This window comes from Coregonus clupeaformis, chromosome 24, assembly GCF_020615455.1.
Source record: "Coregonus clupeaformis isolate EN_2021a chromosome 24, ASM2061545v1, whole genome shotgun sequence".
NCBI classification, from domain to species: Eukaryota; Metazoa; Chordata; class Actinopteri; order Salmoniformes; family Salmonidae; genus Coregonus; species Coregonus clupeaformis.
The window spans coordinates 33962391-34034479 of record NC_059215.1 but is presented as its reverse complement, the minus strand read 5'-3'; the positions used below and the strand labels follow the sequence as shown (position 1 = coordinate 34034479).

Below are 72089 nucleotides of genomic sequence, written 5' to 3'. Positions count from 1 at the left end.
TTCAGATGTTCATTGGCAAACTTCAGACGGGCATGTATACAGTGGGGGAAAAAAGTATTTAGTCAGCCACCAATTGTGCAAGTTCTCCCACTTAAAAAGATGAGAGAGGCCTGTAATTTTCATCATAGGTACACGTCAACTATGACAGACAAAATGAGAATTTTTTTCTCCAGAAAATCACATTGTAGGACTTTTAATGAATTTATTTGCAAATTATGGTGGAAAATAAGTATTTGGTCAATAACAAAAGTTTCTCAATACTTTGTTATATAGCCTTTGTTGGCAAAGACACAGATCAAATGTTTTCTGTAAGTCTTCACAAGGTTTTCACACACTGTTGCTGGTATTTTGTTTTGGGGCTGTCGCTGGGCAACACGGACTTTCAACTCCCTCCAAAGATTTTCTATGGGGTTGAGATCTGGAGACTGGCTAGGCCACTCCAGGACCTTGAAATGCTTCTTACGAAGCCACTCCTTCAATGCCCGGGCGGTGTGTTTGGGATCATTGTCATGCTGAAAGACCCAGCCACGTTTCATCTTCAATGCCCTTGCTGATGGAAGGAGGTTTTCACTCAAAATCTCACGATACATGGCCCCATTAATTCTTTCCTTTACACGGATCAGTCGTCCTGGTCCCTTTGCAGAAAAACAGCCCCAAAGCATGATGTTTCCACCCCCATGCTTCACAGTAGGTATGGTGTTCTTTGGATGCAACTCAGCATTCTTTGTCCTCCAAACACGACGAGTTGAGTTTTTCCCAAAAGGTAATATTTTGGTTTCATCTGACCATATGACATTCTCCCAATCCTCTTCTGGATCATCCAAATGCACTCTAGCAAACTTCAGACGGGCCTGGACATGTACTGGCTTAAGCAGGGGGACATGTCTGGCACTGCAGGATTTGAGTCCCTGGCGGCGTAGTGTGTTACTGATGGTAGGCTTTGTTACTTTGGTCCCAGCTCTCTGCAGGTCATTCACTAGGTCCCCCCGTGTGGTTCTGGGATTTTTGCTCACCGTTCTTGTGATCATTTTGACCCCACGGGGTGAGATCTTGCGTGGAGCCCCAGATCGAGGGATTATCAGTGGTCTTGTATGTCTTCCATTTCCTAATAATTGCTTCCACAGTTGATTTCTTCAAACCAAGCTGCTTACCTATTGCAGATTCAGTCTTCCCAGCCTGGTGCAGGTCTACAATTTTGTTTCTGGTGTCCTTTGACAGCTTTTTGGTCTTGGCCATAGTGGAGTTTGGAGTGTGACTGTTTGAGGTTGTGGACAGGTGTCTTTTATACTGATAACAAGTTCAAACAGGTGCCATTAATACAGGTAACGAGTGGAGGACAGAGGAGCCTCTTAAAGAAGAAGTTACAGGTCTGTGAGAGCCAGAAATCTTGCTTGTTTGTGGGTGACCAAATACTTATTTTCCACCATAATTTGCAAATAAATTCATTAAAAATCCTACAATGTGATTTTCTGGATTTTTTTCCCTCAATTTGTCTGTCATAGTTGACGTGTACCTATGATGAAAATTACAGGCCTCTCTCATCTTTTTAAGTGGGAGAACTTGCACAATTGGTGGCTGACTAAATACTTTTCCCCCCCACTGTATGTGCTTTCTTGAGCAAGGGGACCTTGCGGGCGCTGCAGGATTTCAGTCCTTCACGGCGTAGTGTGTTACATTTTTACATTTAAGTCATTTAGCAGACGCTCTTATCCAGAGTAATTTACAGTTAGTGGATGCATACATGTATTTTTAATTTTTTTATACTGGCCCCCCGTGGTAGGCAAACCGACATCCCTGCCGGCCAAACCCTCCCCTACCTTGGACGATGCTGGACCAATTGTGCGCCGCCCATGGGTCTCCCGGTCGCGGCCGGCTGCGACAGAGCCTGGACTCGAACCAGGATCTCTAGTGGCACAGCCAGCACTGCGATGCAGTGTTAGACACTTGTTACCAATTGTTTTCTTTGTGTTTCCCAGCTGCCTTGAGATCATTGACAAGATCCTCCTATGTAGTTCTGGGCTGATTCCTCACCATTCTCATGATCATTGCAACTCCACGAGGTGAGATCTTGCATGGAGCCCCAGGCCGAGGGAGATTGACAGTTATTTTGTGTTTCTTCCATTTGCGAATAATCGCACCAAACTGCTTGGCGATGGTCTTGTAGCCCATTCCAGCCTTGTATAGGTCTACAATCTTGTCCCTGACATCCTTGGAGAGCTCTTTGGTCTTGGCCATGGTGGAGAGTTTGGAATCTGATTGATTGATTGCTTCTGTGGACTGGTGTCTTTTATACAGGTAACAAACTGAAATTAGGAGCACTCCCTTTAAAGAGTGTGCTCCTAATCTCAGCTCATTACCTGTATAAAAAGACACCTGGGAGCCAGAAATCTTTCTGATTGAGAGGGGGTCAAATACTTATTTCCCTCATTAAAATGCAAATCAATTTATAAAAATGTTAACATGTGTTTTTCTGGATTTTGTTGTTGTTATTCTGTCTCTCACTGTTCAAATAAACCTACCATTAAAATTATAGACTGATCATTTCTTTGTCAGTGGGCAAACGTACAAAATCAGCAGGGGATCAAATACTTTTTTCCCCTCACTGTATTCATCTCAAGCTAGCCTTCATTAACTACAGCACACATACCACAAGGTGGAAATGAGTTGTCAATTTTCTAATTATTTTTGGCAAGTTATAAGATATGTTTTTTGCTGATCAATTAACAATGCAGTGCCAAGGAGATTCATATCACATACACATCTGGTATTGGCATGCTATGGCACCGCTGAGACAATAGTACCCACTTGCTCTGTGTTATGAGCCTCTTCCGCTGAGTGACCCTGTTCGGCAGCCTGCTGTGGCTCAATGTCCCCTGGGGGTATTCTGGACAACTTCACCTGGACTTGGTTGGTCAGGCCAAACCTCTGCAGCAATTCCCACTTCCCCTGGGGCTTTTTGGGAGAAGGGTTGGGAGATGAGGGGCAGGACTGAGGAGGTAAGACAAGGGGGTGGGGAAGAGGTCAAAATACAGGAATTCAGCTTTCTGTGAAAATACAGTTGAAGTCAGAAGTTTACATGCACCTTAGCAATAACACATTAAAAAACTCAGTTTTTCAACATTGTTGACATTTAATCCTGGTAAAAATGTGAAATGTCAGAATAATAGTAGAGAGAATGATTTATTTAAGCTTTTATTTATTTCATCACATTCCCAGTGGGTCAGAAGTTTACATACACTCAATTAGTATTTGGTAGCATTGCCTTTAAATTGTTTAACTTGGGTCAAACGTTTCGGGTAGGCTTCCACAAGCTTCCCACAATAAGTTGGGTGACTGAGTAACTGAGTCTGGTTTGTAGGCCTCCTTGCTCGCACACGCATTTTCAGTTCTGCCCACAAATGTTCTATAGGATTGAGGTCAGGGCTTTGTGATGGCCACTCCAATACCTTGACTTTGTTGTCCTTAAGCCATTTTGCTACAACTTTGGAAGTATGCTTGGGGTCATTGTCCATTTGGAAGACCCATTTGCGACCAAGCTTTAACTTCCTGACTGATGTCTTGAGATGTTGCTTCAATATATATACACATAATTTTCCTTCCTCATGATGCCATCTATTTTGTGAAGTGCACCAGTCCCTCCTGCAGCAAAGCACCCCCACAGCATAATCTGTCTGTAAACAATTGTTGGAAAAATTACTTGTGTCATGCACAAAGTAGATGTCCTAACCAACTTGCCAAAACTATAGTTTGTTAACAAGAAATGTGTGGAGTGGTTGAAAAACTAGTTTTAATGACACCAACTTAAGTGTATGGAAACTTCCAACTTCAACTGTATACACTTCACAGGGACGTCTTTGAATTATGCTTTAGAATAGTTTCAAGCAACTTGATCATGTTGATGTCACAAACAGTTTCAAGTCTCATATTTACATACATAAGCAGACATTTCTCAAGAGCATGGAGTACAGTCAGGAGGGGGCAACAGTAAGGATAGCAGGAGATGGCAGGGCCTTACCTTCTTCTGGCTCTTACTGGCAAGTGAGAGGAAGATCCGTTTTCGCTGTGTGGTCTGAGGGGCCAGGGAAGAAAATGAGTTGTTCAGTTCAGGGCCGTGCTGCCTCTTTCCTCTGACAGTCTTTGCTTTCTTGATTGACAGGAAGATCCTCCCCTGGTGGATGATGATGGCATCCTGGTGGGGGACAGGGGGCGGGCCATGGGGGAGGGGGGCGATCTGGGTGGCGGTACCCTGCTGGAAGTTCTGTCTGGAGGGCAGGAACTCCTTGAGGATCCTGAAGGCCGTGCAGCTGGAGGAGACGAATGGCATCAAGAAGGCACCCTGGGCTGCCTTGGGTTCTCTGGTCACCAGTGAGGTCAGGTTCATCTTGGCTGTGTCCACTGTGGGGTTGGCCGGTGAACAGCCTCTCTCTCGGATGACCACTGGAGAGATCCACGTGGCCGAAGGCGAGGACCTTCTTTTTGCACTGCCACCCTGAGAGAGGGGCACCCCCATCCTTCTCAAGATGGAGGTTGGCAGAGTCTGAATAGTGGTGATTTTTACCTCTGCCTCTTTGGGGATGTAGATTTCAAAGTTCTCCAGGATGTCTATGTCCCGCATCTTTCCACGTCTACAGCTGGCTGAAAGCTATAGCAAAGATGGTTTACACTTATGCTGCATGTAGTAGAACATTGCATACAGTTATTGGCAGTGCTCGACATGGACTGAAATAGGTGCAAATACACTGCTAAAAAAAATTAAGGGAACACTTAAACAACACATCCTAGATCTGAATGAATGAAATAATCTTATTAAATACTTTTTTCATTACATAGTTGAATGTGCTGACAACAAAATCACACAAAAATTATCAATGGAAATCAAATGTATCAACCCATGGAGGTCTGGATTTGGAGTCACCCTCAAAATTAAAGTGGAAAACCACACTACAGGCTGATCCAACTTTGATGTAATGTCCTTAAAACAAGTCAAATTAGGCTCAGTAGTGTGTGTGGCCTCCACGTGCCTGTATGACCTCCCTACAACGGCTGGGCATGCTCCTGATGAGGTGGCGGATGGTCTCCTGAGGGATCTCCTCCCAGACCTGGACTAAAGCATCCGCCAACTCCTGGACAGTCTGTGGTGCAACGTGGCGTTGGTGGATGGAGCGAGACATGATGTCCCAGATGTGCTCAATTGGATTCAGGTCTGGGGAATGGGTGGGCCAGTCCATAGCATCAATGCCTTCCTCTTGCAGGAACTGCTGACACACTCCAGCCACATGAGGTCTAGCATTGTCTTGCATTAGGAGGAACCCAGGGCCAACCGCACCAGCATATGGTCTCACAAGGGGTCTGAGGATCTCATCTCGGTACCTAATGGCAGTCAGGCTACCTCTGGCGAGCACATGGAGGGCTGTGCGGCCCCCCAAAGAAATGCCACCCCACACCATGACTGACCCACCGCCAAACCAGTCATGCTGGAGGATGTTGCAGGCAGCAGAACATTCTCCACGGCGTCTCCAGACTCTGTCACGTCTGTCACGTGCTCAGTGTGAACCTGCTTTCATCTGTGAAGAGCACAGGGCGCCAGTGGCGAATTTGCCAATCTTGGTGTTCTCTGGCAAATGCCAAACGTCCTGCACGGTGTTGGGCTGTAAGCATAACCCCCACTTGTGGACGTCGGGCCCTCATACCACTCTCATGGAGTCTGTTTCTGACCGTTTGAGCAGACACATGCACATTTGTGGCCTGCTGGAGGTAATTTTGCAGGGCTCTGGCAGTGCTCCTCCTGCTCCTCCTTGCACAAGGCGGAGCTAGTGGTCCTGCTGCTGGGTTGTTGCCCTCCTACGGCCTCCTTCACGTCTCCTGATGTACTGGCCTGTCTCCTGGTAGCGCCTCCATGCACTGGACACTCCGCTGACAGACACAGCAAACCTTCTTGCCACAGCTCACATTGATGTGCCATCCTGGATGAGCTGCACTACCTGAGCCACTTGTGTGGGTTGTAGACTCCGTCTCATGCTACCACTAGAGTGAAAGCACCGCCACCATTCAAAAGTGACCAAAACATCAGCCAGGAAGCATAGGAACTGAGAAGTGGTCTGTGGTCACCACCTGCAGAACCACTTCTTTATTGGGGGTGTCTTGCTAATTGCCTATAATTTCCACCTGTCTATTCCATTTGCACAACAGCATGTGAAATGTATTGTCAATCAGTGTTGCTTCCTAAGTGGACAGTTTGATTTCACAGAAGTGTGATTGACTTGGAGTTACATTGTGTTGTTTAAGTGTTCCCTTTATTTTTTTGAGCAGTGTACTATAACCAGTGGTAGCCATGTGAAAATGTAATGAATGGATTTGCTCCATTGTTTACGTTTTATGGTCCACTATTTGATGGTATGCATATTTCTGGCTAGTTCCTGAGATTTACTTTACCATTAAAATATGCAACATGCAGAAATCTCTCCTCCATTTCCTGGTTGCTAAAAGTTTGCCTAATTGCAGTATATGTGACAAAACAACCTTTCATTGTACCATTAAACCACTGTGAAATATATTTTCAATTACAAAAAATATTGTATTTTCAGCTGTTTGAAGTTGGTGTACAAAACCAAATGTAAAAGATGCAAAAACTAGTTTTAGAAGAACAAGGACCTTCCCTTTCAAATCAGCAATAAATATATATTTTTTAAGAAACGGTTATACAATATTTTTTGTAATTGAAAATATATTTCACAGCGGTTTACAGGGTTAGTGTTCCTACACGGCCATATCTCCATGTTCCAGAGCTTGTTTACGGAAGACATTAGGTGTCCACCTGTGCTAATTAGCTATCTAGCATGCTCCAAACACCTGAATGTAAGCTTAACTCGGGAAGTTAAATATTTAAAAAAAGGTATGCACTCACTAACTGTAAGTCTCTCTGGATAAGAGCGTCTGCTAAATGACTAAAATGTAAATGTAAATGTAAAGTGTAGTTTCGTCAGATGGAGGCACCTATGACTTTATGAATCTGTGAAAAACTGCTATAGTATTTTTTGTTTGTTTGAAGGATTCCTTCTCGCTGATGAAAGATAAGGGCCATATGTTTCGAAAGATGGATCACAACAATGATTATTGACGTTTGTTAAACGTTGAAACACAGCGTCGGGATTGTAGTTCACGAGGTAGTCGTGGGCGAAGCTAATGGCTGAAAACCGTAGGGAGAAGGCAGAATGCAGCCTAGAGTTTGAGAGCTACACTTACTGTAGCAGTTTTGCACAGATCCACATACTGTGTGCCTCCAGCTGACGAACTACACTTTCCCCCCAGGTATACTTACACATAGGTTTAGGAGCACCAAAGATAACTAATTAGCACAGGTGGCTGCCTATGTCTTCCGTAAACAAGCGATGTAACATGGAGATATGGCCATGTGGTAACACTAACCCTATAAAAAGGTGTGTAGTAAATGGAACCTTTTGTTTTTTGAAAATGATTTCTCGCTGATATGAAAAACACGTTCCTTATGTTTCCAAAAACGTACCAAAAGCGATGCGTGTTAATGTTTAGAGCAAGCATCAGGGCTCTTAACAAAAATACCCAGTCAGAAGATACTATCGTCAATAGGCGCTAAATTAGCGTAAATTAATATGCCGCCTTTACATACTAGTCGGAACTAGGAAACTCGGAAATGTCATTTGCTAACTGCTTGTAGTTATACACGTGCCAAGTTCAACCTTAGTTAAGTCAGACATTTCCGAGTTCCAATTAGCATGTGAACGCGGTATAAATGTGCACGAGTAAAAACGACCTGATGGTTGATATACTACAGCCAGCCCAGCTAGCTAGTTGACTCATTACGTGGCTAGCTAGCTATGCAAGCAATTAATCATGCGAAGCACACGCTAACTACAGTAGTTAGTTGACAATAAAATAGCCAGTAGGTTATAGGTTCTTATAGTTATCTAGGTTATTTTGTAAACTACATATTACCTGAGATAGCTTAGCGTGGACCCGATAAAAACAAATGAAATGGTTAGCTAAGCTGAAGTCTGGCAAAACTTTAAAAAACAACAACAAGAAATACCTAACCTGTTTCGAACAGCTATGACGTGGGCAAGAATAACGATGTACTTCTGGGTCACGGATTTTTGGAATCCTACAGAAAAAGAGTCCCGTCCTGTGTGCTTTGTAAATGTATAATTAGGGCGAAAATTATGGATGTACACAATGAATGATATTATATGTATAGAACTGTATAAATGAAAATTGTTGCAAACAAACCTGTGTGAAACTAGCAACAGTAACAATTCACTTCCGGGTCACGTTTTTGAGAGTCCTTCAAAAATAGTTACAAATTGTATGGCAAACTGTAGGCCTACAGTATATTAATTATCAGTGGCGTGTATTTATGGATGCCAGGGGAAGCCAGGCTTCCCCTCAAAAAATAGCTTTTGTCTCTTGTTTCATAATGTTCCTTCAATTTGCAAGAGGCTGAATGGATCTCACTGGAGAAATCATCCGAGCGAGCGAAACAGCGCCCCTCTGTCTCAGTATGTGTAGCGAATTTATCTGATGCTGTCTTGTCAAAAAGAGTATGACATTGTTGCTGCCAGTAGCATTGAATACAAGGGAAGCCAGCAGAGAAGGGTGCAATTATGGCCTGCATTTCGGGGCGTTCTTGCATGTTGGCATTCCTGCATCTGCAGCAACCCCTCTTTATACTTCTATTGGTCAATTTTAAGTTAGGACAGGCGGGAGGCGGGGGTGATCCAGTACACTAGGTGGCGTTGATGCCGATTAAACCCCACAGAAGAAAGGGTGGGGGGTGACAACAGTTGGAAGCTAGCTAGCCGTACATCGGTAGACGGTGTTCTTCACCCCTGCCTGTCGGGCACTGTTTTCCCGCAGTTCTGTTAACGATGGTGAGGGCAGGTGTTCGGCAGGGAGCGAAGGACACTGTGTACTAGCTTAGCCAGCTAGTCCTAAACTAAGGAGGACTCTGGTACACAACAGGAGGGAGGTGGTGGCGACGCCATGTGTTAGCGCGGCAGGTAGCTTAGTGGTTAAGAGCGTTGTGCCAGTAACCGAAAGGTCGCTGGTTCTAATCCCCGAGCCGACTAGGTTAAACATCTGTCGATGTGCCCTTGAGCAAGGCATTTAACCCTAATTGCTCCTGTAAATCGCTCTGGATAAGAGCGTCTGCTAAATGACTAAAAATGTGAATGTGTCTCCAAAGATTTTTATAACTAACCCAAGAAATTAATCATAGTGGGCAGAACAAACAAGGAAGTGGGCAGAGCCAAGCATGCACTAGCGAGATCCTATTGGCGCATTCTAGCATTTATTAGCATATTTCCATTAGGGAACACTTTCACCCTTGCACTCCTTCTAAACAAACTTTGACTAGGGTAAAGTCTACAAAACGTAGTCCACTCTGTTTGTTATAGATTTTAGTTTTGGAAACAGAAAACTGTATTGATATCAAATGTTTCACGAGGAGGAAATTAGCAGAATGTCGGCCAAAATCCATCTCACTCCGTCTTCTCTCACTGCCGGCCACTGTGCTTCCTCTCATCACCATATTTGCTGTGCTAGCGGGAACGGGGACGACTGGTAGACAGTGTCCTTCACCCCCGCCAGTCGGACACGTTTTAATCTGATACACAGCAGGCGGGAGGTGAGGGCGACATCATGTGCTAGTGTCGCTAACTAGTTAGCAAGTACACAGTGTTGCCCCAGCCTTCGCCTGCTGTGCTAGCAGGGTGACCGATAGATAGTGTCCTTCACCCCCACCTGTTGGGCACTGTTTCCCTGTAGTTCTGTTAACAATGGTGAGGGCCGGTGTTCCGGCAGGCGGGAGCGAAGGACACTGTATACCGGTGTTGCTCCCGCTAGCTAGTAGGCAGAGGCAAAAAATTCAGATAATACTTTTATTTACCTTTTGACCCACATTCAAAAGTGTCACACAAACATAAGTGTGTGAGCTCAGCTGTGAATGCTCCTGGCGCACCCAAAAAAATTGTCACGGGAAGCCAGTTTGGATTTGGTTTCACACCAATCTCATCAAAGCTAAATGTCATTTACAGAAAAAACTTGAATTGTTGTATCTCGTTGTGTAGTACTCCGGTGGCTGGCTAGCTAGCTAAAATCGCCCCTTTCCTAAATTAGCAATGGATGGAGATAAGGATTTGGACTTGTGGTTTTACTTAATTTAACGTACTGGCCAATTATTATAATGGCGATTCTGATCCAACCATAAATTCATACATTGTGCCCCTGGCCTGAGAGGATGGAAGTTCAATATGTAGCTAGATCTATTAGGGTAATGTTAACTAGCTGGCCTGATTTCGGCAATATGAAGGAGAGGAGAATGGCATTGTGTATTTTATTTTATTCCTCTTGCGTTAGTTACTATTTTATTTTTATTATTATTTTAAAACTCTGCATCATTGGGAAAAGTTTGTAAGCAAGCATTTCACGGTAAAGTCTACACCAGTTGTATTCGGCGGATGTGATGAATAAAATAGGATTTGATTTGGTGTTTCTTTACGTAGGGTGAGTCAACATGTTTTATTTACTTGCACCCACACACACACACACACACACACACACACACACACACACACACACACACACACACACACACACACACACACACACACAGTACCATGGACAGCCACATCATACTGGCTTACGCTGATTGGATTAAATCGTTTTTGGTATCTTTTAGTTGTCACTGTGTTGAAGTTGAAATGGTGCTGGAATGGTGGAGGCAGCTCCTGTTTTCTTTGCGACTTGCTGTAACTCTCTGTGGTTCTACATCAACAGTTGTTTAGTATAGTCCTAAAATGTCTGAATCATTAACTTGCTTGACCATTCTGTAGGTCATGTAACTGTTTGTTACGTGCAATATGCTTTGTGGACTTCACGGGACAGAGGTTGCTCTCCGGTTTTGTGATGAAACAAAGGTGTGGTTGAATTTATTCTGCCACTGTCTTCTTATTGTCTCTGCCTTAGGCCTATATACAGTATCACGGTGGCAAGGCATATGAACTAACAGGTTATAGAGCAAACATATAGGTTATAATATGGCTTTTTTTTATTTGGCTTCCCCAGTGTTTTTACCCACGCACTGCTACTGTGAATTATGAAACCAAAAAATCTGAAACAATGTACAATACATACATTTCTGAGTGTATTGTTTCCCAATTTCTTTTTTTACAAATTGTCAAGTTTTTGTGTGTGTACTGATTTACCTGGCTTTACATTATTATTTACATGTTTTAATGTAACCTTTATTTTGACAGGGAAGACATATTGAGACCTAGGTCTCTTTTCCAAATGCACCCTGTATAATACAATTTTAAAATACACATTAAACACAATATATACTGTATATATACAGTGCATTCGGAAAGTATTCAGACCCCTTGACTTTTTCCACATTTTGTTACGTTACAGCCTTATTCTAAAATGGATGAAATAGTTTCCCCCCCCCCTCATCAATCTACACACAATACCCCATAATGACAAAGCAAAAACTTATTTTTTTTGCAAATTTATAAAAACAAAAACAAAAACTTAAATATCACATTTACATAAGTATTCAAACCCTTTACTCAGTACTTTGTTGAAGCACCTTTGGCAGCGATTACAGCCTCGAGTCTTCTTGGGTATGACGGTACAAGCTTGGAACACCTGTATTTGGGGAGTTTCTCCCATTCTTCTCTGCAGATCCTTTCAAACTCTGTCAGGTTGGATGGGGAGCCATCGCTGCACAGCTATTTTCAGGTCTATCCAGAGATGTTCGATCGGGTTCAAGTCCGGGCTCTGGCTGGGCTCAAGGACATTCAGAGACTTATCCCAAAGCCACTCCTGCGTTGTCTTGGCTGTGTGCTTAGGGTCGTTGTCCTGTTGGAAAGCGATCCTTTGCCCAAATCTGAGGTCCTGAGTGCTCTGGAGCAGGTTTTCAACAAGGATCTCTGTACTTTAATCCGTTCATCTTTCCTTCGACCCTGACTAGTCTCCCAGTCCCTGCCGCTGAAAAACATCCCCACAGCATGATGCTACCACCACCATGCTTCACCGTAGGGATGGTGCCAGGTTTCCTCCAGATGTGATGTTTGGCATTCAGGTCAATGAGTTCAATCTTGCTTTTATCAGACCAGATAATCTTGTTTCTCATGGTCTGAGAGTCCTTTAGGTGCCTTTTGGCAATCTCCTAGTGGGCTGTCATGTGCCTTTTACTGAGGAGTGGCTTCCGTCTGGCCACTCTACCATAAAGGCCTGATTGGTGGAGTGCTGCAGAGATGGTTGTCCTTCTGGAAGGTTCTCCCATCTCCACAGAGGAACTCTGGAGCTCTGTCAGAGTGACCATCGGGTTCTTGGTCACCTCCCTGACCAAGGCCCTTCTCCCCTGATTGCTCAGTTTGGCTGGTTGGCCAGCTCTAGAAAGAGTCTTAGTGGTTCCAAACTTCTTCCTTTTAAGAATGATGGAGGCCACTGTGTTCTTGGGGACCTTCAATGCTGCAGAAATGGTTTGGTGCCCTTCCCCAGATCTGTGCCTTGACACAATCCTGTCTTGGAGCTCTACGGATAAGTCCTTCAACCTCATGCCTTGGTTTTTGCTCTGACATGCACTGTCAACGGTGGGACCTTATATAGACAGGTGTGTGCCTTTCCAAATCATGTCCAATCAATGGTTGAATTTACCACAGGTATGATCAATGGAAACAGGATGCACCTGAACTCAATTTCGAGTCTCATAGCAAAGGGTCTGAATACCTATGTAAATAAGGTAGTTCTGTTTTTATTTTTAATACATTGCTGTAAAGTAACAAAATGTGGAAAAAGAGAAGGGGTCTGTATACCTTCCGAATGAATATACACTACCGGTCAAAAGTTTTACAACACCTACTCATTCAAGGTTTATTTTTTATTTTTACTATTTTCTACAATGTAGAATAATAGTGAAGACATAAAAACTATGAAATAACACATATGGAATCATGTAGTAAACAAAAAAGTGTTAAATGAAAATATATTTTATATTTGAGATTCTTCAAATAGCCACCCTTTGCCTTGATGACAGCTTTGCACACTCTTGGCATTATCTCAACCAGCTTCACCTGGAATGCTTTTCCAACAGTCTTGAAGGAGTTCCCACATATGCTGAGCACTTGTTGTCTGCTTTTCCTTCACTCTGCAGTCCGACTCATCCCAAACCATCTCAATTGGGTTGAGGTCGGGGGATTGTGGAGGCCAGGTCATCTGATGCAGCACTCCATCACTCTCCTTCTTGGTAAAATAGCCCTTACACAGCCTGGAGGTGTGTTGGGTCATTGTCATGTTGAAAAACAAATGATAGTCCCACTAAGCCCAAACCAGATGGGATGGCGTATCGCTGCAGAATGCTGTGGTAGCCATGCTGGTTAAGTGTGCCTTGAATTCTAAATAAATCACAGACAGTGTCACCAGCAAAGCACTGCCACACCATACCACCTCCTCCATGCTTTACGGTGGGAACTACACATGCGGAGATCATCCGTTCACCCACAACGCATCTCACAAAGACACAGTGGTTGGAACCAAAAATCTCAAATTTGGACTCCAGACCAAATTTCCACCGGTCTAATGTCCATTGCTTGTGTTTCTTGGCCCAAGCAAGTCTCTTCTTATTATTGGTGTCCTTTAGTAGTGGTTTCTTTGCAGCAATTCGACCATGAAGGTCATCATTTTTTACATTTTAGCAGACACTCTTATCCAGAGCGACTTACAGTTAGTGAGTGCATACATTTTTTTTTCATTCTGGTCCCCAGTGGGAATCGAACCCACAACCCTGGCGTTGCAAGCGCCATGCTCTACCAACTGAGCTACACACACAGTTTCCTCTGAACAGTTGATGTTGAGATGTGTCTGTTACTTGAACTCTGAAGCATTCATTTGGGCTGCAATTTCTGAGGCTGGTAACTCTAATGAATTTATCCTCTGCAGCAGAGGTAACTCTGGGTCTTCCATTCCTGTGGCGGTCCTCATGAGAGCCAGTTTCATCATAGCGCTTGATGTTTTTTGCGACTGCACTGGAAGAAACTTTCAAAGTTCTTGAAATGTTCTGTATTGACTGACCTTCATGTCTTAAAGTAATGATGGACTGTTGTTTCTCTTTGCTTATTTGAGCTGTTCTTGCCATAATATGGACTTGGTCTTCTACCAAATAAGGCTACTGTATACCTTGTCACACCACAACTGATTGTCTCAAACGCGTTAACAAGGAAAGAAATTCCACAAATTAACTTTTAGGAAGGCACACCTGTTAATTGATATGCATACCATGTGACTACCTCATGAAGCTGGTTGAGAGAATGCCAAGAGTGTGCAAAGCTGTCATCAAGGCTATTTGAAGAATCTCAAATATAAACTATATTTGGATTTGTTTAACACTTTTTTGGTTACTACATGATTCCATATGTGTTATTTCATAGTTTTGATTTCTTTACTATTATTCTACAATGTAGAAAATAGTACAAATAAAGAAAAACCCTTGAATGAGTAGGTGTTCTAAAACCTTTGACCGGTAGTATATACAGTGGGGGGAAAAGTATTTAGTCAGCCACCAATTGTGCAAGTTCTCCCACTTAATGAATTTATTTGCAAATTATGGTGGAAAATAAGTATTTGGTCAATAACAAAAGTTTCTCAATATTTTGTTATATACCCTTTGTTGGCAATGACACAGGTCAAACGTTTTCTGTAAGTCTTCACAAGGTTTTCACACACGGTTGCTGGTATTTTGGCCCATTCCTCCATGCAGATCTCCTCTAGAGCAGTGATGTTTTGGGGCTGTCGCTGGGCAACACGGACTTTCAACTCTTTCCAAAGATTTTCTATGGGGTTGAGATCTGGAGACTGGCTAGGCCACTCCAGGACCTTGTCATGCTGAAAGACCCAGCCACGTTTCATCTTCAATGCCCTTGCTGATGGAAGGAGGTTTTCACTCAAAATCTCACGATACATGGCCCCATTCATTCTTTCCTTTACACGGATCAGTCGTCCTGGTCCCTTTGCAGAAAAACAGCCCCAAAGCATGATGTTTCCACCCCCATGCTTCACAGTAGGTATGGTGTTATTTGGATGCAACTCAGCATTCTTTGTCCTCCAAACACGACGAGTTGAGTTTTTACAAAAAAAATCTATTTTGGTTTCATCTGACCATATGACATTCTCCCAATCCTCTTCTGGATCATCCAAATGCACTCTAGCAAACTTCAGACGGGCCTGGACATATACTGGCTTAAGCAGGGGGACACGTCTGGCACTGCAGGATTTGAGTCCCTGGCGGCGTAGTGTGTTACTGATGGTAGGCTTTGTTACTTTGGTCCCAGCTCTCTGCAGGTCATTCACTAGGTCCCCCCGTGTGGTTCTGGGATTTTTGCTCACCGTTCTTGATCGTCATAGACGTCATATGATCACACCGGTACACGTGACCTGTTCCTCCAACAGGATTTATTCTACCCCTCCTGGTAACGTGAATTTTCTACACTCAGTTGGTCAATGAATATCCACGCACCATTTATTGTTCTCTTTCCTAATGTGAGATTAGGCACGCCCTTTCTCCATCAGACAGAAGCTTCAAACGACCTCAAATATATTTCCTTTCCTTACAGAAAGGCTATTTACTTGCAGAATTTCTAATTATTCTCACTCACACAGATGAGCAGCCACTTGTGCCCAAATGAATCAGACAATTTAATGACTCACAGTAGCCCAAGCAAACCACTCATCCACATGATCAGACCTACTCTATTTAACACTTTCTCTATATTTTGAAGCCTTAGTGACTGTTTAACCCGTTCACCTACTCAGGATGACCTAACTTTTTTACCTGATCGACTCTGCCTAACTTTGGCATCACCACAACACAGGATAATGCCCCACCTACCCGAGCAGACCTCTAACAATGAATTCCTCATTAGAGCGGTAATCATAGGTCCCAAATTTAGCTAGCCACCTGCCCGTTCAGCCCTCTGGAGCGCTAATTTTAGCTCTCCAAAGAGGTATCCACAGGATTTCTATTTATTTAGCCCCCTGAGTGATACACTTCCTCTACACACCTGGACTTTTACTATGCTTTCCTAAGCGACCTGTAAATTCTTCCCTTCTTCTCTGATTCACTTCCTCGACACAGAAAATAAGCAGTATTGCACAGGATTTCGCCTACCTAAGCAGCCTATAAACGATACACTTCCTCGACACGTTTATAGCGGTATTCGTAGGACTTAACATGTTAGTCTGATCGCTCAACCAGATGGACAACTGCCCGTGCCGAAATGACCCAGACAAAGCGAACAGCTGGATGAATCAAATCAATCAAATCAATCAAATCAATTGAACAGACGGTTCAGACGAACAACAGAGTGATATCGACATGTATTCTTAAATTCAAAAGCTCCCAGTCTCTAATTTTCTGGTTCTTAAATTTGGAGAGACCTACTTGGTATTTCTGCAGCTGATGCCGTGCCCCAGATCGAACCACACAAACGTTTGTACTATATAAGTAAGAACTTGGCTTACCTTTTAAAAGCGGCCGCTTTTGTTTGTATGGTCCGTCCAAGCCGTTTCATAACTGCAGATGTACACCGTCTCTGGACCCTTTTTTTCAACTCCTGGCAAGCTCGCCAAATATGTCGTAGAAATATTTGACTAAAAAATAGACAACTCAAAAGTATCTCTCAAGAGACTGGAGCTTGTGAATCCAGAAATTAGACTTTATTATTGCGTAACAAAGCCGAGCCTCTCCATGGAACGGCTGTCTCACTTTGGCTTAGAGATAATAATAATAATAATATGCCATTTAGCAGACGCTTTTATCCAAAGCGACTTACAGTCATGCGTGCATAAATTTTTGTGTATGGGTGGTCCCGGGGATCGAACCCACTACCTTGGCGTTACAAGCGCCGTGCTCTACCAGCTGAGCTACAGAGGACCACAGGATGTCTTATATATAGATCTCTTATATACACACACAAATGCACAGTCATGTATACATAGCTTACAAAGCTACTCCCCTTAAGATCACTGATTAACATCTTTAACTGCCACGCCACTATTATCTTTGAAAGTCCAATAACACATGTTGTTTACTCCAAAAGGCCATGGGCGCTTTTGCCTCTTTCCCTTATCTCATTATATTGGTGGCATGGCTCAGACACCTTTAAAAATAAAATACATACATTCATCAAAGCATGTTTACACATTGTATTGACTATATTCCTTATTTAGACATGCATCTGGACTTATAAAATGTCAATCATGTTTACTATATTTTATCTTTGACATTTCCCACCATTTTCCTTAATGATACATAAAATATTACCATACTTGCAAGCCGAAGAACACCATCCCAACCGTGAAGCACGGGGGTGGCAGCATCATGCTGTGGGGATGCTTTTCTGCAGGAGGGACTGGTGCACTTCACAAAATAGATGGCATCATGAGGAAGGACAATTATGTGGATATATTGAAGCATCTCAAGACATCAGTCAGGAAGTTAAAGCTTGGTCCAAATGGACAATGACCCCAAGCATACTTCCAAAGTTGTGGCAAAATGGCTTAAGGACAACAAAGTCAAGGAATTGGAGTGACCATCACAAAGACCTGACCTCAATCCTATAGAAAATATGTGCGCAGAACTGAAAAGGCGTGTGAGAGCAAGGAGGCCTACAAACCTGACTCAGTTACACCAGCTCTGTCAGGGGGAATGGCCCAACATTCACCCAACTTATTGTGGGAAGCTTGTGGAAGGCTACCCGAAACATTTGACCCAAGTTAAACAATTTAAAGGCAATGGGCCTCATTCACCAATATCTACCTAAGAATTTTCTAAACTTTGTTCTTAATAAACTCCCTAAGAAAAGTCTACGTCAGATTCATGACATGTTCTTAAACAACAGAATTGTTTGCACCTGTGTTCTTAGGAATGATGAATCCCACGTCTTCGTAATTGAAAGCGTGTGCCAGTTGTTCCTAATTAGCATGAGAAAACGCCCCCCAAATTCCCATATAAGGACATGACACTTCAGGGCTGTGTGCAAGAAAAGTTGGAGAATGTCCAAAAGATGCACAGACGGTGGTGGTCCACCGATCACCAAACGAAAAAGGAACTACAGTAATTCTGAAATAGAAATTCTACTGCAACAGGTAAATGCCAAACGAGGCATAATATTTAGTAGTGTTTCCAGTGGTTTTAAAGTCACCAACAAAACGGAGGCATGGAAGGAAATCACGGATTCCGTGAACTCTGTTTCTGGACAACGTCGCTCAATTGAAGATGTAAAAAAGAAATGGTTTGACTTAAAATCAGAGACCAAAAAATCCATTACCAAACATAAGATACATATGCTGACCACTGGAGGGGGGCATGCAGGCCCTAAGTTATCTGAGATTGACCAGCGCATCGGGGCCATTATTGGTGAGACGGCACTCTCAGGTGTGCCATCAGCGGAGCAACTGGACACTGACCAGGGCCCTATATCAACAGCTTCATATCCTCCAAGGCCATCTCCCACCAGTGAATCAGACGGTAAGCAAGTCTTTCTGAATTTATACAATTTCATGCGATAATTTAACTGAAAGCAACAGTGAAACCATTGGAAAGGAATTTTATACCAGTTTGTCAAACCAAATGTGGGCCTATGTGACTGTGAATGAGTCCTCACCTGAATTCCTAGTTTATTCAGTTTGAAATCCTATTGCTTTTGCAGTAGGCCTATATTGAACAAACTGAAACATCAACAAAAAAAAAATCAGTGCACTGTGACTGTTTTACTTTCAGTATCGTTTTTGTTATTTACAGATCTCCAATCCAGGCAACCCCTCTGAAGAGGAACCTGACACCATTCGGCCTTCCTGCAGTAGGCCTGCCTCTGTACGTGCCCCCACGTCCCGTCCAACTGCACGTGTCATCTTGGATGCGGTCTTGGATAACCAGGAGCGGATTGCGCAAAGTCTCTGAAATCGCTTATACTCTGGCCACACTATCAGAAACACTCAAAGACATAAACACACATTTAAAAATGTGTCATTTCATGTGTTTAATTCGTGATATTTAAAGGTCAAATCAAAAACGAGAAATTATTTGTTGTCTGACTTCCACGCCAAGTCGGTTGTCTGGTCCCAGCAATGGGTCAGGATGCATATCCTGGTGTGGTGGCTGAAGTGGAAGACCACGCTTCATAGCGATGTTGTGTAACACACAACAGTCCATGATTATTCTGCAAACCTAAAAACGGTGTAAAGATGATCAAAAGCTAGAAAAACTCAATAAAATGAATTGTTGGAATTAGATTATTCTACAACATGTTCTCCATTTTTCAAACCTGAATAAAACAAGTAGTCCTACTCACCTTCTCTGGCTTGTAAAGCAGCTTACCACCTGCTGTTTCCAAACACATCCAGCGTCCCTTCAGAATACCAATGGTTCGCTCAATGGTGGAGCGGGTGCGTGCGTGCCTCTGGTTATAAGAGGCCTCTTGGTGCGTCTGAGGGTTTGTTAGTGGCGTCATTAGCCAGGGCGCAAGGGCATACCCCCGGTCTCCTAATGAAACAAGTAATTCATGAAGAATTAACAGATGGCAGATGGCATCAAGCACTCCTCCAGCATCTTTTCATTTGGTCTGCGTCTCACAAATGTTCTTCTTTGTGATCCAAACACCTCAAACTTCAATTTGTCTGTCCATAAAACTTTCTTCCAATCTTCCTCTGTCCAGTGTCTGTGTTCTTTTGCCCATCTTAATATTTTATTTTTATTGGCCAGTCTGAGATGTTGCTTTTTCTTTGCAACTCTGCCTAGAAGGTCAGCATCCCGGAATCGCCTCTTCACTGTTGACGTTGAGACTGGTGTTTTGCGGGTATTATTTAATGAAGCTGCCAGTTGAGGACCTGTGAGGCGTCTGTTTCTCAAACTAAACACTAATGTATTTGCCGTCTTGCTCAGTTGTGCACCGGGGCCTCCCACTCCTCTTTCTATTCTGGTAAGAGCCAGTTTGCGCTGTTCTGTGAAGGGAGTAGTACACAGCGTTGTACAAGATCTTCAGTTTCTTGGCAATTTCTCGAATGGAATAGCCTCCATTTCTCAGAACAAGAATAGACTGACGAGTTTCAGAAGAAAGTTATTTGTTTCTGGCCATTTTGAGCCTGTAATCGAACCCACAATTGCTGATGCTCCAGATACTCAACTAGTTTCAAGAAGGCCAGTTTTATTGCTTCTTTAATCAGCACAACAGTTTTCAGCTGTGCTAACATAATTGCAAAAGGGTTTTCTAATGATCAATTAGCCTTTTAAAATGATAAACTTGGATTAGCAAACACAACGTGTTTAGAGTTACCAGCCTCAGAAATTGCAGCCCAGATAAATGCTTCACAGAGTTCAAGTATCAGACACATCTCAACATCAACTGTTCAGAAGGGACTGTGTGAATCAGGCCTTCATGGTCGAATTGCTGCAAAGAAACCACTACTAAAGGACACCAATGAGAAGAAGAGACCTGCTTGGACCAAGAAACACGAGTAATGGACATTAGACTGGTGGAAATGTGTCCTTTGGTCTGGAGTCCAAATTGGAGATTCATGGTTCAAACCGCCGTGTCTTTGTGAGACGCAGTGTGGGTGAACGGATGATCTCTGCATGTATAGTTCCCACCGTAAAGCATGGAGGAGGAGGTGTTATGGTGTGGGGGTGCTTTGCTGGTGACACTGTCTGTGAGTTATTTAGAATTTAACACACTTAACCAGCATGTCTACCACAGCATTCTGCAGCGATATGCCATCCCATCTGGTTTGGGCTTAGTGGGACTATCATTTGTTTTTCAATAGGACAATGATCCAACACACCTCCAGGCTGTGTATGGTCTATTTTACCAAGAAGGAGAGTGATGGAGTGCTGCATCAGATGACCTGGCCTCCACAATCCCCTGACCTCAACCCAATTGAGATGGTTTGGGATGAGTTGGACTGCAGAGTGAAGGAAAAGCAGACAACAAGTGCTCAGCATATGTGGGAACTCCTTCAAGACAGTTGGAAAAGCATTCCAGGTGAAGCTGGTTGAGAGAATGCCTAGAGTGTGCAAAGCTGTCATCAAGGCAAGGGGTGTCTATTTGAAGAATCTCAAATATAAAAAATATATTTGATTTGTTTAACACTTCTCTGGTTACTACGTGATTCCATATGTGTTATTTCATAGTTTTGATGTCTTCACTATTATTCTACAATGTAAAAATCTAGAAAAACCCTTGAATGAGTAGGTGTGTCCAAACTTTTGACTGGTACTGTATATATAATATTATATATATATATATATATATATATATATATATATATATATATATACACACACAGTGGGGAGAACAAGTATTTGATACACTACCGATTTTGCAGGTTTTCCTACTTACAAATCACGTAGAGGTCTGTAATTTTTATCATAGTTACACTTCAACTGTGAGAGACGGAATCCAGAAAATCACATTGTATGATTTTTAAGTAATTAGTTTGCATTTTATTGCATGACATAAGTATTTAATGCATCAGAAAAGCAGAACTTTATATTTGGTACAGAAACCTTTGTTTGCAATTACAGAGATCATATGTTTCCTGTAGGTCTTGACGAGGTTTGCACAAACTGCAGCAGGGATTTTGGCCCACTCCTCCATACAGACCTTCTCCAGATCCTTCAGGTTTCGGGGCTGTCGCTGGGCAATACGGACTTTCAGCTCCCTCCAAAGATTTTCTATTGGGTTCAGGTCTGGAGACTGGCTAGGCCACTCCAGGACCTTGAGATGCTTCTTACGGAGCCACTCCTTAGTTGCCCTGGCTGTGTGTTTCGGGTCGTTGTCATGCTGGAAGACCCAGCCACGACCCATCTTCAATGATCTTACTGAGGGAAGGTGACCCCTCCAGGTGTCGCGATACATGGCCCCATCCATCCTCCCCTCAATACGGTGCAGTCATCCTGTCCCCTTTGCAGAAAAGCATCCCCAAAGAATGATGTTTCCACCTCCATGCTTCACGGTTGGGATGGTGTTCTTTGGGTTGTACTCATCCTTCTTCTTCCTCCAAACACGACGAGTGGAGTTAAGACCAAAAAGCTCTATTTTTGTCTCATCAGACCACATGACCTTCTCCGATTCCTCCTCTGGATCATCCAGATGGTCATTGGCAAACTTCAGACGGGCCTGGACATGCGCTGGCTTGAGCAGGGGGACCTTGCGTGCGCTGCAGGATTTTAATCCATGACGGCGTAGTGTGTTACTAATGGTTTTCTTTGAGACTGTGGTCCCAGCTCTCTTCAGGTCATTGACCAGGTCCTGCCGTGTAGTTCTGGGCTGATCCCTCACCTTCCTCATGATCATTGATGCCCCACGAGGTGAGATCTTGCATGGAGCCCCAGACCGAGGGTGACAGGTGTCTTTTATACAGGTAACGAGTTCAAACAGGTGCAGTTAATACAGGTAATGAGTGGAGAACAGGAGGGCTTTTTAAAGAAAAACTAACAGGTCTGTGAGAGCCGGAATTCTTACTGGTTGGTAGGTGATCAAATACTTATGTCATGCAATAAAATGCAAATTAATTACTTAAAAATCATACAATGTGATTTTCTGGATTTTTGTTTTAGATTCCGTCTCTCACAGTTGAAGTGTACCTATGATAAAAATTACAGAACTCTACATGCTTTGTAAGTAGGAAAACCTGCAAAATCGGCAGTGTATCAAATACTTGTTCTCCCCACTGTGTGTGTATATATATATATATATATATATATATATATATATATATATATATATATATATATATATATATATATATATATATATATATATATATATATATATATCACAGTGAGGGAAAAAAGTATTTGATCCCCTGCTGATTTTGTACGTTTGTCCACTGACAAAGAAATGATCAGTCTATAATTTTAATGGTAGTTTTATTTGAACAGTGAGAGACAGAATGACAACAAAAAAATCTATAAAAACGCATGTCAAAAATGTTATAAATTGATTTGCATTTTAATGAGGGAAATAAGTATTTGACCCCCTCTCAATCAGAAAGATTTCTGACTCCCAGGTGTCTTTTATACAGGTAACGAGCTGAGATTAGGAGCACACTCTTAAAGGGAGTGCTCCTAATCTCATCTTGTTACCTGTATAAAAAGACACCTGTCCACAGAAGCAATCAATCAATCAGATTCCAAACTCTCCACCATGGCCAAGACCAAAGAGCTCTCCAAGGATGTCAGGGACAAGATTGTAAACCTACACAAGGCTGGAATGGGCTACAAGACCATCGCCAAGCAGCTTGTGAGAAGGTGACAACAGTTGGTGCGAATATACGCAAATGGAAGAAACACAAAATAACTGTCAATCTCCCTCGGCCTGGGGCTCCATGCAAGATCTCACCTCGTGGAGTTGCAATGATCATGAGAATGGTGAGGAATCAGCCCAGAACTAAATGGGAGGATCTTGTCAATGATCTCAAGGCAGCTGGGACCATAGTCACCAAGAAAACAATTGGTAACACACTACGCTGTGAAGGACTGAAATCCTGCAGCGCCCGCAAGGTCCCCCTGCTCAAGAAAGCACATATACAGGCCCGTCTGAAGTTTGCCAATGAACATCTGAATGATTCAGAGGAGAACTGGGTGAAAGTGTTGTGGTCAGATGAGACCAAAATCGAGCTCTTTGGCATCAACTCAACTCGCCGTGTTTGGAGGAGGAGGAATGCTGCCTATGACCCCAAGAACACCATCCCCACCGTCAAACATGGAAGTGGAAACATTCTACTTTGGGGGTGTTTTTCTGCTAAGGGGACAGGACAACTTTACCGCATCAAAGGGACAATGTACCGTCAAATCTTGAGTGAGAATCTCCTTCCCTCAGCCAGGGCATTGAAAATGGGTCGTGGATGGGTATTCCAGCATGACAATGACCCAAAACACACGGCCAAGCCAACAAAGGAGTGGCTCAAGAAGAAGCACATTAAGGTCCTGGCGTGGCCTAGCCAGTCTCCAGACCTTAATCCCATAGAAAATATGTGGAGGGAGCTGAAGGTTTGAGTTGCCAAATGTCAGCCTCGAAATCTTAATGACTTGGAGAAGATCTGCAAAGAGGAGTGGGACAAAATCCCTCCTGAGATGTGTGCAAACCTGGTGGCCAACTACAAGAAATGTCTGACCTCTGTGATTGCCAACAAGGGTTTTGCCACCAAGTATTAAGTCATGTTTTGCAGAGGGGTCAAATACTTATTTCCCTCATTAAAATGCAAATACATTTATAACATTTTTGACATGCGTTTTTCTGGATTTTTTTGTTGTTATTCTGTCTCTCACTGTTCAAATAAACCTACCATTACAATTATAGACTGATCATTTCTTTGTCAGTGGGCAAACGTACAAAATCAGCAGGGGATCAAATACTTTTTTCCCTCACTGTATATATATATATACACACACATTAGAATACAAAAACACAGTCATGGTAAGCAATAAAACATCACAAATCACCCAGAAAAACAGTTACATTCATCCACAAATAAAACTCCAATCAATAATTGAAGATGAAATGTATTTTGAATTTTGTTCCAGCAATACGGTGCATTAAACTAAAGCAGATTTGCCTAGCTCGGTGGAGACCCTAGGAACTTCAAGAGTTAACCAATCCTGTAAATGGGTTAGGCAACTCATTTACATTACATTTTACATTTTACATTTACGTCATTTAGCAGACGCTCTTTTCCAGAGCGACTTACAAATTGGTGCATTCACCTTATAGCCAGTGGGATAACCACTTTACAATATGTATTATTTTATTTATTTATTTTTTGGGGGGTGGGGTAAGGGGGGGTAGAAGGATTACTTTATCCTATCCCAGGTATTCCTTAAAGAGGTGGGGTTTCAAGTGTCTCCGGAAGGTGGTGAGTGACTCCGCTGTCCTGGCGTCGTGAGGGAGCTTGTTCCACCATTGGGGTGCCAGAGCAGTGAACAGTTTTGACTGGGCTGAGCGGGAACTGTGCTTCCGCAGAGGTAGGGGGGCCAGCAGGCCAGAGGTGGATGTGAGGGGTGAGCCATCCTCAGGAAAGGAACTTATCAAGGCGTCAAGCTCATTGATGAACTCTCCAAGGGAACCTGGAGGGCGATAAATGACAAGGATGTTAAGCTTGAATGGGCTAGTGACTGTGACAGCATGGAATTCAAATGAGGACATAGACAGATGGGTCAGGGGAAAAAGAGAGAATGTCCACTTGGGAGAGATGAGGATTCCTGTGCCACCACCCCGCTGACCAGATGCTCTCGGGGTATGCGAGAACACATGGTCAGACGAGGAGAGAGCAGTAGGAGTAGCAGTGTTTTCAGTGGTAATCCATGTTTCCGTCAGCGCCAAGAAGTCGAGGGACTGGAGGGTAGCATAGGCTGAGATTAACTCTGCCTTGTTGGCAGCAGAACGGCAGTTCCAGAGGCTGCCTGAGACCTGGAACTCCACGTGGGTGGTGCGTGCAGGGACCACCAGGTTAGAGAGGCAGCAGCCACGCGGTGTGAGGCGTTTGTATAGCCTGTGCGGAGAGGAGAGAACAGGGATAGACAGAGGCATAGTTGACAGGCTACAGAAAATGGCTACAATAATGCAAAGGAGATCGGAATGAAATGAACTAAACATCTGGGAAAGGAGAGAGCGGGGCCTCCCTCACTTACGTTTCACTGAAACACCCAAATATAACTCTCCCAACTTCCACCTCATAAACTATAATTGTTCTAAACTACAGCGGTTCAATGTTTTCTAGGAATTGACTAACTTAGTTTATTCAGCTAGCTAACTTGGTACAGTATTCTTCCGTGAAAATTGTCCAGGGCACCTCGTCATATGACGCCACAGCCAACTAGCATGCAGGACTCCAAGAACACGGTTTAGCACCAATACTCGGCCACAACAAACCACCAGTGTGTCAACACGCCAAGCAGATCATTCGTGTCCGTGTCTAACGTTGTGGGTTAGTCCTGACAGCTTGAGCGAGTCCGTCGTCAACTTATGTGTCTATACTTTAACAGCAAAGTCAGATAAGACAGAAGTTTATGAAGTAGGGCCTTGTAAACAAAAATTGAGTAATGTAGAGATTTACGGATCTTTAGCGAAGTCCAGCCAACCTTTTGATACAGGATACAGTGATGAGTATCTAAACTGTCGCATGTAACAAAACAAAGGGTATTACGGTAGATGGCATCCAAAGGTTTAAGAGTAGTAGCAGCTGCACTTTGATAAATAATATCACCATAATCAAGAACAGATAAAAAGGTTGACTGAATAATCTGCTTCCTACTGCTTAGAGAAAAGCACAATCTGTTTCTGTAAAAAGCCAACTTTAAATGTTTGCTTCTTAACCAGCTCATGTATATGTTTTTTTAAACATCAAATCCATATCAATCCAAATTCCTAAGTATTTATATGCGGGAACACGTTCGATTGGAGAACCATCTAATGAGTGAACATGTAGTTCATCTGAAACATTCTTACGAGAGTTTAAAACACAACATGTATTTCGTTTAGCTCAGTTGGTAGAGCATGGCGTTTGCAACGCCAGGGTTGTGGGTTCGATTCCCAAGGGGGGCCAGTATTAAAATGTATGCACTCACTAACTGTAAGTCGCTCTGGATAAGAGCGTCTGCTAAATGACTAAAATGTAAATGTAAAATGTTTAGCCCGTATTAAGCACAAGTTTTAAATCAGCAAGAGCTATAAAATCTGACTGTAGTTTTGACACAGCGAGATCAACAGTCGGGGCAATAGCATACATAATAGTATCATCCGCATATATATGAAGTTTACAATTTTTTTACTGATTGACCAATGGTGTTTATATAAATAGTGACGAGAACAGGTCCCAAAATTGACCCCTGTGGTACACCTTTATGTACTTCAATAAATTCCGACTTAACCCTATCCATCATGATGGCCTGAGTTCTGTCACGAAGATAATCATGAAATCAAGAACAGGCGTCAGAGCTCAGGCCTATCAAGGACAACTTATTCAATAAAATAGCATGATCAACAGTATCAAAAGCTTTTGACAGGTACACAAACAAAGCAGCACATTTAATTTTAGTGTCTAAAGCAGGACTGCACAACCCTGTTCCTGGAGAGCTACCGTCATGTAGGTTTTTGCTTCAACCCTAATCTAGCACACGATTCTAATAATTAGCAGGTTGAATCAGGTTAGTAACACCTGGGGTTGGAGCGAAAACCTACAGGAGGGTAGCTCTCCAGGAACAGGGTTGGGCAACCCTAGTCTAAAGCATTGACAAGATCATTAGTAACTAAAGTGGTTGCTGTAATAGTCCTATGCCCAGGCCTAAACCCTGATTGAGTTATATTCAAAATACATTTCTCAGCTAAAAAAGAGCAAAGTTGTACATTTACCAAGGATTTGAGAATCTTAACTAGACAAGGAAGCCTTGAAATGGGGTGATAATTATTAAGATCACTACTATCCCTCCCTTATGGAGTGGCAGCAGAAAAGCTGATTTCCATAATTTTGGAATATTTCCTGATAACGATGTTAAATAAAAAATGTGGGTTATTGAGCCAACAATGATGGGCGCTGCACACTTAAGCAGACCAGGATCCAGTTGGTCGGCCCCTGTGGATTTCTTGTTGTCTATTGCTATCAAAGCATCCAGGACTTCTTTTTCTGTAAATAGCCTAAAAGAAAGTCTTTGACTATAATTTCTCTGATCATTCAGCAAGTTTCCCCTATCAGCATGCAGCCCAATATCATTGTGAATAGGCTCAGAAGTTATTTCAAAGAGATAGCTCGCTGAAATAAAATGGTGATTAAATGCATCAATAATGTAATTCCCCCCCCCCTAATGAAGCCAGTGTCTGAATATCAATCCCTTCAGGGATTTGACAGTTTTTCATAATTTAGCCGGGTTCCCATTACAATCTGAAAGAGCCATTACATAATAATCAGATTTAGCCTTTGTTTTACACAATGATTCCTCAGTTGCTTAAAAGCTTGCCAGTCCGGGCCCAAGCCTGTGTTTCTGGCCTTGACCCAAGCATCATCTCTTTTATGAATGACTTCTGATAATTCCGGGGTGTACCAGGCATTTGATCTACCTTTAACCCTTCATTTTTTAAAGGGAGCATGATTATCCACAATAGTAATGAACACATCTGCAAAGAGGCTCAAAGCTAAATCAGGTTCAGGGATAGCTGAAATACATCAAGGTCACTAAAATAAAGATCATGTAAAAAAGTTAGTCTTTGTGATGATACAAGGCTTAGGTTTTTGTATTCTCACATCTCTAACACAAACAACTGGGCAATGGTCACTAATGTCTTGGGCGATAAGATCAATCAGAGTTGACTTTGAAGGATCTCTAGGGTTGGGCCATGTACATTTACATCATTTACATTTATGTCATTTAGCAGACGCTCTTATCCAGAGCGACTTACAAATTGGTGCATTCACCTTATAGCCAGTGGGATAACCACTTTACAATGTTATTTTTTTTTTTGGGGGAAGGGAGCCAGCAGGCCAGAGGTGGATGAACGCAATGCCCTCGTTTGGGTGTAGGGACTGATCAGAACCTGAAGGTACGGAGGTGCCGTTCCCCTCACAGCTCCATAGGCAAGCACCATGGTCTTGTAACAGATGCGAGCTTCAACTGGAAGCCAGTGGAGTGTGCGGAGGAGCGGGGTGACGTGAGAGAACTTGGGAAGGTTGAACACCAGACGGGCTGCGGCATTCTGGATGAGTTGTAGGGGTTTAATGGCACAGGCAGGGAGCCCAGCCAACAGCGAGTTGCAGTAATCCAGACGGGAGATGACAAGTGCCTGGATTAGGACCTGTGCCGCTTCCTGTGTAAGGCAGGGTCGTACTCTCCGAATGTTGTAGAGCATGAACCTACAGGATCGGGTCACCGCCTTGATGTTAGCGGAGAACGACAGGGTGTTGTCCAGGGTCACGCCAAGGCTCTTCGCACTCTGGGAGGAGGACACAACGGAGTTGTCAACCGTGATGGCGAGATCATGGAACGGGCAGTCCTTCCCCGGGAGGAAGAGCAGCTCCGTCTTGCCAAGGTTCAGCTTGAGGTGGTGATCCGTCATCCATACTGATATGTCTGCCAGACATGCAGAGATGTGATTCGCCACCTGGTTATTAGAAGGGGGAAAGGAGAAGATTAGTTGTGTATCGTCAGCGTAGCAATGATAGGAGAGGCCATGTGAGGATATGACAGAGCCAAGTGACTTGGTGTATAGCGAGAATAGGAGAGGGCCTAGAACTGAGCCCTGGGGGACACCAGTGGTGCGGAGACAGCTTCTCGCCACGCCACTTGGTAGGAGCGACCGGTCAGGTAGGACGCAATCCAAGAGTGAGCCGCGCCGGAGATGCCCAGCTCGGAGAGGGTGGAGAGGAGGATCTGATGGTTCACAGTATCAAAAGGCAGCAGACAGGTCTAGAAGGACAAGAGCAGAGGAGAGAGAGTTAGCTTTAGCAGTGCGGAGAGCCTCCGTGACACAGAGAAGAGCAGTCTCAGTTGAATGACCAGTCTTGAAACCTGACTGGTTTGGATCAAGAAGGTCATTCTGAGAGAGATAGCAAGAGAGTTGGCTAAAGACGGCACGCTCAATAGTTTTGGAAAGAAAAGAAAGAAGGGATACTGGTCTGTAGTTGTTGACATCAGAGGGATAGAGTGTTGGTTTTTTGAGAAGGGGTGCAACTCTCGCTCTCTTGAAGACGGAAGGGACATAGCCAGCGGTCAAGGATGAGTTGATCAGCGAGGTGAGGTTGGGGAGAAGGTCACCGGAGATGGTCTGGAGAAGAGAGGAGGGGATAGGGTCAAGCGGGCAGATTGTTGGGCGGCCTGCAGTCACAAGTCGCAAGATTTTATCTGGAGAGAGAGGGGAGAAAGAAGTCAAAGCATAGGGTAGGGCAGTGTGAGCAGGACCAGCAGTGTCATTAGACTTAACAAATGAGGATCGGATGTCGACAACCTTCTTTTCAAAGTGGTTGACGAAGTCATCCACAGAGAGGGAGGGGGAGGATTCAGCAGGGAGGAGAATGTGGCAAAGAGCTTCCTAGGGTTAGAGGCAGATGCTTGGAATTTAGAGTGGTAGAAAGTGGCCTTAGCAGCAGAAACAGATGAAGAAAATTTAGAGAGGAGGGAGTGAAAAGATGCCAGGTCCGCAGGGAGTCTAGTTTTCTTCCATTTCCGCTCAGCTGCCCGGAGCTCTGTTCTGTGAGCTCGCAATGAGTCATCAAGCCACGGAGCTGGAGGGGAGGACCGAGCCGGCCGGGAGGATAGGGGACATAGAGAGTCAAAGGATGCAGAAAGGGAGGAGAGGAGGGTTGAGGAGGCAGAATCAGGAGATTGGAGGGAGAAGGATTGAGCAGAGGGAAGAGATGATAGGATGGAAGAGGAGAGAGTAGCGGGAGAGAGAGAGCGAAGGTTGCGGCGGCGCATTACCATCTGTGTAGGGGCAGAGTGAGTAGTGTTGGAGGAGAGCGAGAGAGAAAAGGATACAAAGTAGTGGTCGGAGACATGGAGGGAGTTGCAGTGAGATTAGTAGAAGAACAGCATCTAGTAAAGATGAGGTCAAGCGTATTGCCTGCCTTGTGAGTAGGGGGGGATGGTGAGAGGGTGAGGTCAAAAGAGGAGAGGAGTGGAAAGAAGGAGGCAGAGAGAAATGAGTCAAATGTAGACATAGGGAGGTTGAAATCCCCCAAAACTGTGAGGGGTGAGCCATCCTCAGGAAAGGAACTTATCAAGGCGTCAAGCTCATTGATGAACTCTCCAAGGGAACCTGGAGGGCGATAGATGACAAGGATATTAAGCTTAAATGGGCTAGTGACTGTGACAGCATGGAATTCAAATGAGGAGATAGACAGATGGGTTAGGGGAAAAATTGAGAATGTCCACTTGGGAGAGATGAGGATTCCTGTGCCACCACCCCGCTGACCAGATGCTCTCGGGGTATGCGAGAACACATGGTCAGACGAGGAGAGAGCAGTAGGAGTAGCAGTGTTTTCAGTGGTAATCCATGTTTCCGTCAGCGCCAAGAAGTCGAGGGACTGGAGGGTAGCATAGGCTGGGATGAACTATGCCTTGTTGGCAGCAGAACGGCAGTTCCAGAGGCTGCCTGAGACCTGGAACTCCAGGTGGGTGGTGCGTGCAGGGACCACCAGGTTAGAGAGGCAGCAGCCACGCGGTGTGAGGCGTTTGTGTAGCCTGTGCGGAGAGGAGAGAACAGGGATAGGCAGAGGCATAGTTGACAGGCTGCAGCAAATGGCTACAATAATGCAGAGGAGATCGGAATGAAATGAACTAAACATCTGGGAAAGGAGAGAGCGGGGCCTCCCTCACCACAACTCCCAAATATAACTCTCCCAACTTCCACCTCAGAAACTATAATTGTTTCACTGAAACACCCGAATATAACTCTCCCAACTTCCACTTTAGAAATTATAATTGTTGTAAACTACAGCGGTTCAATGTTTCTAGGAATAGACTCTAACTTACTTTATTCAGCTAGCTAACTTGGTACAGTATTCTTCCATGAAAACCGCCCAGGGCACCGTATCCTATGACGCCATAGCTAACTAGCATGCTAGCATCCAATAACACACGGTTTAGCACCAATACTTGGTTACAACAAACGACCAATAGTGTGTTAACACACTAAACAGATCATTCGTGTCCGTGTCTAGTTCCTTTCATAACGCAGCAATAATTAAACGTTGGCTAGCTAGCACAAAGTCAGTCCTGCTAGCTACACAAGTGGACTACACATCTCGAATGTTCAGAAAGGGAAGCTTTATGTTGCAAAATTCTCATTGACTAAAATTATATTGTATTTAGCTGCTACAGTACTGCTAGCTGGTAGTGTTGGCTAGCTAGCAATGGCTGTGGTGTTGACTTTGTTTGAAAAACGGCGTCGCTGCGAACGAATGTAGCTGGCTAAAATTATATTGTATTTAGTTGCTACAGTACTGCTAGCTGGTAGTGTTGGCTAGCTAGCAATGGCTGCTGTGTTGACTTTGTTTGATAAACGGCGTCGCTGCGAACGAATAACCTCGATAGTTTCTCTATACTACACCTTTATCTTTGATACAAATACAACTATGTAGCTAGCCAACATTACACTAATCAAATCGTTCCATTGTAATGTAATGTGTCATATTACCTGCGGAGCGAAGTACAGCATGACTACAGCATGACTACTCACCTCGCCTGCCGCTCACACCGATCTGCCTCCCCTCGAATTCTGAATTGTATTAATATTTGATCACATTATGAATTGGATGAGGAATACAATCACCAAGGTAAATACACCTGTTCCGCCAAGCAAGAAATTGAGAAAATCCAACCGTAGGCTTATGTCACCAGCTGGGTTAGGTTTAGATCATTACACATGTTTTTAGATTGTCTGAAGCCTGCATTTTTAGGTCACCCAGGATAATAACTTCTGATTTAGTAAAAGAAGACAACAAACTAGTTAACTCCTCGAGTGCACAAAGGTTAGCTAAGGGAGGACAGTATGCCCCTATAAGAGTTATGGATCAATTTTTCCCCAGACAAAGGCTTAAAGATAGTAGCTAAAACATTTTGGCAAGGGAAATGGATTTCCATAGATTTTTTATAAAATGGCCACTCCACCACCTCTACCCTGTCTGTCAGCTCTGAATACATGATAACCCTCAATATTAATATCAGAGTCCAGAATGTCCACAGAGATCCAAGTTTCAGTCAATACCAGAGTATCCGGATTCATCTGCAAAGCCCAGATCTTGATGTAATCCAGTTTAGGAAGTAAGCTCCTAATGTTCAGATGCATCAACCCAAGACCTTTACGATTTTTTAAGTCACAGGGAAACTCAAACTCAAACAAGCTAAGTTCAATAGGCGGTTGCAGGCCCTGTCTGATGGTTGATATTGATATAGTTGGTATGGGTATAAGATTGCATAGAACTGCACCATTTGGTCTATCCCTATTAGTAGAGGAAGGAGAAGAAAATGGAAAGACTTTTCCAATTGATTTACCTGGCTGTACGCTGTTCAAGAAAAGGTTCAGTAGCCCTACCCATCAAGGTGACAGACAGTGACACATTCAATACCGCCTTGCACACTCTTGCCTGCATCTATCTGATCTAGAGTGTAATCATTAGTCCAACAGTTAAAAACATTTAAGAAACGTTTTTCAACAGAATCGGCGGAATACACATCTGATCACACGCAAACACAGTTCACTTTCATAGCAGCCACATACAAACAGCATGATCATTTTGCTCATTGTAGAATTCCTTCTCGCATCTACGCGCTCTCCTCCTCTCACCTTTTCCCCATAACAATGAGATGTAATTTCCTCAGTTGCTTCTGGTTATTATCAAATGGTATTACAGACACATCCAAATATTTCTGTTCACTCCCTTACCATCGGCAGACGTTTTCGGAGCATGAGGTCTGATACCAACAGGCTCAGAGACCGTTTCTATCTACAAGCCATCAGCCTGCTGAACACTTGAACTGGACTGACCACCTGCTCTGATTCTTCGCACCTTAGCACACATGCACTCACTCACGCACACACCCACACAAACATACACACATCCACACACACAGTGCCTTCAGAAAGTATTCAGGCCTTTTGAATTTTTCCACATTTTGTTGTGTTACAAAGTGGGATTAACATGAATTTGTCATTTTTTTATCGACAATATAAAATACTATGTAATGTCAAAGTGAAAGAAAAATTCTAACATTTGTAAAAGAAATCATGAAAAATAAAACACTAATATATCTTGATTAGATAAGAATTCAACCCCCTGAGTCAGTACATGTTAGAATCACCTTTGGCAGCGATTATAGCTGTGAGTCTTTCTGGGTAAGTCTCTAAGAGTTTTCCACACCGGGATTGTGCAACATTTGCCCATTATTCTTTTTGCCCATTAATCTCCCAGCTCTGTCAAATTGGTTGTTGATCATTGCTACACAACCATTTCCAGGTCTTGCCATAGATTTAAGCAGATTTAAGTCAAAACTGTAACTTGGCCACTCAGGAACATTCACTCTCTTCTTGGTAAGCAACGCCAGTGTAGATTAGGTTATTGCTGAAAGGTGAATTCATCTCCCAGTGTGGTGGAAAGCAGACTGAACCAGGTTTTCCTCTAGGATTTGTCCTGTGCTTACCGTCATTCCATTTATTTTAATCCTGAAAAACTCCCTAGTCCTTAACGATTACAACCATACCCATAACATGATGCAGCCACCACAATGCTTGAAAATATGGAGAGAGGTACTTAGTAATGTGTTGTATTGGATTTGCCTCATACATCATCAATTACTTTGCCAATTTTTTTGCAGTATTATTTTAGTGCCTTGTTGCAAACAGGATGCAATATTTTTATGCGGTACGTGTGGGGTACAGAGATGAGGTAGTCATTGAAAAATCATGTTAAACACTATTATTACACATAGAGTGAGTCCATGCAACTTATGTGACTTGTTAAGCATATTTTTATTCCTTTACTTGTTTAGGCTTGCCATAACAAAGGGGCAAGACATTTCAGCTTTTCATTTTACATTTATTTGTAAACATTTAGAAAAACATAATTCCACTTTCACATTATGGGGCGTTGTGTGTAGTCCAGTGACAAAATTGATTGCTAAATACTGCAACATTTTAACACTTGCCCCCCCCCCTCCCCTCCCCTCCCCTCCCCTCAACACATGTAAATGTTGAGACTATAAATTGTGCCTTCCTGTATTATGCTTATGCTAAAAAAATGATTATATTCTACTGAGACATTTTTCTTTGTTCATAGTCATATTTTATTTACTATTGTTGTTGCATTATCAAGAAGGAACCTGCACGTAAGCATTTAGTTCGACAGTGTTTACCGTGTGAATCCCGTACATACGACTAATACAACTTGAAACTATTGCTGTGTAATTTTTTTCTCTCCATTTCATAGATATAATCAGGGGACTTTTATTTTGAAAGGGAATTACAACGAGCACAACCTTATTGTTGCTGGCTTCACACAGCTGTTTAACCAGCCCCCCCCCCCCATTTGAAATGGTTAAAATGTAAAATCTTAACAGTTATTGTTAAGGGTAGGTACCAGTTATTGTTAAGGGTAGGGGCGTCCCAAGTGTACAGTACAGTCACAGTCATGAGACAGATATTTCACCGGATGTATAAATGTGAAGCATCCTGTTGGCGTTTCCATTCACTACCAAATATGGTGGTGAGAAGTAGCCCAGTGGCCGGCAGTGGGAGATGATGGAGCAAGATGGATTTTGGCCCACATTCTGCTACTTTTCTCATCGATGAAACATTTGATCTCAATACAGATTTCTGTTTCCAAAACTAGAATCTGTTACGAACTGAGTGGACTTAGTTTTTCTAGACTTTACCCTTTGCCAACGTTTCAAAAAATTGCGTTGTTTAGAAGGAGTACAAGGGCGAATTTAGTTACTGCACGAACACTTCAGAGTAGGCGTTCCCTAACGGAAATATGCAAATACTTGTAGCCAGGCTCTCGCTAGCTCGTGCTTGTTCTGCCCACTATGATTAATTTGCTCCAATTGGAAACGACAGGCTGTTGTCTATCTTGGGTTAGTTAAAAAAACATATTTGGTATAGTTTACTCTAGCCCTACACTCGGGTGTATCACTTATTTTGTTTTAGCATCCTCTGTACATTATTTTGATAGTGCACAAGTGCTTACAAATGCAGTCATTACAAAAAGCCAAATACACTCATTTTATACTAAGGTGTCATTATACACAAGTCCTATTGCACAAAAACGTTGGATATATTAAACTAAATAATGCATTTGTAGTAACATTAATGTAAACATGTTTTTATTTAATACAAAACAAATAATATAAAGCAAAAAAGTACTTTATGTTAAACTGAGGATTTTCAGAATATCTATGTGCACCAGGTTCTGTACAATATACTCAAACCTTTCAAAACAGTCCTTGAGTCTAAATGTAGAAAACTTCAATAGTCATTCTCCAACCACCCTTCCATGTTCCTTTGAGTGAGTCCAGGCCTACACATTTCAGTCATTTAGCAGATGCCCTTATCCAGAGTGACTTAAGTTAGTGCATTCATCTTAAGATAGCTAGGTGGGACAACCACATATCACAGTCATAGTAAGTACAATTTTTCCTCATAGCTATCAGCAGTCAGAGCTAGTAAGAGGGAAAAGAGTGAAGTGTGAGGTCATGAAAGGCTTTTCCAACTGCTCTTAAACGCTAGTAAAACTAAATGCATGCTCTTCAATCGAACGCCCGCCTAACTAGAATCACTACTATCGGCGGGTCTGATTTAGAATATGTGGACAACTACAAATACCTAGGTGTCTGGTTAGACCGTAAACTCTCCTTCCAGACTCACATTAAGCATCTCCAATCCAAAATTAAATCTAGAATCGGCTTCCTATTTCGCAACAAAGCCACCTTCACTCATACTGCCAAACATGCCCTCGTAAAACTGACTATCCTACCGATCCTTGACTTCGGCGATGTCATTTACAAAATTGCCTCCAACACTCTACTCAGCAAATTGGATGTAGTCTATCACAGTGCCATCCGTTTTGTCACCAAAGCCCCATATACTACCCACCATTGTGACCTGTACGCTCTCGTTGGCTTGCCCTCACTACATATTCGTCGCCAAACCCACAGGTCATCTATAAATCTCTTCTAGGCAAATCCCCGCCTTATCTTAGATCATTGGTCACTATAGTAACACCCACCCGTAGTATGCGTTCCAGCAGTTATATCTCACAGGTCATCCCCAAAGCCAACACCTCATTTGGCCGCCATTCCTTCCAGTTCTCTGCTGCCAATGACTGGAACGAACTGCAAACATCTCTGAAGCTGGAGACACTTATCTCCCTCACTAACTTTAAGCATCAGTTGTCAGAGCAGTTTACCGATCACTGCACCTGTACACAGCCCATCTGGAATTAGCCCACCCAACTACCTCATCCCCATATTATTTATTTTGCTCATTTGCACCCCAGTATCTCTATTTGCACATCATCTTCTGCACATCTATCACTCCAGTGTTAATACTAAATTGTAATTATTTTTGCACTATGGCCTATTTATTACCTTACCTCCATAATTTACTACATTTGCACACACTGTATATAGATTTTCTATTGTGTTTTTGACTGTACGTTTTGTTTATCCCATATGTAACTCTGTTGTTGTTATCGCACTGCTTTGCTTTATCTTGGCCAGGTCGCAGTTGTAAATGAGAACTTGTTCTCAACTGGCTTACCTGGTTAAATAAAAGTGGGATTAGGGGACGGGGGTGCAAGGGGGGCTGCTGTGGGATTATTTAAAATACTCTTTGAAGGGTTTGTTTTCAGAACATGGGCAGGGACTCTGCTGTCCACCATTGGGGTGCCAGGACAGAGAAGAGCTTGGACTGGGCTGAGCGGGAGCTGCCCTCCCGTAGGACTGGGAGGGCCAAGAGACCAGAGGTGGCAGAACAAAGTACTTGGGTTGGGGTGTAGGGTTTGAGCAGAGCCTGAAGGTAGGGAGGGGCAGTTCCTCTTTCTCCTCCATAGAATCCAACAACACTGCCATCTACTGACAACATGATTTATTACATATTTTTAGAGTTAACAGTATTTTTATTTGTAGACAGAAAAACACTTATGCCTACCTAACCAAATGTTAATATTACATTAGTCCATTATAAAATAAATTACTCTAAAGGGAGCCAACATGTATCTGCATGCAGTTTGTGGATAGAATTGTGATCAATCTTTGCAGAACAAATATAGAAAACCTAGGTGCAAAAGCTGATAAGGCAGAAATAAACAGTAAAAATGCTAGTCAGTAAAATTGAAATATTTTCTGAAAACATATCTTAAGATGCTTTGTCAATGCATCAACATACTCAAATACCCTAACCCTGTAGCAAAAACAGGAAAACCCAGGAACATTGTCATAAAAATGTAAATGACATGTTATCACCGGAATTATTTTATTTTGGAATTAAACATTCAATACTGAACAGAAACGCATTTCCTGCAGGTAATAAAACGTATTACATACAGTGCATTCGGAAAGTATTCAGACCCCTTGACTTTTTCCACATTTTGTTACGTTACAGCCTTATTCAAAAATTTATTCAATCGTTTGTTTTTTCCTCAATCTACACACAATACCCCATAACGACGAAGCAAAAACAGGTTTAGAAATGTTTGCAAATGTATTAAAAATAAAACAGAAATATTACATTTACATAAGTATTCAGACTAGGGCTGTCAAAGTTAAAGCGTTAATGCTTACATTTTCAATGGCGTATTTTCTTTTGACGCCATTAAAACATTCTTAGTTTGACCCTCTGAACTATCCATAGTTCAAATTCAAGCCCTGGCAGCCGATGCACTAGTTTGACAACCACTTTACTAGCTAGCTACTTGTATGACTGAATGATGGAGATTGCTAGTAAGGGGCTTTTAAATGGCAAATTACATTTCAAATCACTCCCAGATGGCTCTCTGGATAAAACCAAAGTAATTTTAATTTACTGCAAGGCTGAATTTGTCTATTTTTTACTTAACACTTTTTTTCTTAACTGCATTGTTGGTTAAGGGCGTGTAAGTAAGCATTTCACTGTAAGGTCTACACTGGTTGTATTCGGCGCATGTGGCAAATAAAATTTGATTTGGTTGTCCTTCTGGAAGGTTCTCCCATCGCCACAGAGGAACTCTGGAGCTCTTTCAGAGTGATCATTGGGTTCTTGGTCACCTCCCTGACCAAGGCTCTTCTACCCCGATTGCTCAGTTTGGCCAGGCGGCCAGCTCTAAGAATTGTCTTGGTGGTTCCAAACTTTTTCCATTTAAGAATGATGGAGGCCACTATGCTGCAGACATTTTTGGTACCCTTCCCCAGTTCTGATATGCACTGTCAACTGTGGGACCTTATATAGACAGGTGTGTGCCTTTCCAAATCATGTCCAATCAATAGAATTTACCACAGGTGGACTCCAATCAAGTCGTAGAAACATCTCAAGGATGATCAATGGAAACAGGATGCACCTGAGCTCAATTTCGAGTCTCGTAGCAAAGGGTCTGAATACTTATGTAAATAAGGTATTTCAGTTTTTAAATAAATAATTATTTGCAAACATTTCTAAAAACCTGTTTTCCCTTTGTCATTTTGGGTACTGTGTGTAGATTGATGAGGATTTGTTTTAATTTAATCAATTTTATAATAAGGCTGTAACGTAACAAAATGTGGAAAAAGTCAACGGGTCTGAATACTTTCCGAATGCACTGTAAATATGACAATTAAAATAAGAGTTCTACAAGGCTGAACTTATGCAACACATTGGAATTTGGAAAGCGATTCAGTCTAACTCAGCCCATGTTCTTTCTAATCATTGCAAGAGCAGCCTCCTTCTCCTTCAAGAGTTCTTTCAGTCGTTTGATTCTCTCATGACGCTTGATTTCTTCAGGGTCCATGGGTGCTGTAGAGCAGAGATAACTGGTTGGGATCTCTCCAGCTGTACTACTTCCCTTCTCACTCACATTTGAAGGACATTGGATCTCCACAGATGTTTGCTCTTTATCTTCCATTTGAGCCTTTGTGGACTTTCTACGCTTTTGTTTAGCTGATATTGCAATTGCACAGGTACTGCCATCTGAGGTCCTGGTGTTCGGTGGTTTAGATGAACTAGGCCCCTCTTGTGAAGTGGATGATGAGCTCATTGCTTTGTCTTGTACTAGTGTTCCAGTCACCCCACATGGACACGCAGTGCATCTTCTCCCTTTTCCCCTTCTTTTTCTAGAGTTAGGCTTTATGTTGCTTGCTGTGCCACATAAGTGCCCAGGAGCGCAATCCATAGCTTCAGTGTTTGTTTGTGGGTGGACAGATGGAACGGGTGACTTTGAGCTTCTTTTTGAAATATGTACTGGATTGAGATCTGGCAGAGGTTTAGAAGGGACCCCTGTTTCAATTTCGGTGGAAATTAAATAATTGACAGTCGGTTCCTCATACCCAAATATGTGTTCAGCATCAGATAACATTTCCAGCTGAGGAGTTGGACTGGTGAGGGGCTGCATTTTCAACTGAGGACTTGGACTGGTGAGGGGCTGCATTTCCAACTGAGGAGTAAGACTGGTGAGGGGCTGCATTTTCAACTGAGGACTTGGACTGGTGAGTGGCTGCATTTCCAACTGAGGAGTAAGACTGGTGAGGGGCTGCATTTTCAACTGAGGACTTGGACTGGTGAGGGGCTGCATTTCCAACTGAGGAGTAAGACTGGTGAGGGGCTGCATTTTCAACTGAGGACTTGGACTGGTGAGGGGCTGCATTTCCAACTGAGGAGTAAGACTGGTGAGGGGCTGCATTTCCAACTGAGGAGTAGGACTGGTAAGGGGCTGCATTTCCAGCTGAGGAGTTGGACTGGTAAGGGGCTGCATTTCCAGCTGAGGAGTTGGACTGGTGAGGGGCTGCATTTCCAGCTGAGGAGTTGGACTGGTGAGGGGCTGCATTTCCAGCTGAGGAGTTGGACTGGTGAGGGGCTGCATTTCCAGCTGAGGAGTTGGACTGGTGAGGGGCTCTGTGTTTTCTGAACTTTCAGATGCATTTTCAACTTTTCCTATTTTCAGTCTTTTAGCATCTATTGGGCAACTATCATCATTCCTAGTTGCAGAGACCTGTGAAACAAGGTGCTTAATTTTTAGAGTGGGAAATACAGTAATACATCTTGGAAAATGCTGTTCAAATTAATGGTAAAACAATATACTTTTTGTCTCGAAATTCAACCGTGACAATCTAATAGGCTAAAGTAGACCAACAATACCTCATGCATTAGTAAGCTTTGGAAAGTAGAAAATGATCAGTTACCTCGTGTTCCCTCCTTTTTACCAAAATGTTTGATCCCTGTAACAATTTGCGAATAGCCTCTATGGTACGTTTGTTTGTGGTCCCAATCCGAGGAAACACTTTAGGGATAGCCTTGGGTTTAGCATCAACCCTCTCCAAACATATTTTCACATCAGATGTGATCCCAAACATCTGTTTCAGCAGGCGATCACAAGTTTCCAAGGATTTCATGTCCAACACAGAAGTCCGCTGCTCAGGGATGGGATCTGATGAGCTCTAAAATTGGGGAATGATCAAGATTAAAAGCCTTGGTGAGTTTACTTTATTATACTGAACAAAAATATAAACACAACGTGCAACAATTTCAAAGATTGTACGGAGTTACAGTTCATATAAGGAAATCAGTCAATTGAAATAAATTCATTAGGCCCTAATCTATGGATTTCACATGACTGGGGAGCCAGGCCCAGCAAATCAGAATGCGTTTTTCCCCACAAAAGGGCCTTTTTACAAACATAAATACGCCTTGCATGCTCCCTCAAAACTTGAGACATCTGTGGCATTGTGTTGTGTGACAAAACTGCACATTTTAAAGTGGCCTTTTATTGTCCCAAGCACAAGGTGCACCTGTGTAATAATAATGCTGTTTAATCAGCTTCTTGATATGCCACATCTGTCAGGTGGATGGATAATTTTGGCAAATGAGAAATGCTCACTAACAGGGATGTAAACAAATTTGTGCACAAAATTTGAGAGAAATAACCTTTTTGTGCGCATGGAACATTTCTGGGATATTTATTTTTAGCTCATGAAACGTGGGACCAACACTTTAAATGTTATGGTTAATATTATTGTTCAGTGTAGCTATCTGAGTAGTGGGATGTCTTACCTTTTCTTTGTGAGTCTCCATTTCTGTTTGGAGAGAGGTACTTCCAGGAATGTTGTCCATTTCTTGCGTGGCGGCATGGTGCTGACTGTTTCCAATCCCCTGGTCAGTGGCATCATCCTGGACGCTCCCCATTTCTTGGGTTGAAGCACTGGGACGACTGCTTCCCATTTCCTTGCTAGTGGCATTACCCTGAATGTTCTCTATTCGGATTCCAGTTGCACGGCCATGAAATCTTTGCAGTATTTTCCTATACTGACCAGTGATGTTTTGCTGACGGGAGTTCAACTCTAGGCCTGTTGCACTACCTTGAAAGCCTGCCATGTCTTGGGCAGTGGCAATGCTCTGACACTTTTCTATTGACAGGCCAGATACTTTCTTCTGACTATCCACTACCTGGCCATTCAAATGATCTTGACTGCATAACATTTCTTGTTCAGCTTCCAAGTCATTCAGCATATAAGCCATTTCTTTGTCTCCTTCAACTACTTTAGACACCGTTTTGGGTGGAAGGTATGAGACAAATATTACATTGGAGTCTTCGTCCTCATCGACTTCAGGTTGCCTTGTTACGCCCCTTGTTGATATTGCCTGGCATGTAAGGTCATCCTGTGGATCATCGTCACAGAGGTCAATGATGTCATCTGGTATAACAATGTGTTTAGGATCTGGTCTGGTTTTATTTGACAATTGTGATCCAAATGAGGCGCTTAAGGGTAGGGAGGGCGGTAAGCTGATTCTCTGATTGAATCCAACACTTTCTGCTGCCTGTGTGGTGGAGTCACCCATGTTCCTACTGGCCTCCAAGGGCTTTGATGGTCGGTTACAAAGCTCAGGGGTTTTCTTGGCTACAAAATACACCTTCCCATTGTACATCACTAAGGCATTGTCCTTCTCTTGGCCAATTTTTGTCTGACTCTCTTGGGAAGGTGAACACTTTTTTGCTGTGTTTTCACAGGTTTTGGTGCCTTTTTCCATCTCTGCCAGAGTTTTCAGAATATCTGAGGTCATAGAAGAGGAATTCACAGGAACAAGGCATGGAGCAGGTGAGCCATCCGCCTCCTCAATCACCCACTTAATAGGAGTGACCGGTCTTTTGCCATCCTTAGCAGTAGTAGAACACGGTGTTGAGCCTGTCGAAGAGCATGTAGAAAGTGTCTGGCCAGATGACCTTGGAAGTCGGCTGAGGGAGAGGGCTGTCTTCTGAGATGTTGGACATAATGGAGTACCACCTGGTTTCATGGTTTGGACAGGGGACACATAAAGAACCATTGGCAAATTTGAATTTGAGGCACAGCTCGTTGATGAAGTAAATATCTGTCTCTTTATGGCTGGGGGGAGTGCGGATGCTGGAAGGGTTTTCACTTGAGCATTAGGGGGAATTTGAAGGTATTGTCCATTTGGAAGCGCTGGAGATTTCACAGTGACTGGCAGCTGTTCCTTATTCAAAAGTGTTAGCTCAGGTGATGTCAAGGATACCGCACTTTGGGCTACTTTTGTTGTTACTATAGGAGTCTGGATGCTCACTGAATGATATATTCCTGTCAGATTGGTTGGATTTGGAGAGGTACTCATGTAAAATTGCCTTTTATTCACAGATTGTCCTTTAGCTGTGGGTCCCAAAGTAGACATGTTAATCTTCGAAATTGATGGCACGTCCAAGGTAAGATCTCGTTGAGGTTCAGCAATATCCTTCATAGTGCTTGTTGGTGATCGAACAAACTGTCCGTTGACTTTTTGAACAGGGATTAGTTTCATAACATTTCTCCCATCACTTCCCACAGCTGGCATCGCTTGGTAAAAGACACCTGTCCCACTGAAAAGGAAAAATATAATACATAAGCATTTCACAGCAAGACAGTTCAGGCAATTAAAATCGTTTTGAGAGTTTTGATTATCTGTCCCTACAAAAATATTGGCCTAGGCCTATGTGTTTGATACAATACATGAACAATACAGGCCACCTCTTAATTGAGATCAAATCAATGCAGTTAGATTTGCTTGTATACAACAGCTGCACGCTTACTCATGCACTGACACATCACACACTTTCCTTTTGTTGAACCTTACTCCCTACTTATTTGTTTTATGTTTTTCTTTGTCTTTTGTCTCACATAGTTTTTGTATAGATTTTTGTTTATTGTGTTTCTTTAATACCATCTAAAGCACCTTTGGATCCTTGAAAAGCGCTATATCGTTCCCATGTATTATTATTATTTATAGTGGTGGCTGGAAGCTTGCCTGATGACACACCCTGAATTTAATTCCGCTGCTCTATAGATTCCTACATACATTTAGTCTGAAACACACGTGGCGCTATTTCTTTTTAAACGTAAACATAATAAATAAATATATATTATTTTGGGGGAGTTGGGGTCTCAACAAATGCTAACAAATTACTACCTAATTCCCATAGCAGACACTAGCTAAATGCTAACAAGTGCAAGCGAACATAAACTAATTGCAAGAACAGACTGCCATCTCAAATACTACTCACAGTTTGCTGCATGCACAAAACAAATATTAGACAGCAGGGATCTTGATCCTGTAGGGGATTGATTGTCTCTGCTGTAACCAAGAAGCTTGATCTTGCCATCTAGCTGCAAACCTGGAGCCCTGAGACAGATACCATTTCTTTGGCACATCTTAGATGGTTAACTTAAGTTATAAGCAGTGGCGTAGCACCCAACACCACAGCCCCTGCGACACGGGGAGCTTAGAGCTTTAGGGGGCCCAGGGACAGTATTGAAAATCATACAGTCTGTATTTAAGAATACCCCGGTATACGGTATATCGCCCAAGCCTAATTCATACAAGACCATACAGACTCCCCAGATCTTCACAAGTGTTGCAGTATGTGCAGCGTACTCTCCACCTGACTCACTCTATGCTGAACAACTCATTGACCATCTGGTAGACAGTTGACTCCCTGCGGGTAGAACACCCTGCTAGTGAAGTTATCATTGGTGATGACTTTAATCTAGTGAGCATGGAGAGGCCACAATCTTGAACAGATCCATAAAACCATAAGAGTGCAAAATATTATTGACCTGATGATCATCCACCCATCATCCTTCTACTCTGAACCTGCTATTTCTGACCCACAAGTGACCACAATGTTGTTACAATACAACTTAAAACTGAAGAAGTCCAAAAATCATACTGTCAGAAAGGTATTCAGGCCACTGCAAGACTCAAGCGTGCGTTCATTTGGGCAGTGGATCACCTCCCACCACTAAGTCCCACCACCTGTAAGTCAGATGCCAAAAGAGAAGTCAGCTGCCATATATACTTCCCAACAATCAAAAATAGAGGATCACTTCCCAACAAAATCTGTTTGGCTACACTTCCGTGATAAGCCATGGATAACCCCAGAGATAAAGGCAATGGTCAGAGACCGCCAGAGAGCATTCCATAACCAAATCACAACCCTATGGAAGGAATTAAGGAATAAGGTGCAACAGAAAATTTTAACTGAGAAAGAAGCATTCTACAGAGACAAGATCCAGCCCAATGGCATAACAACATCAAAGACTTAGCCAACCTCTCCCAAACTGAGGCAACCTTCCACAGAGGGTCTTAGACCAGACAATAGACATGGTACAGCAAATGAAATTAATAAAACACTATCAAAAGCAGGGATTGGAACCGGTTCATGGAACAGAACAAAAACCGGAAAAATTATGTTTTTTTCAAGGAACGGAACGTGGAACGAAAGTGATCCATACTGTTTCAGAACAAAACGTATTTAAAATGCATGGGAACCAGTTAATAATGTTATTTTACTTTCCAGGCATTTTTTTCTAGTCCCGCAACAAAGCGCCTATGCAAAGCCCTTCCTCTGTCACTCAGAAACGTATGTGTCTGCCTGCAAGCTGAAAAACGTTGCTTGTGCGTGTTTAGGCTATCTGCCCCTCAATGCTAGTTAAGGATACTATAGGCCTAGTTATCACGTTTCACGTTGGATTTATTAACTACAAAAAAAGGTAAGACGTGTTTTTAATTCTGGTGCCACTCTGCACACACAATCTTGTTAGCTATCTAGCTCAAGCTTGTTAGATAGCTAGCTCAAAGGACATTCAAAGTTCCTCCACAGAAGCCGCTTCTCCTAGGTATAATTATGTGGACCTAATTCAGATAATGCATGTCATAACAAGATGCCCAGCACGTCAAGCCTCCTCCTCAACCCTCTCTCACTCACTCCCCACCCACAACATTTCAGTCGCATCTTGCGCCATAGGCTACACTTGTCTGTCCATCACGCATGTAAACAACTAGCTTGCCTGCTCTATCCGCACTGATTGGTGAAGTAATTTAATGAGCCAAATGTAAAAAACAGTTGATTTCACAGGTTAAAAAAGGAACAGAAAGGAACAATATAAAACTGTACTTTTTTTTGGTTCGAACTGGTTAAAAACGTTCTTGCTGGTCGGAACAGTGGAACAAAAAAAATAGTGGTTCTGTTCAGAACTAAACCTACCACCCATCAACCCAGCACTGCTGCCCTCCATTTTACCAGCATGCCCTGCTCCAACAGTCCAACCCTGGGAAGTCTACAGAAAGCTGCAGAAGGTGAAAACTTTTAAGGCAGCGGACCCAAATGAAATCCCAGGCAGACTAATAAAGGAGTTTGCATATGAAAAGTAGCTGAGAGCTTTATCACAGAATGGGCTCTGACCAACATCCTACCCTAGACAGACACCCAGCAGTACAGATGTCTACAAGGCTGATCAACAGCACACTGGCTGGTGGATCTAACCAACAAGCTCTTCAAGTCCCAGGATAAGCATAGTTCCACCTGCTCCCTGGTGACCACTGACTTCAGCAAAGCCTTTGGCCGTGTCTGCCACAACCTCGCCATCACCAGGATGTTAGAGCTTGGGCTTCAATCATCGCTTGCCAGATGGATATGCAACTTCCTCTCTAATAGACACCAGGTGGTGTGGTATCATTGTGTGCTGTCTGAGTGTCAGTAAACTTGTGGCCTACCTCAAGGAACTCTGCTTGGTCCGCTGAATGTTATTGCAAACAGCAGTCAAGCAATGGACGTTTGTGGATGACCTTAATTTATTAGAATCCAGAACACTAACATCACCTCCACCATCCAAGAAGACCTGGCTGACCTGGAGAAGTGGTCAGTGGGGAGACACATGGTTCTACACCCTATGAAGTGAAAAGTGCTCCATGTGCACTTCACGAAGTCACCACATACACTACCACCCGTCAATCAACAACACAGAACTCCAGAAGGTAGAGGTTATCAAGATCCTAGGAATCTTCATTTAAGGCAATCTAAGATGGACAACACAGGTAGAGCACATCTGTGAAAAGGCCAGCCGACGTCTGTTCCTCTTCCGACGCCTTAAACACTTCCACATCCCTAAGGAGGACCTGGTAATGGTATTCACCACCTACATCCGACCAGCTGTGGAATATGCTTCCCCAGTGTGGCATGCAGGGCTAACCAAGAGACAGTCTGACACCCTTGAGAGGGTCCAGAGAAGAGCAGTATGCATCATCATGGGCACAGACCACACCTCCTACTCAGATGCATGCACCAATCTGGACCTACCATCACTCCACAAATGCAGGGAAAGTCTCTAAAGATCCTTCGCAAGATCTCTTCTAAAATTCGATCCCTACCACCATATGCTCCCACCCCAATGATCGTCTGTTAGTCTACACCAGACCCACTCCTCAACTAAACTGGAACTGAATCATTGCAGCACTGAGCGTTTCCGTTTTAGTGCCATCCAAGCCATGGTTTGCCTCCTTAACGGTTGATGAACATTATTTTTTAAATGTCCATTTTCTATTGTCTACATCTGTTGTATATTGTTTTAATATTAAAATGTTCGTTGTACTCACAATTCAGCATGTTGCTGCCATTTGTACAATGTTCTGTTGAAAAAGTATCTCAAGCCCAGATTGTCAAAAAGTTATACAAATGGGCAAACAAGTAGAACACCCAATTAGTAATTATGATGACTGACTGGCCCATAGGTGGCGGTATAATAAGCAGTTGAATTCAAAACCTCAGGCCTGCCACACTGTTTGGCATAGAGATATGGAAGTCGGTATTGTAAGTGGTTCCATCTTAATGAACAAATTTGTCCCAAGGATCTTTGACCTCCACCCTATTGGATTTTTCTCCATTTTGGAAGTTTTAACAAATCTTTAAAAATATTCTCATGAACCACAAGTCTAATTCACTCAAAATGTACGTTTACAACCTCTGCCATGACTGAGTTTTTGAAAAGATGACAGAAAATCCAAATTGTGTCAAATCTAACTTAAATGTCCCCATCCCAAACCCAATGAAACCGCTCAACTTCAATTTGATCCATTTGTGGACATGACAAGGAAGGTCTACTCTAAAACACATGTTGATATATCCAAAAACATGGAAACAGGACAAAATTCAGTTGTGAACCTAAACTGTTAGCATTTATGCTAAGATTTGGAGCCAATATCTCAAGCCCAGGTTGTCCAAAAGTTAAAGAAATGGAACATGTCATTAGAACACCCAATAAGTAATTATGGGGCCAAACCATCTAACTGAATGGCTCATAGGTGGCGTTATAATAAGCACTTAAATTCAAAAGCTCAGCCGACCACCCCGTTTGATGTAGGCCTCGAGCTACGAAAGTCAGAATAAAAAATAAGTAAATTTGCCTCAAGGACCTATGACCTCCGCCATATTAGACTTTCCTCTATCTTGGATGTTTGATCAAATATTAAAACATCTTATGAACCACAAATCTGATTCACTCAAAACACAAATGTACAATCTCCATCTCTACTGGAGTTAGTGAAACGCTAAGAATTTCAACAAAAGATGAATGAGAAAATTTCTATTTTTGATCCAGCAACTTGATAATAATTGAGGGGTTTAAAGACACCACAAGGAAGGTCTACTCCAAAGCACGTGTTGATATCTCCAAAAATATTGAAACAGGATGCAATTCAGTTGTGAAACTCAAGCTGTTAACATTTATGCTGATGCAAAAGCAGATATTTTCACGAACTGCAAATAGGCCTACATTTTACTTGTGATTTTGCAAGTAGATTGTGGCTAACATTCAGGGCCTAAAATGTACTTTTTGGTCCACCAGCCACCGTGGCAGGTAGATGAAAAAAATAATCGACCAGTCACTCAGATTGTTTTGGCCATAATTACAGATGACCATGCTTTGTAATGTTTCTAAAACAAGAAATGTATTAGTAAGAAGTAATGTGGTATATTGCTGAATTTCATAAATATTTTTGTGACCTGAGTCTTTTAACCAAAATAGAGACAAAATGTTCAGCTGCCCCTTTAAAGATGGGAGATTACCGTGGTAACGGGGCCACTCCAGTCATGTAACCTGTGTCTGAGAGTTGAGATCTGAGTAGGGCGAAGCAGCAGACTCAAACTAACATTGAAAACAACCAAGCTTGTGAACAAAACAAATGTAATAGCCAAGAAACACGACGACAAAGTTTCACTTTGTAGATAGACTTGAGTAAATTAGACCAATTTTTATGCCTGTGCGCAGCGCCTCCAAAAATGAATATCAGCACTTCACTCAGTGTGAACAGCTTCCCTGCCAGGCAGTGTTACTTTGCGAGGTGGGATATAGGATTCCTATTTCTTTGTGCAATTAGCAGCTATGAAACAAAACAGCAACCGCAGCATTTGAAAACAGCTACACGTGTTCATATTTTACTTTTGACTATTTTTATTTCGGCATTGTAATGCTTGCCCTGTAGAGCCCTGCAAATTTACCACCCGCCAACGTGGCTGGTAAAATAGACATTCTTACCCGCCAATATCTAAATCTACACGCATTTGGCGGGTGTTCATTTTATGCCCTGTTATCATTCCCGACCACGTTTGTGAAGGAATAGTGGCAACGTCAAACATAGCCACTCCAAACCAGTCGATGGCGCTATAATTGTTATGCGTGCACTAGGGAGGGATTGTAGCTAATATTCATGATATTAGAATAAATTAAAACATGGTGGCGCTGTTGCAAACATATCTTTGCTATTGTGCAAAAAATTTGAACACTGCCAGTAAAATGTTCCTTGAATCAAGTAAGTGTGTGTGTGTGTGTTTATTCAAATAAATAAAAACTGTCTAGGAACCTTCGTTGCTACTTGCAGCTATATTTACAACTTAAATTTGTAGCATGATGATTGATTTTATAAATTCATTGCTTCAATCAGTTGTAGAAGAGGAATATTGTCATTGAGCAGTAGTCCATTGTTATAGTCTCTGTTATAGTTCAATAGATGTGTGCAATATGATGGATAGCCTAATAATTCCTTTCATTGTTGGGGAGTCGTTTCAGTTCAGGCTACTTTCAGTGTAGTTCAAACTCCTGATGTAGGGAATCCCTTGTGGGACATTGATTACAGTATGTTGCCGTAATCCTGTAGAAAAAAATATTGGTATCAAATAAATAATAAATTGCCAATGTATTATTTAATTTAAGTTAGATCATTAAGTTGTCCAGTAAAGCCAAACATAAACTGGGCGCTGTGGGATAAAGCTACGGCATCCCCAACTGTTTTTGGTATAGGCTACAGCTGAGGGATGAGGTTGGGGAATCCCTCTCTCATAGAAAGTCTTCTAAATGCCAAGGACTGACAGTCCATTACATCCAATTTGTAAGTCGCTCTGGATAAGAGCGTCTGCTAAATGATGTAAATGTAAATCCAAGAGATAGGCCAGGTTTTAACCATATGTTGAAACTGTATATTGTTTGTTTTCATTCTTGCTGTTTGTAAATAATGGATTAATAAAACCTTGTATATTTTGGGTTATGATAAAGAAGATGGATAGAGGTTATTCTTCCAGAATCAATGGCTAAATATCAAGAACTTAAATGAACATCGAACAGCTTCCCAAATCCCAGACTGTAGCATTTCTAGCACAGTTGATATTCTGTTTATTTTGATTGCACAGGACTGTTTAATATTTTTGAACAATAGCTAGGCCTAACCTCATTAGGTCTCAACTCCGTCTAACTTTAAAGCAGCAATCAGCAGTTGAAACAATAACAAACCTCTCAAATTCATAGGGTTATGGATGCAAGTACTGACCATCCATGATATCAACATTCTAGTTTTAACCATTTTTTTTTGCTTTATTAGTGTGTTACATTTACTTTGTTTACAAACATGGGCGTAAAACAAGCTTATATTTTGGGTTCTGATGGGGTAGTTGAACTAAGTTCATGAGGTATTTAAATTATACAAGTTATATTCAAGAATCAATAGGTACATATTCATTTATAAATCAAAAAATGGATGTAGCTGGCAGATTGGCACTTAAAATAAATGTATTACATTTGAATAGTTTAGGCCGGGCTAGGCTACTTCCTTACATTTCAATGTAATCCTTTCTTCAATTCAACTGAAGTCACCCATTTCAAAAAAGATTGAGAAAGACCCCAACCCTCAAATTAAATGTTTTGATACACAGATTCTCTGTTAAGTCTTACCTGAGACACGTGCCTTGAGATGCCATCGTTTTACTTGGATTACTGTATGCGAGATTCAAGTTACTCATGCTATCCAAGGTAGATAGCTAACTTGCCTATCGAACCAGACAAAGTCAGCAGTGTGAAGCGCCAAAAAGCAGGGGGAACCCCTTGTTGTAGTTTATATCAATCGCACGCATGCCTAACATAAAAATATGGTAACGTCGTAGGCTATCTAATATCTGGTAACGTCGTTTCTCGACGGCTGCGCCATCTAACGTTAGCTAGTTAGCCTAGAGCTCTCGGTCTCAGTGATTGAGCAGCTCAGGGTAACGCTAGTTACGTTGCTTTTCTATGAATTACTGTCTAAATAGCTAACTCACCTAACTTACATTACATCACTGGTAGGCACTACTTTCTCCTGGAAAATAGTTTCACTTTCCAAAACTAACGTTAGCTATATGCTAGCTAGTCAGCTGGCTATCTTCAATCAATTTCCGTGGATTTCCTTTTTTTGCGTTACACTTCCGTGAAACGTTACCAGGGTGCACGTTCAAGAAATTGAATAATTCAATTTCGTCAATAGCGTCAGAATTCCGCTTATAAAAGGCTGTTTGCAAGACTCAAATGAGACCGGTATCTGTATCAAACCGTAGAAATCAATGTATCAGTCTATTTCTCTCATATCCATTAAACCCAGAGGGCGAACAGAACAGACCAAAACAACGTTCATAAAACGTCGACGATCTTGAATCTCCACTTGAGACGGCTACAATAATAATAATACGTAACTTCCGGAGACAATATACCATTTCCGGTATGATTTGGTGACATCTTCGGGCCGTTTGAAAAAGCGTTGCAGAACCAACTGCTCATGTTATATTTAGTTATTGAATTGTACCGTACCGTGCAGGGCAGGGTTTTCATTGTTTGCAGGAAGCAAATAGCCACACTAGCAGTGTGTTAGGGACATATATATTTATTTTATTAGGCTATAGGATGTCTGATAGGGTGAATTGATCAAGACACTTTCTGTGTTTGGGGGCATTAATTCTGGGGCATTAAATCTGGGTAATCTTTGGATTTTTCCAGGGCAAATTCCCCAATTTTAAAGAGGTAGCCTATTTTCATTCAATTTATGTGACAAGCAGCAGAGCAATATTCCTCAAATATATTGAAACACTAGCCCTTTTATAAACCAAACATTTTGCTGAAATGAACCAAAATGTTTTTAGCCTTGTGTCCTAGTCATGGGGCCAGGGTTCCGGTCTGGAAGCACGCTTTCCACTGTGCTCAACCCTTTAGCTAAGTCAGGGGTGCCACTTTGGTTTTCGAAGTGTGGGTGGGGGGGTTGCATAACCTGGCGGGGCGTCAGGGTCCTCCCCCAGAATTATTTGGGGTATCTAAAGCTCATTTTCTGCATTTATACACAATCCAATATGCCGTTTCTATTTAGAACAAAAAGTAAGCTAGGTAAGAGATCATTAATAAATATGTTTAAGTGATTAATAAGACTGAACTATATCAAAGGTAATTCAATAATAAATATTGTGTTGCACCTTTAACCAATAGCCTAACAAATGAACAACTCTTGAAAAAATACAAAGACTTTTGATTGTGTAATCGGGAAAAGCCTCTTTCAACCCTTGATACAGTTTGGAAATCAACTTTGGAGGTTTGTCAAACTGCCTTAAAATAGCATCTGGCTTGTTGTTGTATCTGCAAAAATTCACTTCACCTCCATCACAGACTGGTCTTCCCTGGCTGCCTGACCCTGCTGAGACCACTGTCACCATCTGATCCTCCTGAAATGAGGCATGACAAATAATTACCTTTGTGTACATTTATACATTAAACAGTGCCGTCGGAAAGTATTCAGACCCCTTGACTTTTTACACATTTTCTTGTTAAAGCTTTATTCTAAAATGGATTAAATAAAATGTTTTCCTCATCAATCTACACACAATACCCCATAATGATAAAGCCAAAACAGGTTTGTAGAAATCTTTGCACATTTATTAAAAATTAAAAACAGAAATACCTTATTCACATAAGTATTCAGATCCTTTGCTATGAGACTCGAAATTGATCTCAGGTGCATCCTGTTTCCATTGATCATCCTTGAGATGTTTCTAAAACTTGATTGGAGTCCACCTGTGGTAAATTCAATTGATTGGACATGATTTGGAAAGGCACACACCTGTCTATATAAGGTCCGACATTTGACAGTACATGTCAGAGCAAAAACCAAGACATGAGGTCGAAGGAATTGTCCGTAGAGCTCCGAGACAGGATTGTGTCGAGGCACAGATCTGGGGAAGGGTACCAAAAAATTTCTGCAGCATTGAAGGTCCCCAAGAACACAGTGGCCTCCATCATTCTTAAATGGAAGAAGTTTGGAACCACCAAGACTCTTCCTAGAGCTGGACGCCCGGTCAAACTGAGCAATTTGGGGAGAAGGGCCTTGGTCAGGGAGGTGACCAAGAACCTGATGGTCACTCTGACAGAGCTCTAGAGTTCCTCTGTGGAGATGGGAGAACCTTCCAGAAGAAAAACCATCTCTGCAGCACTCCAACAATCTGGCCTTTGATTGTCTAGAAATAGGCCTAAATATTGCTTGTTTGTAGGTGACCAAATACTTATTTTCCACCATAATTTGCAAATAAATTCATTAAAAATCCTACATTTTCTGGATTTTTTTCCCTCATTTTGTCTGTCATAGTTGACGTGTACCTATGATGAAAATTACAGGCCTCTCTCATCTTTTTAACTGGGAGAACTTGCACAATTGGTGGCTGACTAAATACTTTTGGGTCAGACCAAGGCGCAGTGTGAAATGCATACGTGTTTTATTATAAAGATAAACACACAAACAAAAACAAAACAACGTAACGTGAAGTCCTCAGGCTAAACACAATACAAGCCTCTACACGGAACAAGATCCCACAACAAATGATTACAAACAGGCTACTTAAGTATGATCCCCAATCAGAGACAACGAGAGACAGCTGCCTCTGATTGGGAATCACACCCGGCCAAACATAGAAACGCAACACCTAGAATGAGAACATAGAAATCATTACATAGAACTCCACACCCTGACTCATCATACAAGAGTCCCATAAGTCAGGGCGTGACAGTCCCCCCCCCCCCCAAAGGTGCGGACTCCGACCGCACAAACCTGACATAACAGGGTAGGGTCCGGGTGGGCATTCCGCCTCGGAGGCGGATCCGGCTCCGGGCGTGACGACCACATTCTCTCAGCCTCCCCGTTGCGCCCCTGGTCTGGTCTGGACCTCGGCGCTCTGCTTCCCCTCTCCTTCATCCCACGATGCACCAAGCCCTGTCTGGGCCCTGGTGTGGGAGACCCCGAACCTGGAGAGGGGCTGACGTCTGGGTCTGGACTGGAGCCGCTGACCGGCGCTGGACTAGGCACCGGTGGAGCGGACTGCTCTGGCTCCGGAGTGGAGCTGCTGACCGGAGCTGGACTGGACCCCGGTGGAGTGGACTGATCTGGCTCCGGAGTGGAGCTGCTGACTGGAGCTGGAGTAGGCACCGGTGGAGCGGACTGCTCTGGCTCCGGAGTGGAGCTGCTGACCGGAGCTGGACTGGACCCCGGTGGAGCGGACTGCTCTGGTTCCGGAGTGGAGCCGCTGACCGGAGCTGGACTGGACCCCGGTGGAATGGACTGCTCTGGCTCCGGAGTGGAGCAACCGACCCGAGCTGGATCAGGCACCAGTGGAGCGGACTGCTCTGGCTCCGGTGGAACGGGCACGGGCCGTGCCAGACTGGACACACGCACCACTGGTCTGGTGCGAGGAGCAGGCACGGGCCATACAGGACTGGGAACACGCACCACTGGCCTGGTGCGAGGAACAGGAATGGGCCGGACCGGACTGGGAACACGCACCACTGGTCTGGTGCGAGGAGATGGAACGGGCCGGGCCGGACTGGACACACACACCACTGGCTCGGTGCGGGGAGTAGGTACGGGTCGTACCGGGCTGGCGACACGCACCACTGGCTTGGTGCGAGGAACAGGAACGGGCCGTACCGGACTGGGAACACGCACCACTGGCCTGGTACGAGGAACAGGAACGGGCCGGGCCGGACTGGGAACACGCACCACTGGTCTGGTGCGAGGAGCAGGAACGGGCCGGGCCGGACTGGGGACACACACCACGGGCTTGGTGCGGGGAGTAGGTACGGGTCGTACCGGGCTGGCGACACGCACCACTGGCTTGGTGCGAGGAACAGGAACGGGCCGTACCGGACTGAGAACACGCACCACTGGCCCGGTGCGAGGAACAGGAACGGGCCTGGCCGGACTGGGAACACGCACCACTGGTCTGGTGCGAGGAGCAGGAACGGGCCGGGCCGGACTGGGGACACGCACCACTGGCCTGGTGCGAGGAACAGGAATGGGCCGGACTGGGAACACGCACCACTGGTCTGGTGTGAGGAACAGGAACGGGCCGGGCCAGACTGGGGACACACACCACTGGCTTGGTGCGGGGAGCAGGTACGGGTCGTACCAGGCTGGCGACACGCACCACTGGCTTGATGCGGGGAGCAGGTACGGGTCGTACCGGGCTGGCGACACGCACCACTGGCTTGGTGCGAGGAGCAGGAACGGGCCGGACCGGACTGGGAGCACGCACCACTGGTCTGGTGCGAGGAGCAGGAACGGGCCGGGCCGGACTGGGAGCACGCACCACTGGTCTGGTACGAGGAGCAGGTACGGGCCGTACAGGATTGGTGAGGTGCACTGGTGAACCGGAGCAGGATATACTGGACCTTGGAGGCGCACTGGAGACCAGGAGCGTTGAGCCGGCACAACCCGTCCTGGCTGGCTGCCCACTTTCGCATGACACGTGTGGGGCGCTGCCACAGAACGCACTGGGCTGTGCATGCGCACTGGCGATACAGTGCATATCTCCGCATACATGGGTCCCTCAATTAACCCACACTCCTTATGTTGCCTAACCAGCTCCTCTCTCCGTGTATCTACTTCCTCCTTCTCCCTACGAGCCTCCTGCAGTGCCTCCTCTTGAATGGAGCTCTCCCGCTCTATTCTCGCTATCAGCCACCGTAATGTGGTGGCCTCCTCTCTTACCCTGCAGATCCGATCCTTCTCTCTCTCTCGGCAATCCTCCTCCAGTGAGGACTCCTCCGGGAGCCCCCACGAGTTAGGAACAGAAACTCATCGTCCTCGTTCTCCTCCCGACTCCTCAGTATAAAACTGTTCCCACTCTTGTTCCCATGGTCGTAGGGACTCAACCTGGAAACCCACCGGGTGCAGTGGTCGGGGCTCTTCTCTCTCGCTCCCTGACCACACCTTTAGCCCCCCCAAAATGTTTTATTGGGGCTGCCTCTCGGGCTTCCTCCTCGGCCGGCGCCCTCTGTGTTGTCGTTGCTCCTCTCCTGCCTGGGCATCTACCTTCGCCCATGGTCCTTTCCCCGCAAATATCTCCTCCCAAGACCACATCTTCCCCACCTGTGTCCAGGGTGTTTGCTCCTGGGCACGCTGCTTTGTCCGTGTTTGGTGGGATCTTCTGTCACGTTCGTTGAAGGACGGGTCAGACCAAGGCGCAGCGTGAAATGCATACATGTTTTATTATAAAGATAAACACACAAACAAAAACAACAAAACAACGTAACGTGAAGTCCTCAGGCTAAACACAATACAAACCTCTACACGAAACAAGATCCCACAACTAATGATTACAAACAGGCTACTTAAGTATGATCCCCAATCAGAGACAATGAGAGACAGCTGCCTCTGATTGGGAATCACACCCGGCCAAACATAGAAATGCAACACCTAGAATGAGAACATAGAAATAATAACATAGAACTCCACACCCTGACTCAACATACAAGAGTCCCATAAGTCAGGGCGTGACAATAACATTGGGGTTGGGTTTGGGACCAGTTCTTGCGGTAGCGGGTGGGAGTCGATCAATAACGTTACATTGTCATACTGACTAACAAAAATCACACTGGACTTAAAAAACGTCCTCAGTGAGTTTAATGCAAATAAAGATTGTAAAACATTTAAAAAGTTATCATTTTTAGATAAACTATACTAAGTATATTCACGTCACCAAATAATTGATTAAAACACACTGTTTTACAATGAAGGTCTACTGTAGCCTCAGCAGCACTCTGTAGGGTAGCACCATGGTGTAGCCGGAGGACAGCTAGTTTCCGTCCTCCTCTGGGTACATTGACTTCAATACCAAACTTAAGTGACTCATGGTTCTCACCCCCTTCAATAGACTTACACAGTAATTATGACAACTTCTGGAGGACGTCCTCCAACCTATCAGAGCTCTTGCAGCATGAACTGACATGTTGTCCACCCAATCAAAGGATCAGAGAATGAATCTAGTACTGAAAGCATAATCTACAGCTATCTAGCACTGCAGTGCATCAAATATGGTGAGCTGTTGACTAAAAGAGAGAAAAATACAATAGTTGAACAGTTTTGAACAAATTAATTTCTTCCAAAATGAAGAAGCAAGAGAAAGATAGAGATTTTTTTTTCACTTTCAATTTCACTTACTTAGCTAGCAAATGCAGCTAGCTAGTTTAGCCTACTGTGATGGAAATTTTAATGTTTCTGCTTTTCTATTAACCAATTTCTGTGTTCATGCAAGTGACCGATTGAACAACTCCTCACTATCAGTATCTGCAATTTGTCAGTATGCCCAGTACCTTGTTTAGAGAAAGGGATGTCTCAGTTTCAAGGTCTCAGACTAGAGAGAAGAAGTCTCATGAGGTATTGTTCTGTCACATGCATGACCCAGTATTGGTCATCTCATAAATGAAGCATACATTAATTATGAATGATGAATAAGCTAGATCATGCACATATAACTTGTCAGTATATAAGGGAACTAACGGGACTGCCCCGTTAGAGCTCCTGACAGACGTTCACTATGGTGCATCGAGTTTGTTGGAACCTCTCCAGCGCGCTGATAATAAACCATGATTTATTTAAAATGGACTTTGAGTGTCCCTGTGTAAGAATTTCCACGACACTACTCAAACACCCTGCTCAAACAGAGGGATGCTATGTTAGCTAGCTGGCTATGACTATCTAACACAACACTGGAACTCTTCCAAGTCAAGGTAAGCTTTTTATTTTACTAATTTATTGCCACCGGGGCCCGCCGATGTAAGTGCTAAACTGCTTACTGACTGTACACTGTGACATTACTGCATGATTGTAGTGGGTTTTCTAACACGTTAGTTCTATTAGCTATGTTGACTATGACGTTACTTTAGCTAATATGGTGACAACGATGTAGGCTGTGTGTAGCGGTTAGGATATGGTTTGGAAAGTTTTTTTTCGCCTGGTGACATACAGCAATGTGTTGTGCATTGAAGTCCACAAGCGAAGGAAAAAGGTGAAAGGAGGAGAGCGCATAGACGGGGATAAACATACCTGAATTTGTCCAATAGAAACTTTCATTTGCAACTGTTGGATTAATGATTACACCCTAGATCAGCTAGATACAGGGAAGCGTGTGCAAGGCGGTATTGAATGTGTCACTGTCTGTCACCTCAAATATTTATCTCGACCTGTGTGCACCTACGTTGTAAACTTTAGCAACCTCATGATGGGTATAGGGAAAATTTGAGTGTCATGTAGTAGCCTAAACCTATTACTGTTACATTGAACTGGGTGAATGGAATATGAAATACAGTCATCCAATATGCTGTAACAGAAATAAGGCCATGCTCATGAAAAAAAGCAAACGTCCTCCCTCATCGTAAACGGCACCAACCGCCACTGATAGCTAACGTAAGCCAACTTTAGGCCAGCTCTCTCTCTAACGATACATCAACTGGTGAAAGCTAGCCAAGTTCATTTACTTCTGATACGGGACAGAACAAAGCCTACAAAACATTTCCATACAAACAACAGCTGTTAGATAGTAATGATAACCACCTCATATCGCTATCTGAAAGATAACTAGAGGCTAGAACTGACCTGGCTGTGGTAGCTAGTGTAGCTTATTCAGTCGAGAGGGGATGAAACATTAGCTAACTTTACATGTCAGTTACAATACTAGCTCAGCACTGCGAATAAACACTAGTTTAGTTTTTTTCCTGTTAAGTTAAACAGCTACATCAGTCAACTAAATAGTAGCCAGTTTCTGCTCTGCTTGCTTGTACAACTTGGTGAAAGAGCGCAACACATACACACTGAACTACGCTCAACTCTCCCTTGCTGGTCCAGCCAGCCTTCCAGAAGCTTTGCCTTCATATAACCTGTCAGCCTGCTCTGTGGTGTCCTTGCGGTCCTAAATCCAGCCCCTAAATCCAGCTGCCTGAACACTCCAAACATCCTCCTCGACCGCTCGGAGGCGTCCGCATGGTCCTAAAGCACACCTTGTATCTCATTGCAATGATAAAACTGGGGGGGGGGGACAAAAAAGCAATTTCAGAATGTGGGGGGACATGACCTCCCCGTCCCCAATGAAAGTTGCACCCCTGGCTGAAGTCAAACCCAAAAAGGACAATTCCCAATAGATGGCCCAATAGATAAGTCACATTAAAAAAATTACTAAAAATACACTTTCATTATCACCTTTCTGCAAAAGATATCTATAGAAGTTTTCCAGTAATTGCCTTCGAGGCCAATTTTCTTTCCATCACTCAGAGCTGAAGATATTAACATTGAATATTCATCCAATCTGCCATGCTTCTGGATGAGGTGATGATCTCGTCGCTGATCGTGCTTGCTCCAGTGCGCACTGAGTGCTAGTGTACAGGTGTTATCAGCTCTCTAAAGCAGATGACAGCGACCAAGAAACCACAGAGAACAATGAGCCAGATATTTCCCACTCACCAGGGTTACCATGTCCGTAGTTTTCTGGCTAAATTGGGCAACTTTAAAAACGATGTTGCTGGTGAAAATGTATTAGACGCAGGTTGCTGTTTTTTGGGCTACTTCTAAATTGCACCGCGGCCGCCATGGCATTAAAAAATATATATATATTTCACTGTGACCTGCTTCTGCTGACTATCAGGCGGTTAGCAGGTTTTTATTGAGTGAGTGAGTGGTGGGGAGGGATGTTGGTGTGTTGAGGGCACTGGTTGAGTATGAAACGCGGATATGCTCATAAAGCACGTGGTCAAAATGCAATCTTTTTAATGCTACGCATGTAAAGTAAGCATGTGCAGGCGCTAAATTAACGCATTCAAGTGTTCACCCGCTAAGTTAATGCCTATACTTGTCAAATAAGCACGTGCAAATGTGCTTGCAGGCGGTCCAACATGTGCTAAATAAACGTCTGCAAGCGGTCCTGCACACGTCAAATTAATGCCTACAGCTGCTAAATATACACCTACACACGCTAACTTAACGCGTTCCTTAAAATGCTAATTTTACCAGCCAGAAAAGGAACTTCCTTTTCCACTGCAAGCAGAGTATGAAACTTCCTTCTTTCACAAGGTAACAGTTTTGTCTTTGAAAATTGTTGTAACTGAATCATAATGTTTATCAGGTAGTTTACAGTGGAAGGATCTGTTTCTCATCACTGGCTATAAAATTCAGCTAACATTAATCCAGCACCAGAATCAGCAGTGCTTAGCATAAGCTAAGTCAGATACTGGCTAGCTAATTTAGCTAACGTCGGTAGCCTCGAACCCCGGCCATATTATATCATATAGTTAGCCTCAAACTCTGCCTGGCCATACTGCTAGTCGCAGTGAACGGCACCGTCTTGTGTTTTTCAGCAGGGCTTTTAATAAAAACATGTCAACTATAACAGCCACGGAAACACATTGGACTATGTTAATACTATCAAGGTAAATGACATACTAGCAAGATTGTTGCTTGAGTGCAGGGCCAGGCATACATAGATTAGACAACGGAGATACTCCAAAAACATCCTGCTCAAAATCCTGGTAGTTGTCTATTTCTGGACTATGTTGTCTCTATTTTGCTTTATCATTGACTAAAGGAAGATGGCCAAAAAGCTCATATGTAGTCTCATCTGACCAGAGTACCTTCTTCCATATGTTTGGGGAGTCTCTCACATTGCTTTTGGCGAACACCAAACGTGTTTGCTTATTTTTTTCATCAAGCAATGGCTTTTTCTGGCCACTCTTCCGTAAAGCCCAGCTCTGTGGAGTGTACGGCTTAAAGTGGTCCTATGGACAGATACTCCAATCTCCGCTGTGGAGCTTTGCAGCTCCTTCAGGCTTATCTTTGGTCTCTTTGTTGCCTCTCTGATTAATGCCCTCCTTGCCTGGTCCGTGAGTTTTGGTGGGCGGCCCTCTCTTGGCAAGTTTTTTGTAGTGCCATATTCTTTCAATTTTTTAATAATGGATTTAATGGTGCTCCGTTGGATGTTCAAAGTTTCGGATATTTTTCTATAACCCAACCCTGATCTGTACCTCTCCACAACTTTGTCCCTGACCTGTTTGGAGAGCTCCTTGGTCTTCATGGTGCCGCTTGCTTGGTGGTGCCGCTTGATTGGTGGTGCCGCTTGCTTAGTGGTGTTGCAGACTCTGGGGCCTTTCAGAACAGGTGTATATACAGTGGGGAAAAAAAGTATTTAGTCAGCCACCAATTGTGCAAGTTCTTAAAAAGATGAGAGAGGCCTGTAATTTTCATCATAGGTACACGTCAACTATGACAGACAAATTGAGAATTTTTTTTCCAGAAAATCACATTGTAGGATTTTTAATGAATTTATTTGCAAATTATGGTGGAAAATAAGTATTTGGTCACCTACAAACAAGCAAGATTTCTGGCTCTCACAGACCTGTAACTTCTTCTTTAAGAGGCTCCTCTGTCCTCCACTTGTTACCTGTATTAATGGCACCTGTTTGAACTTGTTATCAGTATAAAAGACACCTGTCCACAACCTCAAACAGTCACACTCCAAACTCCACTATGGCCAAGACCAAAGAGCTGTCAAAGGACACCAGAAACAAAATTGTAGACCTGAACCAGGCTGGGAAGACTGAATCTGCAATAGGTAAGTGGCTTGATTTGAAGAAATCAACTGTGGGAGCAATTATTAGGAAATGGAAGACACACTGATAATCTTCCTCGATCTGGGGCTCCACGCAAGATCTCACCCCGTGGGGTCAAAATGATCACAAGAACGGTGAGCAAAAATCCCAGAACCACACGGGGGGACCTAGTGAATGACCTGCAGAGAGCTGGGACCAAAGTAACAAAGCCTACCATCAGTAACACACTACGCCGCCAGGGACTCAAATCCTGCAGTGCCAGACGTGTCCCCCTGCTTAAGCCAGTACATGTCCAGGCCCGTCTGAAGTTTGCTAGAGTGCATTTGGATGATCCAGAAGAGGACTTGGGTAATGTCATATGGTCAGATGAAACCAAAATATAACTTTTTGGTAAAAACTCAACTCGTCGTGTTTGGAGGACAAAGAATGCTGAGTTGCATCCAAAGAACACAATACCTACTGTGAAGCATGGGGGTGGAAACATCATGCTTTGGGGCTGTTTTTCTGCAAAGGGACCAGGACGACTGATCCGTGTAAAAGAAAGAATGAATGGGGCCATGTATCGTGAGATTTTGAGTGAAAACCTCCTTCCATCAGCAAGGGCATTGAAGATGAAACGTGGCTGGGTCTTTCAGCATGACAATGATCCCAAACACACCGCCCGGGCAACGAAGGAGTGGCTTCGTAATAAGCATTTCAAGGTCCTGGAGTGGCCTAGCCAGTCTCCAGATCTCAACCCCATAGAAAATCTTTGGAGGGAGTTGAAAGTCTGTGTTGCCCAGCGACAGCCCCAAAACATCACTGCTCTAGAGGAGATCTGCATGGAGGAATGGGCCAAAATACCAGCAACAGTGTGTGAAAACCTTGTGAAGACTTACAGAAAACGTTTGACCTGTGTCATTGCCAACAAAGGGTATATAACAAAATATTGAGAAACTTTTGTTATTGACCAAATACTTATTTTCCACCATAATTTGCAAATAAATTCATTAAAAATCCTACAATGTGATTTTCTGGAAAAAAAATCCTCATTTTGTCTGTCATAGTTGACGTGTACCTATGATGAAAATTACAGGCCTCTCTCATCTTTTTAAGTGGGAGAACTTGCACAATTGGTGGCTGACTAAATACTTTTTTTCCTCACTGTATACTGAGATCATGTGACAAATCATGTGACACTTAGATTGCACACAGGTGGACTTTATTTAACTAATTATGTGACTTCTGAAGGTAATTGGTTGCATCTTATTTAGGGGCTTCATCGCAAAGGGGGTGAATACATATGCACGTACCACTTTTCCGTTATATTTTGTTCATTTCACTTCACCAATTTGGACTATTTTCCATTACATGAAATCCAAATAAAAATCCATTTAAATTACAGGTTGTAATGCAACAAAATAGGAAAAACGCCAAGGGGGATGAATACTTTTGCAAGGCACTGTATTTAAGTAAAACAACAGCTGAAGGTAGGCAACTTCTTCAGCCTGACTGACTGTCATTTCAATGCTAGCATTAGCCCCGCTAGCTCGCGATTAGCATGAAGAAACTGAAAAGCTCACATAAAGCAAATTGGCCAGTGACAACCTTGTAAAACCTTTGCTAACATCTACAACATATCAGCTTTCGAACAGAGTAGACTTTAATGTGCACGTTCACTTCGTTCTTGGAATATTTACATTCCATCAAAACCTATTAGGGTAAAATAACAACTTCAGGCATATACCCAGTACTATGTACTACTGCTTCCAAGGAATAGGGTTCCCATTCCTTCAGCTTTATTTTCACACAATTGTGTCTTGCAGAAGGGAACCATGAAGAGGAGCTTGGAGTGGGCAAGGAGGAGGCTGATAAAGCAGCAGAGAAGACCTGATTCATCAAGTATCACAGTTAATTCTGGTGATTCTCACCTGGTTGGTATGCACAACATGGCAAGGTATGCAACATTAAGCCCAATCAAATATCCGATGTTATTAAAACATGTATCCCAATGTACGGTCGAGCAACGTTTAATGTCAGTTGTGTGTTAATGTTATGAACTACAAACAATCTATGGTTCTTGGAGTCAATGAATCAATTGTAAGTGACTACAATTAGAAATTATTTTAAAACCACTGTGCCAGTAAAGATTACAAAAAAAAGGAATCTGCTCTTATGGTTCTGTAAAAAAAAATTCTGACACTTCAATCCGACACTCTTGTTAATGTTTGACGTCAGGCAAAACGTCTTCAGCCACCGTAGGATGGAGAGCCGCTGGTTGGCATTTTTGACTGCAGTGTCTGTGTGGGTGTACCAGGAAAGGACATTAGAAGTTAGGTCCCCATGACATCGAAGCTTCTTACCATCTCCACTGCAGCCCAGTCGATATCGATTTAAAAAACTGGAACAATAGATATCGTGTAGCACATTGTAGCAAAAAGTCACTGGAACAACTCCAGTTTGCCTATTGTCCCAACAAATTTGTCAATTATGCATTTTACATACATCAGAGTGCATTTTCTTTTATAGCTCTGCTTTCAACACCATCCTGACCCACAAACTGGTTAGCAGACTCAGGCCTCTGGGTGTAAACCCTGTAATAACACATTTTATTTTTTACATTATCACAAGAATGCGGATCCCCAGAATGGACCCAACACCTAAACATGCTGACGACACTACCATGGTACACCTGATCACTAGTGATCATGAGTACATGAAGGAGCTGTGGGACCTGACATAATGGTGATAGGACAACAACCCCAGCGTAAGCAAAACAAAGTGGATGGTGAGACTTAATGACCATTCTCCCATCTACTGTACACTGACATGGAGATGATCAGCAGCTTCAAGTTCCTGGGCACCCTGATATCATTTTCCGCCCAGAGTCACTTCACTCAAAAAGTCCCACCAGTGCTTCTCCACTACCCTTATCAACTTGCTGCACCATGACCTATGTACCAACAAACTGTCTGTTTTTATTGCCATAACACATGTAAATGAAATGTTGTCCATATTTACTGTAAGATGTATTTATGGTAACATTGCACATATTGTAATGCTCAGTTTACCCACTCTACTAAGAAATCATACATTTATTAAAATATTAAAGCTGCATTACTGTGTCAAATTGATTCTGGTTGGTTGTAATGTTTTTAAAAACTTTCACTACACAACTTTTTTTTGCTGATGGCCGATCCTCTCGGAAACTTTCATAATAGATAAATCCTTTTGGGACACATCGCCAATCAACATTGGCTGCAGTATTCCGAACTGTAGTAGGTAGTCATGCAATAAACATTTTGGATAATTCCCCTTAAATTAATTCCCTTTAAATGACACGAAATGTTGGTGACTGTAGAATTCCACTCTCCATTTTCTCCCTTAAAACAATTCTGCATGTATTTGCATGTATTTGCTTCCGGGAAGAAGCACCACCGTCTCCTGTCCCGGAAGCACCGCAGTCTCCTGTCCCGGGAAGCACCGCAGTCTCCTGTCCCGGGAAGCACCGCCGTCTCCTGTCCCGGGAAGCACCGCCATCTCCTGTCCCGGGAAGCAACGCCGTCTCCTGTCCCGGAAGCTCCTGTTGGTGTTGGTACTGTGCCTTCAACTTCTGAGTGTCTGGCAGCAAACAGGTCATGCATTGTAGTGTTTGGTAGTCTTTGCTGTGCAAGGCAAACCCTAACAAAAATGTGGAGAGGGGACTGGTGCATCTCAGTCCTTAAACCATGATGATTCCACTGGTTGCAGAATTCTGTTAAGTCTCTATTGATTCTCGGCAGGTACATGTAATGCAGAGCCCAGAGGTACATTGAATTGTCCACATCCACAATGCCCTCGCTCTCAAAGAAATTGAACAGGCCATGGTAAACATTGGTCATACCACGCCACAGGTCACCCCATAGTCTCTCAATCCGCTGATTGTGCGTGCTCCTTCCTCTCAGAGCACTGCCTCTCCCAGAGCCTCTGAAAATGTTCATGAACAAGCAGACAGTGTTGTTTTCTCCTCCATGGTCCGTCCTAATTCTGGAGGGAACGCCATATCTGGAGACAGCATTCATGAAGCAATCCATTACAGTACTGCTGCGATTGTTGCTGGAAACACAGAGAAACACAACGAGGCGGCTGTACCCATCAATGCCACCATGTATGACTATCCTCCACCTAAATCAGAAAATACAGCACTGGTTGATACAAAAGCTGAAGACACATTAAATATACAAACATCACCATCCTCCTTTACCACTTAAATGCAGCATCAGGTTCCTGCAGTATATAACAAAGCAGCAGACCCTCTAAAGGCTACAACAATGGTTTGTTCTAGACTGTTTCCTGCAGCGGAAGATATGTGATTACAATATCTTCTTCAATTGGAAAAATAACCACATTTATCTTGATAAGTCAAGAGGACAGACTCTCCTGTTGTTTACACTTAGGCACAAATACTTTGCTCCAACAGTTTTTACCTCAATATGAACATGTATGTTAATTTCATGATGCAGATATTCTATCAATCACAGAAGTAGCAGAAACACAATACAATAATTATTATCCACATGAGTGACATACGTATGGTATCAAGGGCCATTGCTTGCTAAACTGAACTGTTAGTTGTTGATGAACAATTTGAGATGTTACAATGTACAAATTCTCACCAGTGATATAGATAATTCTGTCTATCACAAAGATACATCTACCTTATCAGTTTGTGGTTTCCATCAAGGTGCCATAACGAGTTTGGTCCAGCAACACGGTATGACCTATGCAGCCTCTGTGACATGGCTCTGAGGGCAGCCGCCCTTGGGTTAACACAAAGCATGCTGTCCCTCACTCTGCGTCTCTGCACCCGGATTCCCAATGCCCTTAATTGTGCTCGAACAGCCTCCGGTCCAAGTTTGTTGTTCCCAGCCACCAAGTCCTTAATCTTTTCATCCAGAGCCAAGTCTGACATGTCAGGTGCATGTGACAGAGCCAGGGATGAGGTAATGTATATCATCATAGTAATTTTAAAGTCCTGTCTTGATTGTAGTCATTATAAATTGTTTGATTGGTAAGAAACTGGAAACCATATATCTAAAGTATTTGTAGTTTATAGCATTACTCCAAAGCACAACTGACCTTAGACAACATTTGACTGTCGATCGGGACACGTAGAATATCTGCCATCTGAGGCACACTAAAAGCACAGGACATCAGAAACCTCAGTTGCTCGAGTGATGGCATAACAAGGTGCACCTCTAGCTCCTCTCCAAGTCCGAGGAGCCCAGTAACCGGAACTGGCTGTAACAATAATACAACACCGTGTTTAGGCTACTTAATGTATTGTGACACCGCCCACCCCCCTCATTCCAACTGTCACAAATGGTGGCCAAGTAATGTTTTTATAATATTGGATTTTAAAGCCAAGACATAAATAGAAATGTTGACCAAGAACGAATACAATGGGCAGCAGGAGAAAGAAGAGTGTAAAAAAATCTACGGCCTATCAACATTACCTGGTTTGATTGTTCAACAGTATGCCCAACCACACCCACTACAGTGCTGCTTACCTGGTTGTGCATGCCAGCCAGAGGTACGAATCTCCTGAATGAACTGAGATACTTGATCAATTAGGTCATCTGCTGAAGCAACATTTATCAGCCTCCCCCTAGCCCACTCAAGGCTCCTCTGCATGGTTTCCATTCTGCAAGATGACACTTTTGTGAAAATAGAGACTATGGGACTGCGATTCCTGTTCAAACAGTGCCATAGTACTAACGTTAATGTTATGTCTGAAGTTGTTAATTTCTACATCATAGGCTTAGATGAAATATTAATATTTCAAAGGGTATTCAAAAGTAATATCTGTGCTGTTGGAAAGCTGATATGTTGTAGATATTAGCAACGTTTTTACAGGGTTGTCCTAGGTCAAATTAGCTTTATGTGAGCTTTGTAAATGTTTTCATGCTAATCGCGAGCTAGCGTGGCTAAGGCTAGATAACATTGACATTATAGCTAGCCAGCCAGCCTGCCTGAAGTTTTAGACCTTCAGCTGTTGTTTTGCCTAAAAATACAAAAACATGTTTGACGTCAGTACTCCTCGATAATAAGTCACTTTTATGTAGCTAGTCTTAAAGCATAGCCATGTCATGTTTCAGTGGCTGTAAAAGTTAACAATTTACATGTTTTTTCGAGCAGGACTGTAAAAATGTCACAAGACGGCGCCGTTCACTGCGGCTATGGCCGGGGTTTGAGGCTAAGGAACGTTAGCAAGCTAACTAGTAACTAATTTAGCAATCCAGCCATTTAAATACCAGCATTCATTAAAGTATATATATATATATATATATATATATATATATATATATATATATATATATCTACATTTACTAGCTACAGTGGGGAGAACAAGTATTTGATACACTGCTGATTTTGCAGGTTTTCCTACTTACAAAGCATGTAGAGGTCTGTAATTTTTATCATAGGTACACTTCAACTGTGAGAGACGGAATCTAAAACAAAAATCCAGAAAATCACATTGTATGATCTTTAAGTAATTAATTTGCATTTTATTGCATGACATAAGTATTTGATACATCAGAAAAGGAGAACTTAATATTTGGTACAGAAACTTTTGTTTGCAATTACAGAGATCATATGTTTCCTGTAGGTCTTGACCAGGTTTGCACACACTGCAGCAGGGATTTTGGCCCACTCCTCCATACAGACCTTCTCCAGATCCTTCAGGTTTCGGGGCTGTCGCTGGGCAATACAGACTTTCAGCTCCCTCCAAAGATTTTCTATTGGGTTCAGGTCTGGAGACTGGCTAGTCCACTCCAGGACCTTGAGATGCTTCTTACGGAGCCACTCCTTAGTTGCCCTGGCTGTGTGTTTCGGGTCGTTGTCATGCTGGAAGACCCAGCCACGACCCATCTTCAATGCTCTTACTGAGGGAAGGAGGTTGTTGGCCAAGATCTCGCGATACATGGCCCCATCCATCCTCCCCTCAATACGGTGCAGTCGTCCTGTCCCCTTTGCAGAAAAGCATCCCCAAAGAATGATGTTTCCACCTCCATGCTTCACGGTTGGGATGGTGTTCTTGGGGTTGTACTCATCCTTCTTCTTCCTCCAAACACAGCGAGTGGAGTTTAGACCAAAAAGCTCAATTTTTGTCTCATCAGACCACATGACCTTCCCCCATTCCTCCTCTGGATCATCCAGATGGTCATTGGCAAACTTCAGACGGGCCTGGACATGCGCTGGCTTGAGCAGGGGGACCTTGCGTGCGCTGCAGGATTTTAATCCATGACGGCGTAGTGTGTTACTAATGGTTTTCTTTGAGACTGTGGTCCCAGCTCTCTTCAGGTCATTGACCAGGTCCTGCCGTGTAGTTCTGGGCTGATCCCTCACCTTCCTCATGATCATTGATGCCCCACGAGGTGAGATCTTGCATGGAGCCCCAGACCGAGGGTGATTGACCTTCATCTTGAACTTCTTCCATTTTCTAATAATTGCGCCAACAGTTGTTGCCTTCTCACCAAGCTGCTTGCCTATTGTCCTGTAGCCCATCCCAGCTTTGTGCAGGTCTACAATTTTATCCCTGATGTCCTTACACAGCTCTCTGGTCTTGGCCATTGTGGAGAGGTTGGAGTCTGTTTGATTGAGTGTGTGGACAGGTGTCTTTTATACAGGTAACGAGTTCAAACAGGTGCAGTTAATACAGGTAATGAGTGGAGAACAGTAGGACTTCTTAAAGAAAAACTAACAGGTCTGTGAGAGCCGGAATTCTTACTGGTTGGTAGGTGATCAAATACTTATGTCATGCAATAAAATGCAAATTAATTACTTAAAAATCATACAATGTGATTTTCTGTATTTTTGTTTTAGATTCCGTCTCTCACAGTTGAAGTGTACCTATGATAAAAATTACAGACCTCTACATGCTTTGTAAGTAGGAAAACCTGCAAAATCGGCAGGGTATCAAATACATGTTCTCCCCACTGTACATATATAAAATTCTCCCTTGGCCTAATCAGACATACAATATTAGCGACACATAGGCCTAAGTTACTTGCACTGCTGTCTCAGTGTCTGAGCCTCCAACATAGCTTCATAGCCATAAACAGATCCGTCCTCTGTGTTAGTGTCACGCCCTGGCTCTGGGGACTCTTATATGTTGAGCCAGGGTGTGTAGGGTCTATGTTTTGTGTTCTATGTTCAGTTTCTAGTTCATGTGTTTTCTATGTTGGCCGGGGTGGTTCCCAATCAGAGGCAACGTGAATCAGCTGTTGCTTTTGTCTCTGATTGGGAACCATACTTAGGCAGCCTTTTGTGCACTTGTCATTTGTGGGATCTTGTTCCGTGTAGGTTTGTGTATGACCGAGGACTTCACGTTTCGTTTTGTTGTTTTGTTATTTGTATCGTGTTGCTAAGTACACTATTAAAGAGATGTACGCATATCACGCTGCGCCTTGGTCCACTCATTATGACGATTGTGACAGTTAGCTAGCTGATCAACTTTATGATTAAGTAATAATAGTATTTAAAAAGAATCAACATTGTTAACGTGGACTGAAGGGCATCAAGTCCAGGATTATCGGAGCGCATAAGCTGAGTGCAGTCATTTAGGGTCTGTTTGCAGCGGATAAGGAAGTTCCTTCTCGCCCTCTTCAATTGTGGTGTTGTTGCTTCAAACTGACTGTACACCGATTAATGAAATCTTTTTGAAAGGAGGACCTAGGGAAATTGGCAAGTAAAATTAATACATTAAAGAACGCCTTAAGTTAGCGTGTGTAGGTGTATATTTAGCACCTGTAGGCGTTAATTTGACGTGTGCAGGACCGCTTGCAGCCATTTATTTAGCACATGTTGGACCGCCTGCAAGCACATTTGCACGCGCTTATTTGACGAGTGTAGGCACTAACTTAGCGCGTGAAGGTGTTAACTTAGCGGGTGAATGCGTTAATTTAGTGCCTGCACCTGCTTACTTTACACGCATAGCATTAAAAAGATTGCGTTTTGACCACGTGCTTTATGAGCCTATCAGCGTTCCATAGTTGAGAGCGCTGCAGCAGGCAGCTGAGTTATGGAGAGAGAGCAGCATGCGAGCACATCTTGACAACTTTTTACCAGTTGTAGGTAGGCTATTTAGATTGGCCATTATGGAGACACCTAGCCTATTTCCAACCGTTTTTCCATAAAACATATTAACGCACTAGAACTTATACAGTGCCTTGCAAAACTATTCATCCCCCTTGGCGTTTTTCCTATTTTGTTGCATCACAACCTGTAATTGAAATAGATTTTTATTTGGATTTCATGTAATGGACATACACAAAATAGTCAAATTGGTGAAGTGGAATGAAAAAAGAACTTGTTCTGTGTGCAATCTAAGTGTCACATGATCTGTCACATGATCTCAGTTTATATACACCTGTTCTGAAAGGCCCCAGAGTCTGCAACATCACTAAGCAAGGGGCACCACCAAGCAAGCACCATGAAGAACAAGGAGCTCTCCAAACAGGTCAGGGACAAAGTTGTGGAGAAGTACAGATCAGGGTTGGGTTACAAAAAAATATCAGAAACTTTGAACATCCAACGGAGCACCATTAAATCCATTATTAAAAAATGAAAATAATATGGCACCACAACAAACCTGCCAAGAGAGGGCCGCCCACCAAAACTCATGGACCAGGCAAGGAGGGCATTAATCAGAGAGGCAACAAAGAGGACAAATATAACCCTGAAGGAGCTGCAAAGCTCCACAGCAGAGATTGGAGTATTTGTCCATAGGACCACATTAAGCCGTACAATCCACAGAGCTGGGCTTTATGGAAGAGTGTCCAGAAATAGTTATGCACGCTCAAGGTTTCTGTTTATT

At 43.1% G+C, this 72089-nt stretch overlaps 2 protein-coding genes across 3 annotated transcripts in view; both read right to left on the bottom strand.

The window, feature by feature from the left end:
- Window positions 1-8089, bottom strand: part of si:dkeyp-110g5.4 (uncharacterized protein LOC561637 homolog) — a 10293-nt gene extending 2204 nt beyond the window's left edge. Inside the window, exons 1-3 of the mRNA XM_041846124.1 lie at window positions 7972-8089; window positions 4016-4642; window positions 2806-2988 (exon numbers count right to left, since the gene is read on the bottom strand). Coding sequence (XP_041702058.1) covers window positions 2806-2988; window positions 4016-4615 — 783 coding nt within the window. The 5' untranslated portion in view covers window positions 4616-4642; window positions 7972-8089. The remainder of the gene's footprint in view (window positions 1-2805; window positions 2989-4015; window positions 4643-7971) is intronic.
- A 31196-nt stretch (window positions 8090-39285) lies between these two features.
- Window positions 39286-52002, bottom strand: LOC121538266 (mucin-5AC). Of its 2 annotated transcripts, XM_041846128.1 has the most exons (5): window positions 51272-52002; window positions 41784-43596; window positions 40916-41170; window positions 40597-40725; window positions 39286-40560 (listed from the first exon to the last, which is right to left on the bottom strand). In XM_041846128.1, exons 1-5 carry the CDS (start codon window positions 51337-51339, stop codon window positions 39424-39426), a joined length of 3402 nt encoding a protein of 1133 aa, XP_041702062.1. In that variant the 5' UTR covers window positions 51340-52002; the 3' UTR covers window positions 39286-39423. The 2 variants fall into 2 exon arrangements, with proteins under 2 accessions (XP_041702062.1, XP_041702059.1); XM_041846125.1 differs by having other exon boundaries at window positions 39286-40725.
- Between the last annotated feature and the right edge of the window lie 20087 nt (window positions 52003-72089).

Bases quoted from the DNA above. Each gene is read 5' to 3' on its own strand.
- LOC121538266 (XM_041846125.1), bottom strand. From the start codon at position 51,339: ATGAGTAACTTGAATCTCGCATACAGTAATCCAAGTAAAACGATGGCA. The intron at 41,171-41,783 runs GTAAGACATCCC...CCCCAATTTTAG, and splicing joins TGGAGACTCACAAAGAAAAG to AGCTCATCAGATCCCATCCC. The intron at 40,726-40,915 runs GTAACTGATCAT...CTTGTTTCACAG, and splicing joins TAAAAAGGAGGGAACACGAG to GTCTCTGCAACTAGGAATGA.